The sequence below is a fragment of the Bufo gargarizans genome, chromosome 7 (assembly GCF_014858855.1).
Source record: "Bufo gargarizans isolate SCDJY-AF-19 chromosome 7, ASM1485885v1, whole genome shotgun sequence".
Taxonomy (NCBI): Eukaryota; Metazoa; Chordata; class Amphibia; order Anura; family Bufonidae; genus Bufo; species Bufo gargarizans.
The window spans coordinates 168,561,908-168,633,996 of record NC_058086.1 but is presented as its reverse complement, the minus strand read 5'-3'; the positions used below and the strand labels follow the sequence as shown (position 1 = coordinate 168,633,996).

At 46.3% G+C, this 72,089-nt stretch overlaps 2 protein-coding genes across 2 annotated transcripts; both read right to left on the bottom strand.

The window, feature by feature from the left end:
- Nucleotides 1-15,323: 15,323 nt before the first annotated feature.
- On the bottom strand, nucleotides 15,324-17,925 carry LOC122943904. The gene is made up of 2 exons (XM_044302022.1): nucleotides 17,659-17,925; nucleotides 15,324-17,600 (listed from the first exon to the last, which is right to left on the bottom strand). The coding sequence occupies exon 2, from the start codon at nucleotides 17,591-17,593 to the stop codon at nucleotides 16,124-16,126; it is 1,470 nt and encodes a 489-aa protein (XP_044157957.1). The 5' UTR covers nucleotides 17,594-17,600; nucleotides 17,659-17,925; the 3' UTR covers nucleotides 15,324-16,123.
- A 30,344-nt stretch (nucleotides 17,926-48,269) lies between these two features.
- Nucleotides 48,270-71,872, bottom strand: LOC122943631 (SLIT-ROBO Rho GTPase-activating protein 3). The gene is made up of 17 exons (XM_044301516.1): nucleotides 71,748-71,872; nucleotides 70,214-70,276; nucleotides 69,945-70,130; nucleotides 68,448-68,576; nucleotides 64,319-64,540; nucleotides 64,119-64,220; nucleotides 62,154-62,351; nucleotides 57,888-57,972; nucleotides 57,750-57,777; nucleotides 56,866-56,968; nucleotides 52,900-52,960; nucleotides 52,673-52,750; nucleotides 50,748-50,882; nucleotides 50,527-50,632; nucleotides 48,921-49,148; nucleotides 48,758-48,837; nucleotides 48,270-48,410 (listed from the first exon to the last, which is right to left on the bottom strand). The coding sequence occupies exons 2-17, from the start codon at nucleotides 70,253-70,255 to the stop codon at nucleotides 48,406-48,408; spliced, it is 1,788 nt and encodes a 595-aa protein (XP_044157451.1). The 5' UTR covers nucleotides 70,256-70,276; nucleotides 71,748-71,872; the 3' UTR covers nucleotides 48,270-48,405.
- Nucleotides 71,873-72,089: the final 217 nt, after the last annotated feature.

Sequence of the window (72,089 nt, the reverse complement as noted above, 5' to 3'; positions counted from 1 at the left end):
AACCCCAAGGGAGGGAATAGGGTGGGCAATACTCGCCTCCGTGTCTTTAATAAAACTATGACTTTACGTCATGAAATAGGAAAATCATTTAGTTTTACAGCAAGACACGGAGGCTTCGTATTGCAAGTTCAAAGCCCGTCTATGATTGAAGAAAACAAATTAGGTGGAGGACGAAAATAGAACTCCCTGAACGTGGTAACATTGGACCAATCAGCCAGACGCATAACATCCTCCAATCTGGCCCCCGAAACTGCCAAGGCGGTGGCAGAGGCCCCGCGCGCAGAATGGGCCGTGAAGACAGAAACGTCAACCCCCGCTAACGACATGACCCATTTAAGCCAACGTGCTAGCGTAGGGCTAGAAACCGGTCCAAAAGGATGACGCACCGAAATGAACAACTGAGAACTGGTCGGGGACCGATGCGCAGAGTCCTGGACTCGTATTCCTTAAGGCACGCCACGGGACATAAGACCGGAGAAGAAGGAAAACTGGGGTAGGACACGAAACGGATGCTCGTCTTGGTGCGACGCGAGATGGTAAAGGTAACCCCCTCCGGGGTAAAGGAACGTGCATCATGATCAAGCGCCCTCACATCCGAGACCCTCTTGCAGGAAATAAGGCAAAATAACGCCAACAACTTCGCCGACAACTGCCTAAGTGTGAGGTCAGAGTTCCCGGGCCAAGAGGCCAAGAAGGAAAGGACCAGGGAGACGTCCCATGTAGTGGAAAAACGAGGCTGCGGGGGACGAGACAAGCGAGCCCCCCGTAAGAGGCGGGACACCGAAGGATGCTGGCCAGCCGCGACGCCCTCGAAGCCCGCGTGGGTAGAAGAAATAGCGGACCTAAAAAGGTTGATGGTCCGATATGCCTTCCCCGCCTCAAAGAGAGAGGTGAGAAATTCCAGCAAGTGGCCTACAGGAGCCGAAACGGGATCCAAGTCCCGTTCCACGCACCAGTTAGCCCAAGTTCTCCAGGCTGCCCGGTACGATTTTCTGGTGCCGGGGGCCCATGCACTGTCCAATAGCTGTCGAGTTGCTGCCGAAACTCCCTCGAACGATCCAGGTGTCCGGAGATCCGGCACGCCAGCAGCCGCAAGGACCCGTCCAGAAGAAGGGGGTGTTGTAGACCCAGAGGGTTGCGGAGGAGATCCGACCGGGTCGGGAGAAGCACATGAATCTCCACTAGAATCCTCAGCAACGAAGGGAACCAGACCTGAGACCCCCAGAACGGGACCACCAGAACCAGGTCCGCCTGATGACGAATCACCTGCAAGAGCGTCCTCGGAATCATCGAGAACGGAGGAAACGCGTACAGACGGGACACCGACCAATCTTGAAGAAACGCGTCCACCGCCAATGCCTCGGGATCCGGACGCCAGCTGAAGAACCTGGCGAGTTGTCTATTCAGACGTGATGCGAACAGATCGATAGACATCGGACCCCACAACTCCGAAATTGCTGAGAAGACCCGAGGATCCAACTGCCAATCGCTGCCATCCGACAGGTAACGCGAATTCCAATCCGCCTGGACGTTGTTCAGCCCCGGCAAGTACTCCGCCTGCACCATAATGTCCCTGGAGAGGCAAAAGGACCAAAAATCTTTGGCCAAACGAGCTAAAGTTGCCGAGCGGGTACCCCCCAAACGGTTGACATACTGGACTGCCGATATATTGTCCATCCGTAGCTTGATGCACGCGTTGGAGATCCCGTTGGAGAAACTCCGCACCGCAAAAGATCCTGCAAGGAGTTCCAAGGCATTGATGTGCAAGAGGGACTCCTCCGCCGACCAGGGGCCCCCCGTGGAAACGCCATTGCAGTGGGCACCCCAACCCTGGAGGCTCGCATCTGATTCTATTGTCAACTCCGGCAAGAACCCGAAGATCGCTCTGCCGTTCCACGCCTCCAGATTGGCAATCCACCAACGCAACTCCTCTCGCGCCTCCGCGTCCAGAAGCACCGCGTCCGCAAAAGAAGCACCAGTCCGAAGATGGGCGATCTTCAGTCGTTGGAGCGCCCGGTAATGTAACGGGGCTGGAAACACCGCCTGAATGGACGAGGCCAAAAGCCCGATGATGCGGGCCAGGTGGCGCAATGAGAGATGGGGCAAGAGGAGCGCATGTCTCAATTCCTTGTGGATCGTCCGCAACTTCGCCGTCGGCAGACTGAGGGACTCCGAGAGCGAGTCCACCGTGAATCCTAAGAACTCCATCCTCTGAGCCGGGATGAGGCAGGACTTCTCTACGTTGAGGAGGAATCCGAGATCCAACAGCAAATCCGATGTCCACTGGAGATGTTCCAGTAATCCCACCCTGGATTCGTGCATCAGGAGGATGTCGTCCAGGTAAATGATGAGGCGGACGCCCCGAGTCCTCAACCAGGACACGACCGGACGCAGCAACTTGGTGAAGCACCAAGGAGCTGACGACAGACCGAATGGCAGACAAGTGAACCTCCATACCTCGCCATTCCACCTGAACTGGAGCAAGTTCCTGGAACAATTGGCCACTGGGACCGTCAGGTAAGCATCCTTCAGGTCGAGCTTTACCATCCAGTCCCCAGGCACTAGCAAGTCCCGTAGAAGATGGATCCCCTCCATCTTGAAATGACGGTAGCGAACTACCGCATTCAGCGCGCGAAGATTGATGACTGGCCTCATCTGCCCGCCTTTCTTCTGAACGAGAAATATATTGCTGATCACAGTCCCCTGCGCAGGGAACGCTCGTTCTATCGCACGCTTTTGTCTGAGGGAGCGCAGCTCCGCGTCCACCAGGGCGCAATCTGGGCGCGACAGGGGGACAAACGGGGGGGGGGAGGGAACAAGGTAGGGAGACCCCGTGAGCTCTATGTGAAACCCCCTGACCGTGGTCAGCACCCACGGATCTGAGGTGATGAGACTCCAAGCTTGAAAAAAGAGTCGGAGTCGGCCCCCTACACAAGGTACCATAGAACCCCCGACCTGTGGAAGACTTACCCAAGGGTCTGCGATGGCTGGGGTTGCCCCGGAAGGAGCGAGAACGCCACTGCTGTCCTCTGGAGGCGAAGAAGGGAGACGGATTACGTTGGTCCTGGAACGGTGGCCTTTGTCCACCGGCGCCTCTATTCGCTCCGCGGGCCTGGAAACTAGCACGGCCGGACAGGCGGCCCCTACCAGTGCCGGCCCAATGAGAGACCCGTCCGTGAAACACCCTGCGCATCGAACTTTGGGCCTTGTCAAGCGCCGTAAAGGTGCCGACAAAACGGCTCATGTCCTTAATGAAGGACTCGCCGAAAAGGAGGCCCTGTGCTTCCTTTCCCGCCTCAGTGAGCGCCAAGCTAGCTAACTTAGGGTCTATCTTGAATAGGATAGACTTGCGCCTCTCAATCGCCACTGATGTATTGGCGTTACCGGTAAGGCAAATGGCCCTCTGGGCCCAGCCCCGCAATTCCTCGTGGTCTATTGGGGATCCCTCACACCTAGCTGATTCGGCCATCTCCAAGATCTTGGTCAGTGGACCGAGGACATCTAGAATCTTGTCCTGGCAGCTGCGGAGCGCTGAATCCAGTCCCTTTTTTGAGTTCCAGCCAGTTTTGGCTAGAAATTGAGCCATCTTGGGATCCACTATTGGGGTCTCGCACACCTTACTAGGAACCAATGGCCTGGGACACTCAGCCCTGAGTTTGTTGCGTGAATCGCGGGAAAGCGAGTGACGCACCCAGTGCTCCAAATAAGCCCCTACATGAGGGGAGGGGAGCCATTCCGCCGAACGCGGGTGGTGTAAAGATTCAGGGTCGAACATAGGTTCTCCAGCGTCATCCAGAACCGCCACAGAGTGGGAAGCGGTACAAGGGGACACCACATCCCTGGCAGAGGAGGTAGCTGCAACGGCAGCCGAGGGGCCCTGAACTGGGGGGGTGACATCCTCCTCCGCCTCATAATTCATATCCGCAAATGCCTCCTCGTCTGAAGCTCTGTCAGAGCCAGACAATTCCGGAGATTGCGCTCTAGCGCATTTCCATGTCCGCGCCCGTTCTGCCCGGCGGGAATGGGCCCTCTTCCGTGAACTAAGCACGGTCTCTGGGGTGGCAATATGCGCACCAGTCAAAACCTCCTCTGTAATAGGAGAGTCATTTGAGGTAGGCTGCGGTGTAGCAATGGGGTCCTGCAAAGGTACAATGGGAGGTGGGACGGACAGGGCTTGAGTAATGGTCTGAGAAAGGATGGATGACATGGAGCCCATGGCTGCCATGATCGCATCCGACACTGATCGCTGCAGGGCCAGCGCCTGAGCATCCACATGAGAGGAGCCGGATCCCTCAGGGGGGGAGGGGGGCCTAACGGCAGTCTGAGGGGAAGTGGGTACCGACATACCTGCAATCTGGCCTAGCTAAAGTGCTAACCGGACGAATAGGACACTCACTGACTAAGGGAGAGGTGCCTTGGAGAAGCGCTGGGTGTTAGCTGGCAGAGGGAGCAGGAGCCGCCGACCGAGCTGAAAGACGCTGTAGCTCCGCCCCCTAAAAGCCCGCGAATCGCGGCCGCCAACCACAAGATGGCCGCCGAGATCTCGCAAGATCTCGCTGCCCCACTGCTCAGGAAGCTCCAGGAACGATGCCGCAGCTAGAAACGGAGGAATGCACCCACCAGATGCCGGGACCTAAGTGACAAAACGGTAGGACATACAAGCGCAAACCCACTGGCTGGGGTAGAACCTCCCTGGGATAGGGGAGAAGGGAATGAAGGGGGGGAAGACGCGGGGAAGGGGCACCGGAAGCAAATCAGCGCGGTGATAAGCGCAAGGCAAACTAAACTATCCACACCAGCAATAGGCAGAACGCATAAGGCAAAGTGAGCGCTGCGAGCAAGCAGGGTTAGTCACCCTGGGGTAGACAGCGCAAAAGACACCAAACATCAATGACAAAAGCATAGAAGAAGATGTACTTAACTTGGTGGCAGCAGCAAAGAAAGAGAAAGTTACAGAGGAAGAGCGGCCTATTATAGGGGGCAGTGGGGAGGGACCTTGGTTGCTATGGTTCCTTGTATGTAAATTTTTTCTCTTTGCTGCTATTGGTGGTTCAGTAAAGAAGGAGATAGCAATACGAAGCCTCCGTGTCTTGCTGTAAAACTCAGGATCAGTACAGGATAAGTAATGTATGTACACAGTGACTGCACCAGCAGAATAGTGAGTGCAGCTCTGGAGTATGATACAGGATGTAACTCAGGATCAGTACAGGATAAGTAATGTATGTACACAGTGACTGCACCAGCAGAATAGTGAGTGCAGCTCTGGAGTATAATACAGGATGTACCTCAGGATCAGTACAGGATAAGTAATGTATGTACTCAGTGACTGCACCAGCAGAATAGTGAGTGCAGCTCTGGAGTATAATACAGGATGTAACTCAGGATCAGTACAGGATAAGTAATGTATGTACACAGTGACTGCACCAGCAGAATAGTGAGTGCAGCTCTGGAGTATGATACAGGATGTAACTCAGGATCAGTACAGGATAAGTAATGTATGTACACAGTGACTGCACCAGCAGAATAGTGAGTGCAGCTCTGGAGTATAATACAGGATGTACCTCAGGATCAGTACAGGATAAGTAATGTATGTACTCAGTGACTGCACCAGCAGAATAGTGAGTGCAGCTCTGGGGTATAAAACAGGATGTAACTCAGGATCAGTACGGGATAAGTAATGTATGTACACAGTGACTGCACCAGCAGAATAGTGAGTGCAGCTCTGGAGTATAATACAGGATGTAACTCAGGATCAGTACAGGATAAGTAATGTATGTACACAGTGACTACACCAGCAGAATAGTGAGTGCAGCTCTGAAGTATAATACTGGATGTAACTCAGGATCAGTACAGGATAAGTAATGTATGTACACAGTGACTGCACCAGCAGAATAGTGAGTGCAGCTCCGGAGTATAATACAGGATGTAACTCAGGATCAGTACAGGACAAGTAATGTATGTACAAAGTTACTCCACCAGCAGAATAGTGAGTGCAGCTCTGGAGTATAATACAGGATGTAACTCAGGATCAGTACAGGATAAGTAATGTATGTACACAGTGACTGCACCAGCAGAATAGTGAGTGCAGCTCCGGAGTATAATACAGGATGTAACTCAGGATCAGTACAGGACAAGTAATGTATGTACAAAGTTACTCCACCAGCAGAATAGTGAGTGCAGCTCTGGAGTATAATACAGGATGTAACTCAGGATCAGTACAGGATAAGTAATGTAATGTATGTACACAGTGACTGCACCAGCAGAATAGTGAGTGCAGCTCTGGAGTATAATACAGGATGTAGCTCAGGATCAGTACAGGATAAGTAATGTATGTACACAGTGACCCCACCAGCAGAATAGTGAGTGCAGCTCTGGAGTATAATACAGGATGTAACTCAGGATCAGTACAGGATAAGTAATGTATGTACACAGTGACTGCACCAGCAGAATAGTGAGTGCAGCTCTGGAGTATAATACAGGATGTAACTCAGGATCAGTACAGGATAAGTAATGTATGTACACAGTGACTGCACCAGCAGAATAGTGAGTGCAGCTCTGGAGTATAATACAGGATGTAACTCAGGATCAGTACAGGATAAGTAATGTATGTACAAAGTTACTCCACCAGCAGAATAGTGAGTGCAGCTCTGGAGTATAATACAGGATGTAACTCAGGATCAGTACAGGATAAGTAATGTAATGTATGTACACAGTGACTGCACCAGCAGAATAGTGAGTGCAGCTCTGGAGTATAATACAGGATGTAGCTCAGGATCAGTACAGGATAAGTAATGTATGTACACAGTGACCCCACCAGCAGAATAGTGAGTGCAGCTCTGGAGTATAATACAGGATGTAACTCAGGATCAGTACAGGATAAGTAATGTATGTACACAGTGACTGCACCAGCAGAATAGTGAGTGCAGCTCTGGAGTATAATACAGGATGTAACTCAGGATCAGTACAGGATAAGTAATGTATGTACACAGTGACTGCACCAGCAGAATAGTGAGTGCAGCTCTGGAGTATAATACAGGATGTAACTCAGGATCAGTACAGGATAAGTAATGTATGTACACAGCGACTGCACCAGCAGAATAGTGAGTGCAGCTCTGGAGTATAATACAGGATGTAACTCAGGATCAGTACAGGATAAGTAATGTATGTACACAGCGACTGCACCAGCAGAATAGTGAGTGCAGCTCTGGAGTATAATGCAGGATGTAACTCAGGATCAGTACAGGAGAAGTAATGTATGTACACAGTGACTGCACCAGCAGAATAGTAAGTGCAGCTCTGGAGTATAACACAGGATGTAACTCAGGATCAGTACAGGATAAGTAATGTATGTACACATTGACTGCACCAGCAGAATAGTGAGTGCAGCTCTGGAGTATAATACAGGATGTAACTCAGGATCAGTACAGGACAAGTAATGTAATGTATACACACAGTGACTGCACCAGCAGAATAGTGAGTGCAGCTCTGAAGTATAATACTGGATGTAACTCAGGATCAGTACAGGATAAGTAATGTAATGTATGTACAAAGTGACTCCACCAGCAGAATAGTGAGTGCAGCTCTGCAGTATAATACAGGATGTAACTCAGGATCAGTACAGGATAAGTAATGTATGTACAAAGTGACTGCACCAGCAGAATAGTGAGTGCAGCTCTGGAGTATAATACAGGATGTAACTCAGGATCAGTACAGGATAAGTAATGTATGTACACAGTGACTCCACCAGCAGAATAGTGAGTGCAGCTCTGGAGTATAATACAGGAGGTAACTCAGGATCAGTACAGGATAAGTAATGTATGTACACAGTGACTGCACCAGCAGAATAGTGAGTGCAGCTCCGGAGTATAATACAGGATGTAACTCAGGATCAGTACAGGACAAGTAATGTATGTACAAAGTGACTCCACCAGCAGAATAGTGAGTGCAGCTCTGGAGTATAATACAGGATGTAACTCAGGATCAGTACAGGATAAGTAATGTATGTACACAGTGACTCCACCAGCAGAATAGTGAGTGCAGCTCTGGAGTATAATACAGGATGTAGCTCAGGATCAGTACAGGATAAGTAATGTATGTACAAAGTGACTCCACCAGCAGAATAGTGAGTGCAGCTCTGGAGTATAATACAGGATGTAACTCAGGATCAGTACAGGACAAGTAATGTATGTACACAGTGACTGCACCAGCAGAATAGTGAGTGCAGCTCCGGAGTATAATACAGGATGTAACTCCGGATCAGTACAGGATAAGTAATGTATGTGCACAGTGACTGCACCAGCAGAATAGTGAGTGCAGCTCTGGAGTATAATACAGGATGTAACTTAATGATTTTCCTATTCCATGACGTAAAGTCATAGTTTTATTAAAGACACGGAGGCGAGTATTGCTTTCTCCTTCTTTACTTTCCACCAATAGCAGCAAAGAAGAAATTTACATAATCATAACAACAAAGGATCCACCCCTCTCAGATCCTATATCAATCGGCTCCTCTTCAGAATCCTCCTCTTTCTTTGTATCCGACACCATCCATAACACCGTAACTGAAACTGGAACCGGAACTGGACCCGAGGAACGACCACCATTCAGGTCCACCAAACTGCAAAATCGAGCCAACCTGGCTAACTTCTGTAAACTCAGAACGACGTAGAACCATAGACACCGTGGCAACTCAGCCAGAAAAACGGCACCAAATTCCGAATCGACCTTCAACCTGAAAAAGAGAACAGACCATAGGCCCAGGTGAAACATACACGTCAAGACCTGTCACATCCGGAAATCCCAGTACTCAAACATACATGACAGGGATAAAATGACAGACCAACAATATACGATAATAATAATAATCATAATAATATAAATAATAAGAGCATCAAAGATCTGATAACAGTAATACTAAAAGGTACAACAATAATAATAACAATATTAACAAAAACATCCATCATCAGAAAAACAAGGAAAAAATCCACTGCAATAAAAAACCGTGAGGAGACCCAAGGGCGGGAACAGGGCGGGCAATACTCGCCTCCGTGTCTTTAATAAAACTATGACTTTACGTCGTAGACTAGGAAAATCATTGAGTTTTACAGCAAGACACGGAGGCTCATATTGCAAGTTCAAAGCCGCTCAATAATAGAAGAAAACACATGAGACGGGGGACGAAAATAAAATTCCCTAAACGTGGTAACATTAGACCAGTCCGCCAACCGCATACCGTCCTCCAATCGGGCCCCCGAAACCGCCAAAGAAGTAGCAGAGGCACTCCTGGCGGAAAGCGCGGTGAAGACGGCAGTGTCAATTCCAGCCAGTGACATGACCCACCTAAGCCAGCGTGCCAACGTAGGACTAGAAACCGGGCCAAAAGGATGGCGAATAGAGAGGAACAAATGAGACACAGTCGAAGAACGATGGGCTCTAGTCCTGGACTCATATTCTCTCAGACAAGCCACAGGACACAAAATCAGAGCAGAAGGAAAACTGGGATAGGAGACAGAATTGATGTTAGTCTTGGTGCGACGCGAAATGTTGAAAGTGACACCTTCCGAGTGAAAGAACGTGCGTCAAAGTCGAGGGCCCGAACATACGAGACCCGTTTGCAAGAAATAAGACAAAATAAAGCCAACAATTTAGCGGACAACTGTCTCAAAGAGAGAGCCGAATTCTCCGGCCAAGAGGACAAAAAGGAAAGGACCAGAGAGACGTCCCAGGTAGTCGAAAAACGAGGCAGAGGAGGGCGCGCCAAACGAGAACCCCTCAAAAGGCGAGAAACCGAAGGCTGTTGACCCGCAGGGACGCCTTCATAACCCTGATGGGTAGAGGAAATAGCCGACCTGAAGAGGTTGAGGGTCCGGTACGCCTTACCTGCCTCAAAAAGGGAGGTGAGGAACTGCAAAAGGTGAGCTACAGGTGCTGAAACGGGATCCAAGTCCCGTTCCAAGCACCAGCTAGCCCAATTTCTCCAGGCTGCCCGATAAGACTTTCTGGTGCTGGGAGCCCATGCGCTGCCCAGTAACTGTCGAGTCGCCTCCGAAATGCCATCGACAGCTCCAGGTGTCCGGAGATCCAGCACGCCAACAGCCGAAGGGAACCGTAGAGCAGGAGAGGATGGTGAAGATCCTGAGGGTTGCGAAGGAGGTCCACGCGAGACGGGAGAAGAACAGGTACCTCCACTATGATCCCCAGCAACGTCCAAATCCGCCCGATGGCGACGAACCTGAAGGAGAGTCCGCGGGATCATTGCGAACAGGGAAAAAGCGTAAAGGCGGGAAGTCGACCAGTCTTGGAGGAACGCGTCCACCGCCACTGCTTCCGGATCCGGACGCCAACTGCTTCCGGATCCGGTTGAGCCGCGAAGCAAAGAGATCGATGGTCATCGGGCCCCACATTTTCGAAATTGCCGAGAACACCTCCGGATCCAACTGCCAAACGCTGCCATCCGACAGGTAGCGAGAGTTCCAATCCGCGCGGACGTTGCTCAGACCCGGCAGGTATTCCGCCTGCACCATGATGTTCCAGGAGAGGCAAAACGACCAAAACTCCTTGGCTAACCGCGCCAAGGTTGCAGAGTGGGTACCTCCTAACCGGTTGACGTAACGGACTGCCAAGACGATGTTCATCCGCAGCCTGATGCATGCATTGGCGATCCCACTGGAGAAACTCCTGACCGCGAAGGAACCGGCCAGGAGCTTCAAGGCGTTGATGTGGAGGAGAGACTCCTCCGCCGACCAAGATCCTCCCGTGGAGACTCCGTTGCAATGAGTCTCGCATCCGACTCGATGGTCAACTCCGGAAGGAAGCCGAAGATCGCCCTGCCATTCCACACAGATTGGCGATCCACCAACGCAGCTCCTCCCGGGTTTCCGAGTCCAAGACCACCAAGACCACCACGTCCGCAAAGGAGGCACCGATCCGAAGATGCGCAATCTTCAGCCTCTGGAGAGCACGGTAGTGCAACGGCGCCGGAAACACGGCCTGAATTAAAGACGCTAAGAGTCCAATGATGCGGGCCAGGTGGCGTAATAAAAGATGAGGGACAAGAAGAGCATGTCTCAACTCCTTGCGGATCGCACGTAACTTCGTCATTGGGAGGCTGAGGGATTCCGAGATCGAATCCACCATAAAGCCCAGAAACTCCATCCTCTGCGATGGGATGAGGCATGATTTCTACGCGTTGAGGAGGAAACCGAGGTCCGTCAGTAGGTCCACCGCCCACTGCAGATGTTCCCGAAGTCCCGCCCTGGATTCGTGCATCAGGAGGATGTCGTCCAGGTAAATGATGAGGCGAACACTCCGACTCCTCAACCATGACACGACCGGACGCAGCAGTTTGGTGAAGCACCAAGGAGCTGAAGACAACCCGAACGGGAGACACGTGAACCTCCAGATCCCTCCTCTCCAAAAGAACCGGAGAAGGTCCCTGGAACGAGGGTCTACCGGGACTGTCAGGTAAGCATCTTTTAGATCCAGCTTTACCATCCAATCTCCTGGCGTCAAAAGATCTCGAAGGAGGTGAATCCCCTCCATTTTGAAATAACGGTAGCGCACCACCGTATTCAGGGCTCCGAATCTACTAGTGCGCAATCCGGGCGCAACATTGGTATGGGCAGGGGGGGGGGAGGGGAAGCATGCACGAAACCCCGTGAGCTCTATACAAAAACCCCTGACTGTGGTCAGCACCCATGGGTCTGATGTGATGAGGCTCCAAACATGAGAAAAAGGATGGAGTCTGCCCCCTACACAAGGGGCCATAGAATCCCCAATCAGAGGAGGACTTACCGAAGGGTCTGCGAGAGGTCGGGTTGCCTCTGAAGGAGCGAGATCGCCACTGGCCTCCTCTGGTCGAGAAGAAAGGAGATGGGATGTGTCGATCCTGAAGGGAGGTCGCTGACCAAAGGAACCTCTACCTGCGCCACGGGCCTGAAAGTTTGCATGGCCGGACAGGCGGCCCCTGCTACTGCCGGCCCGATTAGAGACCCGTCCCTGAAATACCCTGCGCATGGATGATTGGGCCTTGTCTAGCGCGGTGAAGGTGCCAACAAATTGCCCCATATCTTTAATAAAGGAATCGCCGAACAGGAGACCCTGGGCGTCCTTGCCCGCTTCTGTGAGCGCCAAATTTGACAACTTGGGATCAATTTTAAACAAAATGGCCTTACGCCTTTCGATTGCCAAAGCGGTGTTGGCATTCCCGGCGATGCAGACCGCCCTTTGGGTCCAACCCCGCAACTCTTCAGGGTCAATAGGGGAGCCCTCAGTCCTAGCCACCTCAGCTAGTTCGAAAATCTTGGCCAGCGGGCCGAAGATATCCAGCACTTTATCCTGGCAGCTGCGCAGGGCTGAGCCCAGGCCCTTTTAAGGGTTCCAACCAGTTTTGGCCAAAAACTGAGACATCTTGGGGTCCACCACAGGGGTGTCACACACCTTATTGGGGACTAGTGGCCTGGGGCACTCGGCCCTAAGTTTGTTCTGTGTTTCACGGCTATGGGGGCGACACACCCAGTGCTCCAAATAGCTACCCACATGTTCAGTGGGAAGCCACTCCGCCGATCTAGGGTGATGCAAAGTGTCGGGGGTTGAACGTAGGTACACCCGCTGAGTCCAGCAGAATGTCTGACCGACTCATGGCGGAGGAGGACGCAACGTCCTTGGCAGAGGAGGCCGCAGGAGCGGAAACCGAGGGGCCCTCAACTGGGGGAGAAATATCCTCCTCTGACACATAATCCACATCCGCAAAAGCCTCCTCGTCCGATGCTCTGTCTGAGTCAGACATATTAGGGGATTGTGCTCTAGCGCATTTCCATGTTCGCGCCCGTTCTGCCTGGCGTGATGAGGCCCTTTTACGTGAACTATGCACGTTACCTTGGGTGGCAGGATGCGCACCAGTCAAGTTCTCCTGTGAAACAGGAGGCTCAATACAGGTAGGCTGCGGTGTGTTCTGGGTATCCTGCAGAGCTACTCTTGTAGGCTGCGCAGATAGCGCCTAGGTAATGCTCTGGGACAGTAAAGTTGTCATGGAGCCCATGGCTGCCATGATAGCATCAGACACAGAGCGCTGAAAAGCCTGTGCCTGTGCACCCTCCCCAGGTGCCCTATGATCCTCAGGAGAAGAGGGGGGGGGCATTAGTGGGAGACTGGGCAGGGTGGGATATTATGAGGTAATCAGACCTGAAACTAACTGGCCGCAAGTAAGGGGGAGGTAGCTAAGCAAAGAACTAGCAGTGCAAGCGCAAAATACCAAATACAGGGGTCACAGCTAGAAGAACGAGGGCGGCAGGAGCAGCAAGCAGGGAACGCTGGGTATGAACTGCCCACGAGAAATCGCGGCCAAGAAACCGAAAATGGCCGCCGAGATCTCGCGGGACAATCGCGTCATCCAATATGGCCGCCGAGATCTCGCGGCCGGCCGGGGAGCAAGGCCCGAATCGCGGGCAGACCGAAGCGAGGAAGACGGGGAGGGAGGCCCCGCCTCCCGATGTAGAGACAAGCGGTCGGGAAGGGGAAACGCTGCGCAGAAACGGAGTGTGGTAAGGGGATGAAAATAAAAAACAGGCCAAAATGGGGACAGTGAGAACTGAAGGCAAATACAGAACCTAAAGGGGGATAAAAAACTGTGGGGAAAAAACCCACCAGGAAGCGCTGCACATAAGGGTTAGTCACCCTAGATGAAAGCAGCGCAGACAAACAATCCTATAAGAAAAAACAGCAATATAGCAACATGACAAGAGAAAATGCAGGTGCACTTAGCTGGTGGAGCAGCAAAGAAAGAGGAGGATTCTGAAGAGGAGCCGATTGATATAGGATCTGAGAGGGGAGGGGCCTTTGTTGTTATGATTATGTAAATTTCTTCTTTGCTGCTATTGGTGGAAAGTAAAGAAGGAGAAAGCAATACTCGCCTCCGTGTCTTGCTGTAAAACTCAGGATCAGTACAGGATAAGTAATGTATGTACACAGTGACTGCACCAGCAGAATAGTGAGTGCAGCTCTGGAGTATAATACAGGATGTAACTCAGGATCAGTACAGGATAAGTAATGTATGTACACAGTGACTGCACCAGCAGAATAGTGAGTGCAGCTCTGGAGTATAATACAGGATGTAACTCAGGATCAGTACAGGATAAGTAATGTATGTACACAGTGACTGCACCAGCAGAATAGTGAGTGCAGCTCTGGAGGATAATACAGGATGTAACTCAGGATCAGTACAGGATAAGTAATGTATGTACACAGTGACTCCACCAGCAGAATAGTGAGTGCAGCTCTGGAGTATAATACAGGATGTAGCTCAGGATCAGTACAGGATAAGTAATGTATGTACACAGTGACTGCACCAGCAGAATAGTGAGTGCAGCTCTGGAGTATAATACAGGATGTAACTCAGGATCAGTACAGGATAAGTAATGTATGTACACAGTGACTCCACCAGCAGAATAGTGAGTGCAGCTCTGGAGTATAATACGGGATGTAGCTCAGGATCAGTACAGGATAAGTAATGTATGTACACAGTGACTGCACCAGCAGAATAGTGAGTGCAGCTCTGGAGTATAATACAGGATGTAACTCAGGATCAGTACAGGATAAGTAATGTATGTACACAGTGACTGCACCAGCAGAATAGTGAGTGCAGCTCTGGAGTATAATACAGGATGTAACTTAATGATTTTCCTATTTCATGACGTAAAGTCATAGTTTTATTAAAGACACGGAGGCGAGTATTGCTATCTCCTTCTTTACTTCCACCAATAACAGCAAAGGAAAAATTAACATAATCAAAACAACCAAGGACCCTCCCCTGACAGATCCTATAATAAGCAGTGTCCTCTTCATATCTTCCTCTTTCTTTGAATCCACGACACCAACCGCCAACCATAACCGAAAACGAACCGAACTGGAACTGGAACCGGCACCGACCCTTCTGGTCCCTCCAACTGAAGAACTCAAGCCAACATGGCTAACATCTCAGGAAACCTGGAACAACACGGAACGCCATCTGCCAAGGAATTCTCAACCTGAAACAGAACAAATAATATAGCCAGTGTAAGCACATGGGTACAAAATGCGCAATCTCGACCCTATAACGGTCGCACATCAAAGAGGTCGCTGAAACAACCATAATAAAACTGAACGGCAAACGTCATAAATAACAATAAAATACAGTCGAACAGTCAATAACAATAATAACATAACAACCGGGGGGGGGGGCAAGAGAAACCTAGGGCGGGCAATACTCGCCTCCGTGTCTTTAATAAAACTATGACTTTACGTCATGAAATAGGAAAATCATTAGGTTTTACAGCAAGACACGGAGGCTTCGTATTGCAAGTTCAAAGCTGCTCAATAATAGCTGAAAACACGTGAGTAGGAGGACGGAAATAAAATTCTGTGAACGTCGTGGCCCTAGACCAGTCAGCCAGATGCAGAATGTCCTCCAAACGAGCCCCCGAAACCGCCAGGGCAGTAGCAGCCGCGCCCCTGGCCGAGTGAGCGGTAAAGATCGTCGTATCAATCCCGGAAAGGGACATGACCCACTTCATCCATCGCGCCAACGTGGGACTGGTCACCGGGCCAAAGGGATGGCGAATAGAAAGGAAAAGCTGCGGAGTGTCCGCAGAACGGTGAGACCGAGTGCGCAACTCATATTCCCGCAGGCAAACTACAGGACAGAGCGCCGGAGAAGACGGAAAACTGGGATAGGACACCGACCGAATATTGGTCTTGGTACGCCGTGTGATGTTAAAAGTCACACCCTCGGGCGTAAAGGACCTGGCATCATGATCCAGAGCCCTAACATCTGAGACCCTCTTACAGGAAATGAGGCAAAAAAGAGTCAGCAATTTGGCCGACAGCTGACGGAGGGAAAGAGACGCGTTGTCGGGCCAGGAAGAGAGAAAAGACAGGACCAGGGAGACATCCCACGTAGCGGTGAAACGCGGCCGAGGAGGCCGAGCCAAACGCGAGCCACGCAAAAGCCGAGACACCAAAGGGTGTTGACCAACAGGAACGCCATCAAAACCCTGATGAGTCGAGGAAATCGCGGAACGGAACACATTGATGGTCCGATAAGCTTTCCCTGCTTCAAAAAGAGACGTCAGGAATTGCAATAAATGGGTCACAGACGCCGAAACGGGATCCAGGTCCCGTTCCATGCACCAGCCAACCCAAGATCCCCAAGCTGCCCGGTAAGATTTTCGGGTGCCGGGAGCCCAAGCGTTGTCCAGGAGGCGTCTAGTTGCCTCCGAAACTCCCTCGACCTCGCCTGGAGTCCTGAGATTCGGCACGCCAGAAGTTGAAGGGAGCCGTCGACCAGGAGAGGATGTGGGGCACCCAGCGGGTCCTGGAGGAGATCCGTCTGCGTCGGGAGTAGGAGAGGCACATCCACCAGGAGTTCCAGGATAATCGGGTACCAGGCTTGAGACCCCCAGAAGGGAATTACCACCACCAATTCCGCCGCCTGACGACGAGTCTGTAACAGCATCCTCGGAATCATGGCGAACGGCGGAAATGCGTAATGTAGGGCTGCAGACCAGTCCTGGAGAAACGCATCCACCGCCTCTGCCTCCGGATCCGGACGCCAGCTGAAGAACCTGGGCAGGTGAGCGTTGAGACGGGACGCGAAGAGGTCTATGGAACAAGGACCCCAGGTGTCCGAGATCATGGAGAACATCTCCGGATTCAACCTCCAGTCGCTGCCGTCCGTGAAGCATCGGGAGCTCCAATCCGCTCGGTAGTTGTGGAGACCCGGCAGGTACTCCGCTTGAACCATGATGTCCCTGGACAGACAGTAGGACCAGAACTCCTTCGCCAGTCGGGCTAAGGTGGCCGATTGAGTGCCGCCTAGATGATTGACGTATCGGACCGCCGACACGTTGTCCATGCGTAGACGGATGCATGCATGAGCTATGCCCTTGGTGAAACTCCTGATGGCGAACGAACCCGCTAGAAGTTCCAGAGCGTTGATGTGAAAACGGGTCTCGGACTCCGACCATCGACCGCCAGTGGAGATACCCTCGCAGTGGGCCCCCCAGCCCTGGAGACTCGTGTCCGACTCCACCGTGAATTCCGGTTGGAATCCGAAAATTGCTCTGCCGTTCCAGGCTTCCAAATTGCTCAACCACCAACGGAGTTCCTCCTGAGCTTCCTGATCCAGAACCACCGCGTCCGCAAACGAGGCCCCGGCACGGAGGTGGGCGATCTTCAGACGCTGTAAACCCTGATAATGGAGTGGAGCGGGAAAGACTGCCTGGATAGAGGAGGCTAATAGCCCAATGATGCGAGCCAGATGGCGTAGTGATAGGGAGGGAGTAGAGAGAGCATGTCTCAACTCCTTGCGTATCGTCCGTAACTTCTCCGCAGGAAGACTGAGGGATTCCGCGACAGAGTCCACCGTGAAGCCCAGAAACTCCATACGCCGAGACGGCGTGAGACAGGATTTCTCGAGATTGAGTAGAAAACCCAGACTCGTCAGCAGATCCGAGGTCCACTGGAGGTGTTGTAGCAGAGACTGCTGATCTTGGTGCATAATGAGGATGTCGTCCAAGTATATGACAAGACGCACCCCCCGACTCCGCAGCCAGGCCATGACTGGGCGCAGTAACTTGGTGAAGCACCAAGGCGCCGAGGAAAGGCCGAACGGTAGGCAAGTGAAGCGCCACACTTCGCCCTTCCACAGGAAGCGAAGAAGGTCCCTGGAGGAGGAGGCCACCGGAACCGTCAGATAGGCATCTTTGAGATCCAGCTTCACCATCCAGTCCCCTGGAATCAGCAAGTCCCGAAGGAGGTGAATCCCCTCCATCTTGAAGTGGCGGTAGCGCACCACAGAGTTCAGTGCACGGAGATTTATGACTGGACGAAATTGACCCCCTTTTTTCTGAACTAGAAAAATGTGGCTGAGAACGCCCCTTCGGGTAGGAGGGGCCCTCTCTATCGCACCCTTGTGCAAGAGGGAAAAAAGTTCTACGTCCACTAGCTCCCTGTCCGGTAGCGCCAGGGGCAGGGGAGAAAGGACGAAATCTGGGGAACCCGTAAGTTCTATGTGGAACCCCTGCACAGTGATCAGCACCCATGGGTCTGATGTGATGTTGGACCAAACGTGGGAACATAGACGGAGTCTGCCCCCTACGCGAGGGGTGGAAGAAGTCCCCACTGGGGAAAGACTTACCGAAAGATTTTCTGTAGCTCGGATTCCCTCTGACCGACCTGGAACGCCATTGGCCGCCTCTGGCCGGGAAGAACGAGGGGGGATTCCTTTGGTCCTGGAAAGGAGGCCTCTGGTTGAAGGAGCCTCTGCCCGAGCTGCGGGCTTGATAACTGGAGCGGCCGGACAGACGGCCCCTACCACTGCCGGCCCTAGTGGAGACCCGTCCCTGAAATACCCTTTTCATGGATGACTGGGCCTTGTCCAATGCGGTAAATGCTCCAACGTACCTGCTGAGGTCCTTAATGAAGGAATCCCCGAACAGTTGACCCTGAGCCTCCTTCCCTGTCTCAGTGAGTGCCAAGTTGGCCAATTTTGGGTCGATTTTAAAAAGGATGGCTTTACGCCTTTCAATGGACAGGGAGGAGTTAGTGCTGCCCGCAATGCAAATGGCTCTTTGAATCCAGCCAGTAAGCTCCTCCGGGTCAACCGGAGAGCCGTCCACTTTGGCCGATTCGGCCATCTCAAAAATTTTGGCGAGGGGGCCAAAAATGTCAAGGAGCTTGTCCTGACAACTCTTTATAGCGGAATCTAGCCCCTTACGGGGATTCCAGCCGGTTTTGGCCAAAAACTGCGTCATCTTTTGATCCACAGCTGGCGTTTCGCAGACCTTGTTAGGGATTAATGGTCTGGGGCATTCCGCACGGAGTTTACTGCGCGCCTCTTTGCTGAGAGGACGGCGCACCCAGTGTTCCACCTAGGGTGGTGGAGGGCATCAGGGTCAAATAGAGGGTTGCCAGAGGGATCCACCAGGCTAGAAGCCGTGTTCGGGGCAGAGGTGGATGCGCCCACGGACCCAGATGTGGAAGGCCTAGGGCCTGAGGTGCCTGGAAACTCCTGTTCCTTCTCCAACTCTCCATCAGAGTGGTCATCTGCCTCCGCATAAGCCTCCATGTCAGATTCGTTCTCAGAATCTATATCATAAGTTTGTGCTCTAGCACTTTTCCACGTTCGCGCCCTTTCTGCCTGGCGCGGTAAGGCTCTTTTGCGCGATCTAAGCGCGCCATCCTGGGAGGCTTGGATCACACCAATCAAATTCTCCTGGGCAGGAGGTTCAATGGCAGGCTGCGGGTTATTGGGTGCAGGCATTAAATTAGAGGGGCCCGGAACATGGGCAGATAAGGCCTGAGAAATGGTCTGAGAGATCATTGAGGACATGGATCCCATGGCCTCTATAATGGCACTAGACACTGAGCGTTGTAGCTCCAGGGCCTGTGTGCTCATGACTGGCAAACCGGGGTCCCCCGATGGTGGGGGGGGATTAGGCCCGGAGGGGGAGCGGTCTGAGGACATGATCTCGATTAAATATGGCTGGTAGTATTATCAGAATAATAGATGGGATCCCCTACTGTACCCAGACTAACAGAGCCTAAACTGTGGCCGAAAATGAACCTAAGCAGGGGTTAATCACCCCAAGCGCCGCAGAGAGGTAGGAGCCGATCCGGAGATGAGAGGAGCAGTGAGGCAACTGAAGAGCGCTCCGAAATCCCGCGAGAGGACGGGCGGGGACTCCCAAGATGGCCGCCGAGATCTCGCGAGATCTCGGAGCCGCGGGAAGCCAAAGGGAAGCGCCGTTGAAGCCTATGCCGACGGAGGCCAGCAGGGAGGAATCGGAGCGGCGAGAAGAGGGGGTTCAAAAACAAACCCCACAGATAAAATGTCTGGGAAACAGCGTCGATGCCTAGGCCGAGGGGAAAGAGAGGGAGGGGGAAACGAACCCCAGCAGAAGACCGCAATAGGCGTACAGAGGATAGAGCAAAAACTGCGCAAAAATCCCACAAATGAAGGGAAAAGGGGGAAACCCTGTTACAGATCAGCACAGAATATATATATATACTCGGCCAACATGAAAATACCATGCAAAGACATAAATAGCCTTCAATCTAAATCACACAACAGAATAAATAAAGACAACTTATCTTTGGTGGAGCAGCAAAGAAAGAGGAAGTTATGAAGAGGACACTGCTTATTATAGGATCTGTCAGGGGAGGGGCCTTGGTTGTTTTGATTATGTTAATTTCTCCTTTGCTGCTATTGGTGGAAAGTAAAGAAGGAGAAAGCAATAGGAGCCTCCGTGTCTGGCTGTAAAACTCAGGATCAGTACAGGATAAGTAATGTATGTACACAGTGACTGCACCAGCAGAATAGTGAGTGCAGCTCTGGAGTATAATACAGGATGTAACTCAGGATCAGTACAGGATAAGTAATGTATGTACACAGTGACTGCACCAGCAGAATAGTGAGTGCAGCTCTGGAGTATAATACAGGATGTAACTCAGGATCAGTACAGGATAAGTAATGTATGTACACAGTGACTGCACCAGCAGAATAGTGAGTGCAGCTCTGGAGTATAATACAGGATGTAACTCAGGATCAGTACAGGATAAAAGGGTTTTTTAATCATTTCATATAGTCACTTATAGAGTGAATACAAAGTAGCAAGAATTAAATGGTAATTTCACCTAAAGTAACATTACTAGCTTTACACTTATCCCCACTTAGTCTCTCCGCGTCCTCTGTGCTCTGATTGCAGGATATGGCGGTGACAGGGAACATCCATATTAGAGTGCAGTGCATATTAACGGCTAAGAAGAAGACAAGTGCATCCTGTCTGCTTCTCATCACATGGAGCACATGAAGGTAAGGTGTGACAGATCTAATTGCATCTTTCACAGACACTTGGCTTGAGCAGTGGAAGGGAGCAGGGTTGGATTTAATTCAATTGTAAATGAGATGCAGGACCTGGAAAATGGTGAGCGGCTGACAGGACACACGTCCTCCAGATCCTGGATTTTGAGCAGATATCTTATAAAGTTGATCTCCTCTGGTCTGGAGTTATAAGTCAGTCTGTTGGAAAGAGGTTACTGATCTGTGGCCAACACGCTTTCCCTGCTCTCTGCACTGGGCTTAATGGTTCTGATCTGCGGCCTGTTACTTCATTGTAGTGCTACGTAAAAAAAATACTAAGAATTTACTTGAATGTCCACCTGTTAACTCTATGGTGATTTTCAGTCCAGCAATCTGTGCTTTACATTACTTACTAAATGTTTCTTTATATTGGTTGGAGTTCTGATTTTCTTCTGCATAAAATTCTAGGTTCCAAGAGCCGCCACTAGAGGGAGCTTATTGTATCAGCAGTATACAGTGATCTCCTGAGCGCCCCCTGGTGGTTACTGCATGCAGACACAATGTTATTTCCCCTTAACAATGCAGGGGATTTGGATTTGTGGATCACAGGAACAGATCTCCAGCCACTTTTCGACCTAGTTAGGTTAAAAAGAATAACAAAATAAAGTGGAGCTGAAAGGTAGACATTTTAGGACATACACCAAATGAGGTAATGAAGTTTCTGATCAGTCTGTCCTTGGAGTAATAGATATCATCTGCTCATGCATCGGCTTCCTGCTGAGCTTGCATTTATACACAGTAGTCATCTAAACAAGCAAAGCTGAAGTGTAAAGCATGAGTTTATTATAATCAGAATGTGGACTGGTGACTGAGCACAATAATCAGAGAAAGTACGGCTGGCCTTACAATAGAGTGTTTGGATGGCTGCTAGTGTAGGACATTTACTGCAAATGGTGGGTGCCGACTAATGATATGAACGAGCATGACAGATGCTGACCATTTATTTTTGCAAGTTTTGTTACAGGAATAGAATGCCAGAACTACAGTGGGGACTGACACATGAGATAATCATGGATACAGATAGCAAGAGATGGATATAATTCTATAAATTTAGATTTATAGCTTTGCTTGGTTTGAGGAAAGCTGTGTGACAGTCCGCAGTAAAAAAAATGGTCATGTCACCCATGTCTGATGATAGGAATCTGTAAGAGTATTTCCCCCAATTAAAAAAGTACCCAGTAAAGAGAAGACCCTTTAAATAACTGGGTGGGTGATCACCGGGGTGAATGTCCAGTCTCTGTAGCTCTGGATAGACAGGAGGGGGAATAAGATACAATGTAACGGCACGTAACACTACTTTACATCCAAATCCTGCTATGTAAAGAGTGTGAACCAGCAGGGGGCGGCAGGGACCCAGTCTAACAGTTTAAACCCTTGCACAACCACTTTTTTGTTTTGTTTTTTGCATGTTTTTGCCATGCTTACTGTCTTTAACTTTAGGGGTAGATCAGTTCCTTGCTTGGAATTTCTAAGGCGTCCACAAAATTTTCAATATTTCAGGTTTCACTGAAAATGCTCCAACATGTACAACTAAACTGGGCTAAATTCTCATGCATTTGCGCAGCACTATTGTCTGGTGCATCTGTCACAGGTTCATGGGGTGACATTTGCATTGGTTTATGATATGATTTCCTTGAGGACATTCAGATAAATGACGCTTCTTTAATTCGTTTTTTCTGTGTGTGTCTGAAGGATTGTCTTGTGTCTGAATGAGGCTGGATCTGCAGGGGAGGGCTCTGTCCACAGTACTGTATGTCAGGTGACATGATCAACCAATCAGCTGCTTCAAAAAAAGGTCACAGCCCCTAAAGAACTGTTAGAGTCACAAGTCTTATTTATAGCACTTCGCAGTGCCAGATGCTGAAGTGCAGATTTGGCATTTCTGCGGCCCCCATTGCACAGCTAAGCTCCACTCGTCATACCGCTAAGCCATGTTTCGTCATACCGCTACACGTGGCCTCCTCACACTGCTAAGCTGTACGCCCGTCAGCCCACAGAACCCCACTGCACACTACAGCTGCTGCTCTACAGATGAACCCGCTGCGCAGCTGCTGTGTCCTCCCCTTTAGTCATTTGGCATGTGGCCAGCAAGGGGCCCCTCATCTCTAGGGCCCACAAGCATTTGCTTATTTTCTGTGCGGTGGTAAAGTCATATCCTGACAAAAGGCCTTGAGGATACAAATAGCATCCATCTCTGACAAACCACAGTTGTACCCGGTCTGGCTCACTCAGGAGAAATGACTTACTGATGTTTTCGAGATGTTATGATGTTGTGAAGCCAAGAGGATGTCAATGGCCATGACTATAACAGCAGCATGAATTACAGCTAATTGTGAGCATAGCATTGTGGGGAGCTGCTGCCCGCCTCTATCAGTCATCTGTCTGACCATGGAGCTAGAGTCAATTAGGACAAAATATATATAAATCACTCGGGGGAGGGGGACATGAGATTTGAGTTATAGAAAATAGAAGACAATGAGATTTCTGATACATCTTAGGTAGCACAGAAGTAACTTGAAGTCCCCGGCCCCAGTGCAAAATCTGTAAAAGGGTTGAGAAGTAGGGATTTTTTACAGGGTTTACTTGGGATGCTGCTAGTCACCTCCAGTGCTGCATTCAGAGTTCTGTTAGTTATGTTATACCGTGGTTCCTGCTGGTTTAGCTCCTGTTACTAGTACTTGGGTCTGTGGCCAGGTGACAAATTAACAAGAAAGATGTCGTCTTTACATTTCACAAACTTTATAAAATTGTTTAAATCTAAATTTTTGTATTTGTTAGCAAGAAGGAGATTCAAATCGAACCCCCAAAAGTAAGACCCTAATACTCTTTCAGACACCTAAACACCTTTAGACCCCAGATCAGACCCATAAAACCATTCACATCCTAAAATGAATTCAAACCCCAGACCCCTACATTTAATCTGACCCACAAAATCCCTAAAACTAATCTGACCTAAAAAAACAATCCCTAAAATTAATTCAGACTCCAGACCAGACCCATAAACTCATTCAGACGCCTAAACCCGACCTCAAAAATGTATTTAGACCCCTAAAATGAATGACCCGAGACCATATCTCTAAAATCAATCAGACCTCTACATTAAATCTGACCCATAAAACCCCTAAAGCTAATCCGACCTTAAAAAAAATCCCTAAAATAAATTCCGACTCCAGATCAGACCAATAAACTCTATCAGACTCCTATTCCCAACCTCAAAAATGTATTCAGACCCCTAAAATGAATGACCCCAGACCATATCAATCAGACCTCTACATTTACCGTAATCCAAAAACTCCTTCAGACCCCAGATCAGACCCATAAACTCAATTAGACTCCTAAACCCGACCTAAAAAATGTATTCAGACCCCTAAAATGAATGACCCCAGACCATATCAATCAGACCTCTACATTTACCGTAATCCAAAAACTCCTTCAGACCCCAGATCAGACCCATAAACTCAATTAGACTCCTAAACCCGACCTAAAAAATGTAGTCAGACCCCTAAAATGAATGCCCCCAGACCATATCAATCAGACCTCTACATTTAATTTGACCCACAAAACCCCTAAAGCTAATCCGACCTAAAAAACAATCCCTAAACTTAATTCCGACTCCAGACCAGACCCATAAACTCACTCAGACTCCTAAACCCGACCTCAAAAATTTATTCTGACCACTAAAATGAATGACCTGAGACCATATCTCTAAAATCAATCAGACCTCTACATTAAATCTGACCCTTAAAACCCCTAAAACTAATCAGACCTTAGACTGGCCCCTAAAATTTATCTGAGACCAGATCTCTAGAGTTAAGTTAACACCAGACCCAAAAACTCATTCAGACCCCAGATCAGACCCATAAACTCAATCAGACTCCTAAACCCGACCTCAAAAATGTATTCAGACCCCTAAAACCCCTTAAATCTGACCCATAAAACCCCTAAAACGAATCAGACCTTAGACCAGCCCCTAAAATGAATTCAAACTCCAGACCAGACCTCGCGCTAAAATTAATCTGAGACCAAATATCTACAATGAATTTGACCCCACGCCCCTAAACTCAATCCGTGCCCAGATCGGACTCGTAAATCCGACCTCAAAAATGTATTTAGACCACAGACCAAACCCCTTAAATCAATCAGACCCCAGACCCCTACATTTAATCTTACCCACAAAACTCCTATAATTAATCAGACCTCAGTCCAGCCCCTAAAATTAATTCAGACTCCAGACCAGATCCCTCAAATTAATCTGAGGCCGGAGCTGAAACCAGATCTCTAGAATTAATTTCACCCCAGACCTCAAAACTGGTTTAGACCCAAGATCGGACCCCTAAACCTGACCACAAAAATGAATTTGTGCCGAGTTACGGCAGCTCAGCCCCTTCTCTTGTGGAGAAGACATTGGGGACTCTCAGCTGGGGTCATTGTATAGTTTATGCCAGACACTGCACATCAGTCCAGAATCCAGGGCATTATACCTGGAGGACAGCAGCACTACAGTCCTCTTCTCTGCACCCCGGGATGGCTGATAACAGGGAGCAATAGACCGTACATTGCACTGAACAGCAGAAAGCAGATCGGACATTGTTACCGAAATAGCTCATTGGCTCCAAATATACTGATGAGCAGTGTTCGCTTTTCTCTCTGTGTCACCATGACCCATATTTAATTTACTAATTAATTACGTCGCTCTCTTACTGACATGACGCGCATACATTTGCATACTGATGAAAGCGCTGCAGGATCTAAATATCAGAAATTAACCAATTTTAAAGTTCACGTCCACCAGGAATATTATCTCATTAGAAAAGAAAATAGAAAAGAAATAAAGGATTTAAAAAAAACTGTTATAATGAAACGGCACCCAGAGCGCGACCATAAGGCTGCCTGCGCGCCATGCAGATTACCTGCGGTTTTTCCACGTGAACAAACTGCAGTGCTAATAACCAAATCTCTGTGCGGAAACTGACCTGAAATCCACACCATGTCAATTTTTTGGGGGGCTATTCCGCACCTTAGATATAGCGGGTTTTCCCCACGGGGTTGTTAACATAAACAATTTGCAACAAAAACCATGAACACCAACAAAAGAAGGCGCAAGAACGATAAATAGTGCAGATTTATTAGCGGTTTTGGTGCTGGCACACTTAGGGCTCATGCACACAAACTTATTTTTTGTTCGCATCCGATCCGCATTTTTTGCAAATCGGATGCGGACCCACTCGCTTTAACGGAGCCGCATGTGTGAGTTCACACTGGCTAATTTTGCAACATTTTTTTGCTGCAGTTCCTGCTAAATCAGTTGGGGCACAGTTTTTTTTTTATAGAACTTGCACAAAATTCACAGCCATCTGTCCTTTTATCTCATGTTCCTCAAGGGGTTGGCAGATTTGCAGTGTAACTGGTCATAATACCATACGCAGCCCTGTATGCCTGATATTGTGCCCCGTAAACATGAGCGAATCCATTCGTCTCATTAAGCAGGCCGACATCTAGGCCTTGTAGCGGCGCACGTGGGGTCTCTAATCCAGTAGCAGAAGCAGAGCCTCTGCGCATGTGCTGCTACTCGGACCAGCGCGTAAGATTGGCAGGGCCGGCCTAGATGTCCGCCCATGTCAATCAAATGGTGGAGGAGCGTCCTCAACTTTGGGGACGCCCCGTCACAGGTGCTGAAGCCTAGTTAATGAGACAAATTGATTGGCTCATCTCTAGTACTCAGCTGTTCTCATGGAGGCCCCGAGCTGCCCCCGTGTCAGTCAAGTAAATATACTCACCTGTCGTCCTCCACATCTATGGGCTGCAAGTTCTGCCCTCCTTATATCGATACTAGAACAAAAAAGGGGTTATGTAGTTCCCCATGAAAATGTATTTCCTTATTCCCCTCCTATTTGTATAGGACACGCCCTCCCCTGTTTATAGACCCCACCCCCCTCGTTTGCCGTCTCCATTGTTCTAGGAGTATGGTGGCTGACAATTTTCTAGCTCTTCTAGGGTGGGGTTGGTATATTCTTCTCTTCCCATACAGTTGAAGCAGCTCTGCCTGTCTCTCTCGCAGCAGGAAATCCCAGCACAATCAGTAACAACGGTGAACAGCTGAGCCTTAGGGCTCATGCACACAAACATATTCCGTTCAGGTTTTTTTTTGCGGACCGTATACGGACCCATTCATTTCAATGGGTCTGCAAAAAAACGGAAGGCACTCAGTGTGCATTCCGATTCCATATTTCCGTTCGGCAAAAAAATAGAACATGTCCTATTATTGTTCGGATTACGGACACGGATAGTACTGTTCTATTAGGGGCCAGCTGTTTCGTGGAATGCACACGGATGTCATCCGTATTTTTTGCAGATCAATTTTTTGCGGACCGCAAAATACATACGGTCGTGTGCAAGAGGCCTCAATCTGGAGAAACTTCGTCAGGATCCTTATTAATTCCAAGACAGATATGACTTCTTCAGTCAGACGGACGGCTGCACTTTCCTTGGGTTAGAAGATATTTGCAGGTCATGTGGTCCCGGGTATCGCAGTCCCGCAGCATTCAGACACCTGGACAACTAGTCACTTTCTCCTTAGGGCTCATGCACACGACCGTATGGCTTTTTCAGTGTTTTGCGGGCCGTTTTTAACGGATCCCTTTTTGCCATTTTTTGTTTCAGTAGTGTTTCCGGTTCTGTTTCCGTTTTTCCATATAGCATACAGAGTAATTACATTTAAAAAATTGGGCTGGGCATAGAATTTTCAATAGATGGTTCCGCAAAAACTGAACGGATATGGAAGACATACGGAGAAAATTCCGTATGTGTTCTGTTTTTTTTTGCGGACCCATTGACTTGAATGGAGCCACGGAATGTGATTTGCGGGGAAATAATAGGACATGTTCTATCTGTGAACGGAAAAACGGAAATACAGAAACGGAATGCATACAGAGTACATTCAATTTTTTTTGTGAAACCATTGAAATGAATGGTTCCGTATGTGAACCATATACGGAACTAAAAAAACGGCCCGTATACGGAACGCAAAAAAAGTTTGTGTGAACGAGCCCTTATTCTTATCCACATTATCCCCGATCGGTTCCAGTAAATCTGCAAATTAAAAGGTTTGTCCAGGATTAGAAAAACGTGGCTGGCAATTTCATAAACAGCGCCGCACCTGTCCATAGGTTGTGTGTGGTATTACGCCTTAACCTCATTGAAGTGAGCAGGGCTGAGCTATAAGGCCTCGTCCACATTCCCATGTCAGTGACACGTCCGTGAAAAAAAACGTACGTGTTTCATCCATTAATATGTCCATGAAGCATGCGTGGTTGGTCCGTGTATCCGTTTTTGTCATCCGTAATTCACTGACGTTGCTCATCTGAAAATTAATTTCCAAAGAGTCTCCTATTAGTCTTCAGTGAAAAACAGACGCACTACGGATGTCATCTATGTTGTGTCCGTGATTTTCACTGACCCATAGACTTCAATGGGCGTGCTTCACGGATCAAAGTAGTGCATGTGTCCGTGATTTTTTTTTTCTGACCCACGGTCAGTAAAAAAAAAAATACTAATACCTTACACATTGAAATCAATGGGTACGTGTGCTGTCCGCAGAAAATACAGAAAAACGGAAATGTGGACAAGGCCTAATAGAACACACAACCTGTGGAAAGATGTGGCGCCTATGATTTTGGAAATAAAAGCGCCTATGTTTTGTAGTTCTGCACAACCCCTTTAAGAGCACACATCGTTCCCTGTGCGGCGGTGTGCGCGCAGTGAAGTGCAGGCTACTGGTGACTACAGGCAAATAACTAATGCTATGCCTCCTCACGCTCCCCTGCCAAAAGTGTGTGGACAGAAGCGAGCTGAGCTCTGTGTGCAGATCCCTGGCGATGCCAACTCCCCGCAGGGCAGCAAAGTCTGGAACCGCCTGAAATGAATTCCTTGTCCCTGTGCAAACACACATCACTGCGCAAGCTGCCAGAGACCCCGCACACATGGCCGGGGTCCCTCACAGCTACACACCTGCACAGCAATCCGGGACACAGATCCAAAGTCCTCCAATTCAAACATCTCCCTAGCAAACACATGGGAGCATAGTCAATCTGCCAGGAACAGACCCAGCATTAAAACCACAGAATGTAGGTGAACGACAGCTTGTGATTTATGTACAGGTTTAAAGTTTCAATAAATTTTAGAGAAAATAACGGAGAACTAATTTTCCAGTACATTGGAATTATTCTATTTACAGGAACATATTTTTTTTTGAATTGCTGTCATAGAGCGCCATCTGCTGGACATTGCATGAAAATACAAGAGCATAAGCATTTTCTATGTAACCAAATTTTTTATTGATTTATTTACTTACAGCAGCTTTTAGAGGGAAGGTGGTCTTCAAGAATTGATTTTAGATTATAAATGTTTCCATTTTTTAAAATCACTCCACAATTATAACATGTGGTATCAAATATAGAAATAATACTGAACAATGCCGAATGTAACTCAGAAACAGTACAGGATAAGTAATGTATGTACACAGTGACTGCACCAGCAGAATAGTGAGTGCAGCTCTGGAGTATAATACAGGATGTAACTCAGGATCAGTACAGGATAAGTAATGTATGTACACAGTGACTGCACCAGCAGAATAGTGAGTGCAGCTCTGGAGTATAATATAGGATGTAACTCAGGATCAGTACAGGATAAGTAATGTATGTACACAGTGACTGCACCAGCAGAATAGTGAGTGCAGCTCTGGAGTATAATACAGGATGTAACTCAGGATCCATACAGGATAAGTAATGTATGTACACAGTGACTGCACCAGCAGAATAGTGAGTGCAGCTCTGGAGTATAATACAGGATGTAACTCAGGATCAGTACAGGATAAGTAATGTATGTACACAGTGACTCCACCAGCAGAATACTGAGTGCAGCTCTGGAGTATAATATAGGATGTAACGGGATCAGTACAGGATAAGTAATGTATGTACACAGTGACTGCAACAGCAGAATAGTGAGTGCATCTCTGGAGTATAATATAGGATGTAACTCAGGATCAGTACAGGATAAGTAATGTATGTACACAGTGACTGCACCAGCAGAATAGTGAGTGCAGCTCTGGAGTATAATACAGGATGTAACTCAGGATCAGTACAGGATAAGTAATGTATGTACACAGTGACTGCACCAGCAGAATAGTGAGTGCAGCTCTGAAGTATAGTACATGATGTAACTGTCACGGACGTACCAAGACATATGGATGCCCCGGTGACAGTGAGTGGCAGGAGATCTGTGAGACTGGCAACACGTGGTTTGATCTGACAGGTTTTCCTTGTGAAACAATAGTTGTCTGTGTTGTTTCTGGTAATGGCCTCACCCCTTGCCACCAGGTTTTGCTTATGTGGTCATTTAACCTTCCTTATTTATAGTTGCTTCTCCCACAATGCTGTGCGGTTTTTAGCTTCTGTGCCTGTGGATTGTTTGTGGTTGGATCTCGGCTGAGTTCCTGGTGCTTCCATAGCCTCTTTGAAGTTAAGTCTTTCCTTTCCCCTTTGTATTTTGTTTAAGTTCTGTGTGTTGCATTTCCCTATTGTTTTTATTAGGCCTGAAGGAGACTCCTGTTCGTCCTTCCTTTTGGAGGAACAGGTAGTCTCGTCCCTGCCATTAGTACCAGGGTCCTATAGGGCTAGATAGGACTCTAGGTATTCCTGTGTATGAACTCACCTACCTTTGGGGTCTGTTCATACTGGTAGTCAGTCAGGGTTTTGGTTAGGGTTTCCACTAGGAGGATTCCATCTTCCTTCCCTAGTTCTCAGGCCTGATTCCCTGTTTCCCCCTTCCCTCTTATGCTCGGTGTGGTGTTTCCCTCCCACACTGAAGCGTGACAGTATAAACCGCCTTTACCGTGATTCATAGGCGCGCGCAGCCTATTGCATTAGGGTGTGCACTCTAAAGCACAAGCACTGCGCGCGCGTCTGTGTGTATGTATATATATATATATAAGTAGAAAGATGGACATCACTCCAAAGTAATAAAATATAAGAAAATGTATTCACCCATGTGGAACAAAATAGCAGCAGCTATTTTGTTCCACATGGATGAATACATTTTCTTATATTTTATTACCTTGGAGTGATGTTCATCTTTCTACTTATACATTGGGCTATTGGCTTATGCCCTAGGACATAGCACCCGCATTGTTTCTATAGTTAGTTTTTTCGGTGCTGCCAAACTTTTTCCATATATATATATATATATATATATATATATATATATATATATCCTTTATGCCATTAGCCACCATTGTCAGCCCTTATGCCTCATTAGCCCCATTATGCCTCTCATTAGCCCCCATTATGCCTCTCATTAGCCCCATTATGTGTCATGCCCTGCCCTGTGAGTGATCTGAGAAGGTCTGTCAGACTTGCGGCACATCAGCCTATCTGACAGATTGCTTTGTTGTGTTGTTGGACAGGGTCCCACCTCCTCACAGGTTCTGCTCGTTAGTTAGTGATGCTATTTATCTCCGCCTCTCACTATAGCCCTTGCGGTCTATAGCTTCTTCTGGAGTTCTCTGATGATGCTTGGTGGATCTCCTGCTCCCAGTCCGTCTTGAGATAAGTCCTCCTTTCTTCCCTTTTGTTCTATTTCCTGGCTAGGCCTTAGGAAGACACTGGTTCCTTCATCTCTTGCAAGAAACCGGTTGTCTTATTGCCTGTTCCCTAGCTGAGGGTCTGTTTCAGTTGCAGCAGGGATTAGGTTCCAGTGCATGAACACTTCTACCATTGGGATTTGTTCATGTTGTTAGCAGTGAGGGAAAGGCTTAGGGTTTGTCAGGTGGTGACCAATCCCTGTTCCTTAGCTGTGGGGCCTAGCCTGGTGTTTTGTTACCTGTTAGTTGTGTTTGGTTTGCTTTCCTTCCCTCACCTTCCGTGACATTATGCCTCTTATTAGCCCCATTATGCCTCATTAGCCCCCATATGCCTCATTAGCCCCCATTATGCCTCTCATTAGCTTCAATTATGCCTCATTAGCCCTCATTATGCCTCTCATTAGCCTCTATTATGCCTCATTAGCCTCCATTATGCCCCCAGCAGCCTAATATTTTAATAAAATAACAAACCACTTACCTCTCTGCTCCTGGACACCGCCGCTCCTCGCCGCCCGCGATCCTCTTCCTCCTGCTGTCAGCTGTGCTCTGAACTGGCGCGCGCAGCATGGCGTCACAAAGCGCCTCACGCTGTACGCAGCCCTGCACAGCTGACAGCCGAGGACCAGGAAGCGGTGAGTACATAGCGTTCACCGCTTCCTGGTTCTCCGGTACTTAAGAGCGCTTCCAAAATGGAAGCGCTTCATTAGTATTTGCCGGCCAGCAGGCTTGATTAGGGTGTGCCCAGGCACACCCGGCACACCCCATGCGCACGCCTATGCCATCATTTTGTTTGTTTGTGTGCAGCCATGGATCCTATTGCTGCACTGTCAGGTCAGCTGCAGGGGCTATCTTTGGAGGTAGCTGACCTCCGCACGACCGTCTCGCAGATGCAGAGATCACAGGCTGCTGGTCCTAGTGGTGGTTACCAGGCCTATCTTGAGCCTAACGTTGCCTTCCCAGACAGATTCTCTGGGGGACGTGATAATTTCATTTAGTTTAGGGAGGCGTGCAAACTGTATTTTAGGCTACGTCCACACTCATCTGTGGTTATTTCCTTACTTAAGGGGGATGCGCAGTCATGGGCTTTTTCTCTGGTCAGTAGATGAAGTCTCTCCGGTCAGTAGATGAATTTTTCAAAGCTTTGGGTCTTATTTATGATGATCCGGGTCGGACCTCTTTAGCCAAAACCAAGCTGCGCGGCCTTCGTCAGGGTGATCGTTCCACTGAGATTTATTTCTCTAAGTTTAGAAGGTGGGCTACGGATACGGAGTGGAACGATCCTGCCCTTCGTAGCCAGTTTTGTGAAGGGTTATCAGAGAGGCTGAAGGACGCTTTGGCCTTTCATGAAACCCCAGTGTCTCTGGAAGCTGCTAGGTCTCTTGCCGTACGCATGGATAGACACCTGAAAGAGAGATCTAGGGGCCCCCACTCTCAGGACGTACTATCACTTGATGTATCATCCTCCTCTGACACTTTGGGTGAAGATACTCCTGGGTTTATGTCTGGGGACGAACCCATGCAATTAGGGGGAGCATACTGGTAATGAGAAGGGAGTGTTTTTTCTGAGGACAGAAGGGACATTTTTTCAGAGTATGTCCATGCATTCAACGGCAAAAAGAAAAAAGATCAACGTTTAATTCCCCTCTGACTCTTGGGGGAGTGAGAGGAGAGTCAGAAAATGGAAATGTTTTTTTCTAATGCACACGGTGACAACCCGTGCATACCGACGAACTGAGCATCAATCAGGTTCACCCCGGCCCGACTGTTAATAAACGCCTCAATCCCCACAGTTTTTGACTCTAGCGCCACCTCAGCAGTCATGAGAAATTGGGTACTAGCAGTCAAAGACAAATGCACATTTTTACTATTGATTCTGCACCTCTAACTCAGAAGTGTTTATCTCAGATGGTGCATGACATCAGATTAAGGGTGACTTTCATCAGGAATTTATCTTGTGTTTTGTGTTGGAGGGTCTCCCTGCTCCGGTGGATTGGGGTGATTATTGCATTGACAATTGTCGGTATACATCTTTTTCTGTTTTAACCACATTACTCTCTTTTTTATATCTGATTTCGCTGATGTATTTTCTGAGAGTGGATGCCAGGATTTACCTCTGCATCGGGAATATGATTGTCCCATCAACCTTATCCCCAGAGCTAAGTTGCCAAAATCTAGATTGTATAACCTTTCTGGACCTGAAAGACTGGCCATGAGAGAGTATATTACCGAGAGTTTGGCTAAAGGACACATTAGACCTTCCAAGTCTCCAGTGGCTGAAGGGTTCTTTTTTGTTAATGTGTGGATAATGTGCCATGTGTGGATTTCCGTGAACTCAATCGGATTACTGTCCGTGATCCTTACCCTCTTCCTTTGATTCCCAATTTTTTAACCAGATTGTTGATGCCAAGGTGTTCTCCAAGTTGGACTTAAGGGGGGCATATAATCTGGTCAGGATCAAGGAAGGTGATGAATGGAAGACAACTTTTAATACTCCTGAGGGGCACTTTGAGAACCTGGTCACGCCTTTCGGGTTGACCAATGCTCCTGCAGTTTTCCAGCATTTTGCCAATTACATTTTCCATCACCTGGTGGGGAGGTTTGTAGTCGTGTATTTGGATGACATGCTAATTTATTCTCCAGACGTGGAGACTCATCAGGATCACGTTAGACAGGTGTTACAGATCCTAAGAGATAATAAATTGTACGCAAAATTAAAGAAGTGTGTTTTTGCGGTACATGAGGTGCAGTTTTTGGGCTACCTGCTGTCAACTTCAGGTTTTCGAATGGATCCAGAGAAAGAACATGCTGTGTTGGACTGGGATCGACCCGAAAATCTGAAGGCTCTTATGCGGTTTTCGGGGTTCACAAACTATTACCGAAAATGTATTCAGAACTATTCGACAATAGTAAATCCCTTAACTGACATGACTAAGAAAGGGACAGATGTCTCAGTGTGGTCTGATTCGGCGTTGCGAGCCTTTTCTGCGATTAAAGAGTGCTTCTCTTTCACCCCTATATTTGTGCAGCCGGATGTATCACAACCTTTGTGGAAGTGGACGCGTCCATGGATTTTATCACTGATCTACCTAATTCTTCAGGAAAGACAGTTATTCTGGTGGTAGTTGATCGCCTAAGTACAAGAGTAACATAGTAACATAGTAACATAGTACATAAGGCCGAAAAAAGACATTTGTCCATCCAGTTCGGCCTGTCATCCTGCAAGTTGATCCAGAGGAAGACCCCTCTCTAGTAGCTATAGCCTGTAATATTATTAAGCTCCAGAAATACGTCCAGGCCCCTCTTGAATTCCTTTATTGTACTCACCATCACCACCTCCTCAGGCAGAGAGCTCCATAGTCTCACTGCTCTTACCGTAAAGAATCCTTTTCTATGTTTGTGTACAAACCTTCTTTCCTCCAGGCGCACTTGGTGCACTTTATAGCGTTGCCGGGCCTACATAATGCTAAAACACTTGCACAAGTGTTTGTTGACAACATTGTGAAACTCCATGGCATTCCATCTGACGTGGTCTCGGATCGTGGGACTCAGTTTGTGTCCAGATTCTGGAAGGTATTCTGTACTCGGCTGGGGGTACAACTGTCCTTTTCTTCAGCTTTTCATCCTCAGACGAACGGACAGACGGAGCGCACTGGAGACTTACTTGAGATGTTTTGTCTCTGAGAACCAGGAGGAGTGGTCTTCGTTCGTGTCTTTGACAGAGTTTGCCATAAATAATCGTAGACAGGAGTCCACTGGGAAGTCACAGTTTTTTTGGGCATATGGGTTTCACCCGCAGTTTGGCACATTTTCTGGTTCAGATACTTCTGGTATCCCTGAGGAGGAACGTTTTTCGTCATCATTGTCATCTATATGTCGGAAAATTCAAGATAACTTAATGAATATGGGCAACAAGTATAAACGTGTGGCTGACAGGAAACGTATGAAAGGTCCGGACCTAAGAGTGGGTGATTCTGTGTGGCTGTCCACAAGAAACATTAAGCTGAAGGTACCTTCTTGGAAGTTGGGTTCAAGGTTTATTAATCCTGTAGCCTTCTGTCTTGAACTCCCTCAGGCCCTGAAGATTCATAATGTGTTTCATAAATCTTTGTTGAAGAGATATGTTGAACCTTGGGAGCCATCTTCCTTTTCCACCCGCTTCTGTCATGGTGGACGGTTTGGAATTTCAAATCGCCAAGATAATTGACTCTCAAGTTCTCTGTAGATCTCTTCAGTATCTTGTTCACTGGAAGGGTTATGGACCAGAGAAGAGGATGTGGGTACCGGCATCTGACGTGAATTCCAGTTGTTTGGTGAAAGCTTTTCACAGGTCTCACCCGGAAAAAGGTCGGTCCTGGGTGCCCGGAGGTCACCCGTAGAAGGGGGGAGGGGGGGTACTGTCATGGACGTACCAAGACATACGGATGTCCCGGGGACAGTGAGTGGCAGGAGATCTGTGAGACTGGCAACACGTGGTTTGATCTGACAGGTTTTCCTAGTGGATCAATAGGTGTCTATGTTGTTTCTGGTAATGGCCTCAACCCTTGCCTCCAGGTGATGCTTATGTGGTCATTTAACCTTCCTTATTTATAGTTACTTCTCCCACAATGTTGTGCGGTTTATAGTTTCTGTGCCCATGGATTGTTTGTGGTTGTATCTCTGCTGAGTTCCTTTTGCTTCCATAGCCTCTTTGAAGTTAAGTCTTTCCTTTCCCTTTTGTATTTTGTTTGGGTTCTGTGTGTTGCATTTCCCTATTGTTTTTATTAGGCCTGAAGGAGACTCCTGTTCGTCTTTCCTTTTGGAGGAGCAGGTAGTCTCGTCTCTGCCATTAGTACATGGGTCCTATAGGGCTAGATAGGACTCTAGGTATTCCTGCATATGAATTCACCTACCTTTGGGGTCGGTTCATACTGGTAGTCAGTCAGGATTTTGGTTAGGGTTTCCACTAGGAGGTGTCCATCTTCCTTCCCTAGTTCTCAGGCCTGATTCCCTGTTTCTCCCTTCCCTCCTATGCTCGGTGTGGTGTTTCCCTCCCACACTGAAGCGTGACAGTAACTCAGGATCAGTACAGGATAAGTAATGTATGTACACAGTGACTGCACCAGCAGAATAGTGAGTGCAGCTCTGGAGTATAATACAGGATGTAACTCAGGATCAGTACAGGATACGTAATGTATGTACACAGTGACTGCACCAGCAGTATAGTGAGTACAGCTCTGGAGTATAATACAGGATGTAACTCAGGATCAGTACAGGATAAGTAATGTATGTACACAGTGACTGCACCAGCAGAATAGTGAGTGCAGCTCTGGAGTATAATACAGGATGTAACTCAGGATCAGTACAGGATACGTAATGTATGTACACAGTGACTGCACCAGCAGTATAGTGAGTACAGCTCTGGAGTATAATACAGGATGTAACTCAGGATCAGTACAGGATAAGTAATGTATGTACACAGTGACTGCACCAGCAGAATAGTGAGTGCAGCTCTGGAGTATAATACAGGATGTAACTCAGGATCAGTACAGGATAAGTAATGTATGTACACAGTGACTGCACCAGCAGAATAGTGAGGGCAGCTCTGGAGTATAATACAGGATGTAACTCAGGATCAGTACAGGATAAGTAATGTATGTACACAGTGACTCCACCAGCAGAATAGTGAGTGCAGCTCTGGAGTATAATACAGGATGTAACTCAGGATCAGTACAGGATAAGTAATGTATGTACACAGTGACTGCACCAGCAGAATAGTGAGTGCAGCTCTGGAGTATAATACAGGATGTAACTCAGGATCAGTACAGGATAAGTAATGTATGTACACAGTGACTCCACCAGCAGAATAGTGAGTGCAGCTCTGGAGTATAATACAGGATGTAACTCAGGATCAGTACAGGATAAGTAATGTATGTACACAGTGACTGCACCAGCAGAATAGTGAGTGCAGCCCTGGAGTATAATACAGGATGTAACTCAGGATCAGTACAGGATAAGTAATGTATGTGCACAGTGACTGCACCAGCAGAATAGTGAGTGCAGCTCTGGAGTATAATACAGGATGTAACTCAGGATCAGTACAGGATACGTAATGTATGTACACAGTGACTGCACCAGCAGTATAGTGAGTACAGCTCTGGAGTATAATACAGGATGTAACTCAGGATCAGTACAGGATAAGTAATGTATGTACACAGTGACTGCACCAGCAGAATAGTGAGGGCAGCTCTGGAGTATAATACAGGATGTAACTCAGGATCAGTACAGGATAAGTAATGTATGTACACAGTGACTCCACCAGCAGAATAGTGAGTGCAGCTCTGGAGTATAATACAGGATGTAACTCAGGATCAGTACAGGATAAGTAATGTATGTACACAGTGACTGCACCAGCAGAATAGTGAGTGCAGCTCTGGAGTATAATACAGGATGTAACTCAGGATCAGTACAGGATAAGTAATGTATGTACACAGTGACTGCACCAGCAGAATAGTGAGTGCAGCCCTGGAGTATAATACAGGATGTAACTCAGGATCAGTACAGGATAAGTAATGTATGTGCACAGTGACTGCACCAGTAGAATAGTGAGTGCAGCTCTGGAGTATAATAGAGGGTGTAACTCAGGATCAGTACAGGATGTCTCACACCTGCTGAGCCACCAAAACTACGGTAGTTCACATCTCTGCCAGGGTCATAGTCCCGTATCTAAAGATCATGTCAATCATCTGCTGCTAGAGTTTTTCCTTGTTGTTGCAGGGGTATGCCGATTTCTTATAGTGATAGCTTATTTGCTAGGCTATGATGATCCAGCCTCTGAGACTCCTACCAATCTGAGAATGAAGAGGTGCAGCATTGACTCAGTTATGTGTCTCTTTTATTTGTCCCAGCCGCCCGCAGTGCAGGGATTTGCAGCACAGCCCCATTCACTTGCACCTGAACAGCAGGTGACTGGGGGGCCGCTATGTATTGGGATAACAGTGATTAGGACACAGCTGCAGCCCCTTCATTGTTGGGATCAGTGGGGTCCCAGAGGTCGGATCCCACCCATTATAAAGTGATGGTGTATCCTATATGGAAATACCTGTATGAGCAGCTGCTTAGGGATCCCCCCACCCCTGTCCATAGATTGCATGATGTTACAGCCCCGAGGCTGCACTACTGAGAGACATGTCCCCTGTTGTCATGAAGTCACTGTGTGCATGCTGCCTGGCTATGTGAACACGGACGTGGATGATTCTTTTCTGCACACACTACATGGCAGGTCTGATTTCAGATGTGAGAAAACCACCGCAAACGACCAAAAGAAAGTGACCATTTATTCAAGATTCCAGTCGATATCATACAGGGCTTCATTAGCATATTATATTAGCATACGGGACGCTCAGCCGGAGAGCGCGGTTTTCATACACGTGGTTAATCGGGCGATCACATCGGTTACGCAGATCTCGGTCCATCGGCAGGTGCCAGGAAAAGCCATTCGCGGATGGCGGCGCCCGCCATGACCTTCTCCCCGGATGGACCCGTGAAGCTGGTATGATAACAAGGGCACGAGAGGCAGGTGCAGTCGTCTCCTCCACTCCCTTTGTAAGCTCATCCAATGTGCATCGCTTCCTCTGAGGCACGAGGTCTAGCGTTATAGTGATACGTCGTAAGAAAAAGGCCGCCACGGTACGTAGGTGACCGGATACTTTAGCTAAGTTGGACATGCATTAGGTCTCTTATAGCAGAGGCCCAAAGATAAATAGTTTGTGCCCCCCTACAAGATGAGACCACTCCAAGCCATTACCAACGGGGTACGGGATACAGGAATTTACTTATGGACCGCGGTACCATAGGGGAATTAATGAAAAAGTGCAGAATCCCTTTAATATCCCATGCCTCAAATGCAAACATCACACAATGCAATTACATACAGCCGGTAAATGAACAGATACAGCTCTGTACGGGTAGGGGGTCCTTGTGCTTGTTTACAGGTACAGTAGCGTTGACTGATTAGGTGCGAACCTTAATATTGGCGCACTACAAACACAATATTTAATATAGACAGGAATATATACTTGCATTATATTGGATTGCAATAATTTTGTGATTTGGGTGCAGTACCTTCTATCAACCAGTGGCGGGGCTGCTTCCTCAGTAGACACTAGGATGATAATACAAGGAAGCAGGCAGTGACACCTGTAGGCCAAAAGAGTGTACTGCAACCCAATACAAATTAAGAGTTTACAAATTGACATTAATACAGGAGGATAAATGTTATTTGTATCTATAGATTCTTCTGTGTCAACGTATCGTAGCAAATCTTTGATAACAAAAAAAAAAAAAAAACTCACAATGCATCTCTTGGCCACATTTCATCTAATATTATATTGTGGGTGTATAAAACTCATGTCCATAACCTGTCCAGAAGAAATCTTAGTACCTCAGGAGCCCTTCGTGTAGTCAATCATGGTCATGTGACACTGGGCTTGTATGACGTACTTCACACCACGTAGCAGGGCTGAGTTTGCCATCTGCCACTGGTGGTGAATTAACAATGTGTTTTTTAGGTAAATGAGTTATGATGGACAATTAATGCAGCTGGAAAGAGTTACAGGAGCCGTTCAGCTCTGCTACATATATGTGCGCATAGCCATATACATTGATATGCAACACAACAAATGGGATGCCCCTCCACTGCATGATACTACATGGAGGGCCTGGGAATGGCGACAAAGGGGCTATCGCTTGTGACACAGAATCTGGGTGAAGAAGTTGAGACGACGCTGCGGATATTTCACATTTCCAACATAAGATAAAGCAGAGACGAGTAATGAGACCATAGATGATCCTGAAGATGTGGAGCAGCGTCCGCACAGGAGACCTCCCCTCTGAGCACAGCCGATGCCTGCATCACACGACGCGGGATGGAGGCCGCCGAAGGGCCGCACTTGAAGGCTACATCCACCTTCACAAATGTTATATTCTTTATACTTACAAAATAAAAAATTTGCACTAGCTGTTAATTAAAATGTCCTACTGTTATATTTCTAAATCTCCAGGGCAGACCCATCTGTCTCCATGGTAACAGACGACGAACAAATCCTGTGTAGTCAGATGCTGCAGTCATGTAGCTTTTTGTATCTTTATTTTACTTTTGCTTAATCTACTAAATGTTCGTTACCACAAAGTAGGGGCCAAAGGTCAGATACTGCAGGATTACACTGCACAGAGTTTATTGACCCATCGGTCTCCATAATTTAAATTGCAAAGTTGCTTTATTTTTTATATTAGATGTATTGGAGCAATAAAGAAAATTGGTTTTTAAGGGCGACATAGCTTGTAAAAGGGGTTTTCTCCATGGCTTGGACCGATGATATACTGATTGGATATGCCACATGCCCCCCAGAAAATGCCCAGAACCTGTTCGGCACTCCCAGACCAGCCCCGTGCCGCAAAGACCGCTGACGTATATCGGGCTGTCGTAATTCCTGTTAGAGGGTGTTATTTCAGAAAAAAGTTAAAGAGACGTCTGTATTGATCTGATCCATATGCCGTCAGTGCGAACCATGGAGAAAACCGCCTTAAAGGGCATCTGTCAGCAGTTTTGCACCTATGACACTGGCTGACCTGTTACATGTACGCTTGGCAGCTGAAGGCATCTGTGTCGGTCCCATGTTCCTATGTGCCCGCATTGCTGAGAAAAAGAATACTTTAATATATGCAAATAAGCCTTTAGGAGCAACGGGGGCGTTACCATTACACCTAGAGGCTCTGCTCTCTCTGCGACCTCTGCACTTTGACAGGATCAGGTGTGATGACGTTTTCACTGCTTGGTCCTGTCAATTGAAGTGCAGAGGAAGCAGCAGTTGCAGAGAGAGCAGAGTCTCTAGGTGTAATGGTAACGCCCCCGTTGCTCATAGAGGCTCATTTGCATATATTAAAGCATCATTTTTCTCAGTAATGCAGGCACATATGAACATGGGACCAACACAGATGCCTTTAGCTGCCAAGTGCACATGTAACAGGTCAGCCGGTGTCATAGGTACAAAACTGCTGACAGATGCCCTTTAAGGAACATGCAATTGTACATAAGCCACAAAATCTAAAGTATAATAATACTTTAATATTAAAGATTATGGGACCACTAGTGAGTAAGGATCTGACTGCGCACCCTCCTCTAGGGCATGGTCTTATGATTATTCCTTGTATCCCGCCATGGTTGATGCCATTCAGTAAGGTCTTTGCAGTGTAGTGGTGCCGCACCGTCTGAGAATTCTTTATAATCAGTGGTACTGGTACCAACTCCCCCTCCTCCTGGTTCTGATATGAACCAGATATGATAGGGGTGTTATGGTGGTAACTAGTCCCCATAACCAAATGTGCCAAGTTACTTTACAATAAAGTTATCGAGGGGCTTGAAAACAGAGGAGTGCTCTCATCGCTTTTTATGTCTGGCATGCATTGCCACCTCTCATTTCTCCATTCTGTGGTGGTCCCAGAATTCGGACCCCCACTAATCACATTTTACATCTTATCTAAAGTGTTTGTGGTGAGAGGACTGCCCAGGATAAAACCAGCACCAGGGACTAATACTATGGCGTCCCTTATGTCTGTCGACTATCTCATTGCTTCAGCGACAGATCGTGACAAGGATATGTCACCATTTCAGATAGGTTAGATTGGTTCTAATATAGGTCATTGGTTCTGTATATTAGGGTCCCCATGTCATGGGGCCACACAGTTGTCAGTTATGGCTGTGTTGTCAGAAGCTTGTGCTCAGCTCAGAAGCCCTTAATTCATCTGCATAATGAATGGAATGTTCAGATCGCAACAATGTATCACAAAAGTAACATCTTCCTGGTAGAAATCAGGAGTCGCCGCGTCTTGTGCTTCTATCGAGCTCGTTTATGTACAGTATGAATGTTATAGCACAAGATTATACGTGTGTGCATATAGGAGTCATCGATCTACTATTAGGACAGTATATAGTTGTGTGCAGGGTCGGGTGTCACCACTAGGGGGAAGTGTCAAAAACTGCTCTGCCTTCAAGTGGCAAATATCTCAACTTATTTTAATGTGCTTTCTAACTATATTTGTCCTCATGTACAGCAGGTACAATAACAGGTGGGAATGACACCGAGTCCGTGTCGTCTTTATATACATTTGGATTTTCTTCTCATGTTTTTTTGAATGGAGCTAAATTCTGGGCAATTACTGAATAGGGCGATAATCTAACAGCATCTGCAGATATATAAAATGATGGCGGTTGATTGGCTGGTGGAAAGCTAAAGGAACGGTCCACATGGACAAGCCCTTTAAAAATGAAACAAATCCCGCTGAGTCAAGATGATCTGCGGAGGATCTGCTTATGGTTTATTCAACAGAAGCACCATTTTACAGTGCATTAGAAACAGTCAGCAAGTTGTTATGAGACGCTCTCCTAACAATCTGGCTGAGCTCCTATGTGCAGGGGAACAGTTTTTCCTCCACCACATTACTGATGTGCACATGACACTTCCCATAATGCAAAACACCATAGCAAGATGGCAGAATTGTGAATGCAGCTCTGGGGTAAAATACAAGCTTCAACTCAGGATCAGTGCAAGATAAATGATGTGTGTACACAGTAGAATAGTAAATGCAGCTCTGGGGTATAATACACGATGTAACTCAGGATCAGTACAGGATAAGTAATGTATGTACACAGTGACTGCACCAGCAGAACAGTGAGTGCAGCTCTGGAGTATAATACAGGATGTAACTGAGGATCAGTACAGGATAAGTAATGTATGTACACAGTGACTCCACCAGCAGAATAGTGAGTGCAGCTCTGGAGTATAATACAGGATGTAACTCAGGATCAGTACAGGATAAGTAATGTATGTACACAGTGACTCCACCAGCAGAATAGTGAGTGCAGCTCTGGAGTATAATACAGGATGTGACTGAGGATCAGTACAGGATAAGTAATGTATGTACACAGTGACTGCACCAGCAGAATAGTGAGTGCAGCTCCGGAGTATAATACAGGATGTAACTCAGGATCAGTACAGTATAAGTAATGTATGTACACAGTGACTGCACCAGCAGAATAGTGAGTGCAGCTCTGGAGTGTAATACAGGATGTAACTCAGGATCAGTACAGGATAAGTAATGTATGTACACAGTGACTGCACCAGCAGAATAGTGATTGCAGCTCTGAAGTATAATACAGGATGTAACTCAGGATCAGTACAGGATAAGTAATGTATGTACACAGTGACTCCACCAGCAGAATAGTGAGTGCAGCTCTGGAGTATAATACAGGATGTAAGTCAGGATAAGTAATGTATGTACACAGTGACTGCACCAGCAGAATAGTGAGTGCAGCTCTGGAGTATAATACAGGATATAAGTCAGGATAAGTAATGTATGTACACAGTGACTCCACCAGCAGAATAGTGAGTGCAGCTCTGGAGTATAATACAGGATATAAGTCAGGATAAGTAATGTATGTACACAGTGACTGCACCAGCAGAATAGTGAGTGCAGCTCTGGAGTATAATACAGGATGTAAGTCAGGATAAGTAATGTATGTACACAGTGACTGCACCAGCAGAATAGTGAGTGCAGCTCTGGAGTATAATACAGGATATAAGTCAGGATAAGTAATGTATGTACACAGTGACTCCACCAGCAGAATAGTGAGTGCAGCTCTGGAGTATAATACAGGATATAAGTCAGGATAAGTAATGTATGTACACAGTGACTGCACCAGCAGAATAGTGAGTGCAGCTCTGGAGTATAATACATGCTATAGCTGAATTCTATCTTTAGACTGTAAAATGGTGATTACTGTTGAATATTTGCTGTGATGCCAACTGAGAATTGGCTCCTGCCGTTATTACTGAGACTAACCACCTCTAATCTCACTATATATTTGACACACATCACATTGGTTTGTAGTGGGGATCAGTGCAATCCAGATAAGCAGACTGGCGTATTACCACATTATCCAGCCTGTCATACTGTACTGTTATCATGCCTTTGGGGTTTTCTCTAGTCTCATTCAGTATTAGAGGCTGGAGGGGTCATATACAGGCAATGCCGATCGGCTTGTGACCAGAGAGGATTGCTCGGCTTCTCCTGTGCACATTAAATCATCTGCAAGAGGAATGGGGGACGGGACGTGACAACTACTCGGAGCACATTTCTGGCTCACACAACAGGTTGTCACTATTAAAGTCCATTCAGTCCGTGTACAGAAAAAACAGAACTTGTTTGCTGCCTCCTCACTGTAATACTACTGCCCCCTATGGACAGAATACGGAATCTGACTGTTTACTGTTACGTCACATTCCCCATTTTAGCTAAAAAACTAAATCTTCTCTGAGTTCAGTAATTTTTTTCAGCACCATCATTAGGGACCAGTACAGCTCGGTCTGTGTAAGGACTATAATTCCCAGCATGCCCAGACTTAGGCCGGTGTTGTGGTCGAGCATGTACACCTCAAGTTCTGTCCCTCAAGACTCTGATCTACCTCATGTGCTCAGAAAATGTATCTTGGTCCAGCTTGACTCCCAGGAACATGGCGGAGAGCCAGGTATTAGATCTAAGGGCGTGGGGTGTTCACACTATGTACATGTCCACCTCCCTTCCAGTGACAACCTTTCTGTGGTTTTAAAATTCAAGCATAATTCACATTGTCCTACATGAGATGTACTGCTATGTATATGTACTGATGTATAACCACAAGGCCTGCGGCCTCCACAGGGTACACAACAGAGCTAACATTTCGGAGTAATTATCTACAAATGTACATATTGCTCTAGATCCGCGGTGCAGTCGGTCCTCACATCTTGGACCGCGGTACAGGTCAAGCCCAGTACTTATCCCAAAGGCTTTGGAAGCCAAACTTCTACATGTCCCACCAATAAAGCAGCAGGTAGTGGCCGACCTTCCAGGACAAATCCCCAGGTCTTCTCGTTGTTAGAATCCACCATGTGAAAAGCCTCCTCGATCCTAGAGAAGCTTCCTCAGATACCCTACAGATCCACCACCTGCACGCATAGATCCTACATATGCCATATCCTTCTGCGTGGTTTACAGAAGACTGAGGTAAAACCGAAGAATGAAAAAAAGCTAAAAACGGAAAGTGGATTTACCAAACGGCACTGGCGCGTTTTAAGGCAATCTGAAGGTTGGTTTTGCACATGGTAACGGGCTGAAGATGATGTTTGGCATTGGCCAGCGATGGAAAAGTTGGGGATATGTATGGCCTAGTGAAAATGCTGGCCCCCCCCTCTCTTCCGTACATACTCTCTCCAGCTTTTCCCAGTAGGGCCCATCAGCACGAAGGGTTAAGAGTTACATGGTCCCGGATTTCTCTGAAGAATTGTTAGGAAACACCTTTTCTGTGGGGGTGAGAGCCGGGCTACCCATCCCAGAACTGCTACTGCTGCTAGATCGATGCTGGGCCACCGGCCGGGCCGGCCTCACAGGGGGTGGTCTCAGTTGGGCGCCGGCCAAGCGGGCAGACAGCGCTGGCTTAAAGGTGGTCATCATTTCCGTGTTGGAGGAGTTACTTCTCCGCATAGCTGCGTCAGGGTCCCGAATCATGATGGTGTGCAGGGGGCTGACTGGCTCAGAGTTGGGGGTGGTCAGAGTCGGATTCTTCATGGGTTCCAGGGTGTCCAGCACAACGTCCGGAGCTTGTTTGGCCGTATTCTGCCGTTCCAGTTCCCTTAACTCGTTCAGGGCCGTGCTCATCGTCTTCTCAATGTCCTGAAATGGAAAATTGAGTGCAAGGTGACGATATGTACAGAGAAACCCTGAGAATCCAACAAGCTCTCCCATGGGAAGTCTTAATACGTATAAAGGCAAGTTGTTTACTGTGTAAACAAAAGAGAGAGGGCGCACCATAGGGTAAAAACGTTTGGAAATTCAGATTAAATCCCAATTTGGGAGGCTCACCTTGCAGGGTTGCGCAATTATAGGCACAATGCTATTGTAGGCATGTGGGAGATGATTTAATCCCCAATATGAAGGTTGGTATGCAGCCACGGATGTAGATGTCCTTGGATAAGCGTGCCTAGGCCCACACGGAGGATTAAAATGACAGGAAGAAAAGGAACATCCCTCGGCGCAAGGAACCAACCAGAGGTAGACGGTGAAACTTCAAGAGTTTTATTGCAATCACACAATGCGTTTCGGGGAAAGGGTCCCCTTCATCAGGTGAAGAATATTGCAATATTCTTCACTTGATGAAGGGGACCCTTTCCCCGAAACGCATTGTGTGATTGCAATAAAACTCTTGAAGATTCACCGTCTACCTCTGGTTGGTTCCTTGCGCCGAGGGATGTTCCTTTTCTTCCTGTCATGGGAAGTCTTAAGGCGTCTTCACCTCACAGTCAGTGCATGTCCTGCAAAAGCTCCCAGTGCCCACAACGAACGTGTACATAGGGCTCAGCACAGCCTATCTAAGGACAAGCACTGAGGCATGAGGTGTATGGTGCCTCAGTGACATTACTACTGGAAGGAAGGAGCAAGTTACAGATGCACATTCTGTATACCATAGGGTTGGTGTTGAGAAATATGGCTCCTCGTGCCTTAGCGACCTCAGTATTGAGATGCTAGCCCTAGCTCGCTCCCCTCGTTGCACCCTGTGTTTGGTGCATTTACACAGCTCTTTCTTGTATGCACCAGAAAAGCTATTGTCAAACATATCCATAGCGTCCGGTTCACCAGATGGCGGACAAGAGGTCTACTTTTTTTGCTGTATGGTGCAGCCGAAAAATGCCATTCCATAACGGGCATCCAGTAAAAAACCATATACCATGCACTAAACATTTTTTATAGTAGTAACCTACGGGCGACGGGTCATACAGCACCAGCCATGGAAGGTATACATCAGAGGCAGGTGTCAGGAAATCCTCCCAACGTATCTCTGATGGACAGTGCTAAACGCCGTGTAATGCAGCATAGGAGCGGCTGGCCGCCTTCCATCATCCACCATGGTGACCTCCCTACCTCAGCCAGAGCTTCCGCCTCCAAGGACTTGTGGTCTCCCAGGCTGCTGTGTCTCGTGCCTCCGGTGACGGACCTCAGGGGCATCCCATCATTTAGTCCTTTCCTCTCAGGATAATTAATGCTTCCAGCACTTCCAAATGTCGCCATCCTGCGTTTTTCCGGACTGTCCACCCGTCCTCGGCTCAGGGATAACTTATGTGGGCTACTGGGGCAGGCGGCAGCTCGGGGAGGGGTGTCAATACCGGGGCCTAGTGCTCGTGGGGGGCTGTGGTTGTCTCCTCCGCTCCTCTTGCGGGGTATCGCAGCCCCATCAGACCTTAGCCTGACCCTACAAGATACAAACAAGGGTTACTGATCTGCATTTTTTTGGACACTGTAACAATATGAACCCGTGGACGACGAACCTGCCCAAAATTCCAGCAAAGGTGTATTCCTGCAGGTGCTCGGTGGGTGAGTGGATGTCGTTCTTAGAGGAGGACTTGTCATCCAGAAGAGGTCCGCTGCTCGCCTCGCTGTCCGCTTTTTGGCTCAGGTTGTCAGAGAAGGCATCATCCCTTTGGGAAGAGAGGAGGGCGACATGGGGATGGTTACAGCAGCGGGTATAATGTCCAGATGAAGGGGCCAAGTAAATACCAACAGGTAGTGGACGCGTGATTACCAAGCGTGACTTTGACCGGTCACATGACTATTGGGCAGGTTCCGGATTACTCACAGATCTTGGACCACAATATACTGGTGCGGTATTAATCCATCCACTCCATTGTGACGACCCTCCCACCAGTCCTCCGACGCTCGGTGGTACAACAGCAGGGATGCCCCTTTCTTGAAGGACAACTCTCGAGGTGTACGACCCATGTAGTCAAATTTAGCAATGGCTTCAATCTGCTCAACCTCTAGGAAGACATAATTTAAAAAGCATCTAGGTTTTAGACACCTTCACAGCATGTAAACCATGTAATTGAGCTCAAGCTCAGTTCTACGCGTCAGCCACTAGATGGAGACATTACTCTATCCAGCCAAACTTCTTATAGACTGGTAATTCATCACCATCAAGACCTCTGCTTCCTGTCAGTAAATGAGACCATTCTTGTTAACATCCAGAGACCTACCACAACTGAAAGTTTGTTACACTTGTATCCAGAAAGTTCCTAACAACTAACAGAAAATGATCAGTATTGGAGTCGAGTCCTAGAACTTTCTAGTAAAATAGTAGCAGTTTGGGGATATTTTTCGCTTACCTTCATCACTGGTGTGGGGTTCTGTGCCGTTATCATGGTCAGTCTCATCTATGGCACCCGGCTCACTGTGAGGACTGTCACTATATGGAGACAGTACAGTCAGTATTGCGGCATGCACTCAGCACTATAATGGCTGACATATAATCAATGTGGCAGCGCTTACCAGTACTCCTCGCCCCCCGTCATGCACTTTTCGTACACTGGCCCCTCCAGTTCACGTTGAGAGGGGAAGATCAGTTCATGGTTAATGATGATCATCTTGATGACCTCATTGACGTGCGCCTGGCAGGACACCGGGTCTTGTCCATCAGGGATTGGCATTAACGTGGGGCCAAAGCAGATCGCCAGGTTGTAAGGGTCCATCATGTTCTCATCGCTGTACTGGGATAAACTGGAGCAAATGACAGTGCAAAACCAGTTATCAAAAGCACAAACCAATATACAGAACTACCCCCCCCCCTCCCCCCACACACACACCCAGATAGTAAAAGCCTATATGTCATGAAAAGAGGTTTTGCTACAGTTGTATCCAGTCTAGACAATGCTCTGAACAGCCTGGACTTCAGACTGATACATTGTATTTGTATGGATACAATGTAACAAATACTGCTGTGTTTAGCAAACAATCTCTGGATATACAAAATGTATAAAAAAAAATGTATGGAATATTTTTATATTTCACTAACAGCAAACAGAGTTCGTGATAATAGTGAAGAAATGGAACTCAAAGTATATAATACTACAAGACTAGAAATCCCATTTAAATTCAGACAAATTACTTCGGCCAGCAGGTGGCACTACCTACCGAATCATTACTGCCCCCTGTACAACCACAGGATATGATATGTATTACAATTAGGGATGAGCGAACAGACGTCTGATGAAACATCCAAAGTCGATTCGCATAAAACTTTGTTTCAATACTGTACGGAGCGAGCGCTCCGTACAGTATTAGAATGTATTGGCTCCGATGAGCCGAAGTTATTACTTTGCAAAGTCTCGCAAATCTGCACATAATAACTTCAGCTCATCGGAGCCAATACATTCTAATACAGTACGGAGCACTAAACGAAGTCTATTCGCTCATCCCCAATTCATTTGGGGGGAAAAAACTGCAGGTGCACAACCGTATGAATGAGCCTGCATCCATTCTGCAATTTTGCGGAACGGGTGCGGACCAGATCATTTCAATGGGGCCGCAAAAGGTGTGGACAGCACACAGTAGTTCTGTTCCGCGGCCCCGCAAATGTCCTATTCTTGTCTGCAATTGCAGACAAGAATAGGCATTTTCTATGATAGTGGCGGCCAAGTGTGGTCCGCAAATTGCAGAACACACACGGGTCGGTATCCGTGTATTGTGGAGCCGCAAAACACTATGGTCGTGTGAATGTAGCCTAAGGATGTATTTACATACTGCTGTCAAATTATTGCCAAGATTTTCAAAATATATATGAAATATATACATATGTTAGTAGGCGGCTCCTTCCTTATGTGACTAGGTTTACTATGGGCTCCCAAAGTATTTGGGGCCCATTTCTGTCTGCTACAGTTCAGTGCAGGGGCCCTAGACACTCCAAAGACATCCTAATAGGGACCTTAGACTGTGAGCCCCATTGGAGACAGAGTGATGCTAACGTCTGTACAGCGCTGCGGAATATGTCACCGCTATATAAGTGCATAAAATAAATACTAAAATACTTCTGCATCCCTTACTCCCCCCCCCCCCCCTCCCTCTTTCCATAGGATTCCAACTTCTGCTAATGACTCACTGGTTGAGGAAGGCAAAGAGATATCTCATGACCACGAGGACGGCTCGGGGCAGTGTGATGACGATCTGACGGATGTGATGGACCCGCTCTGACACGTTCTCTATCTCTGAAATTAAAAGAGAAAAAAAGTGACATCACAGGGGATTCCTCGCACTTCTGCCCCATACATGATATGACCTACAGGCTGCACTGGACGGATACGTGGCCCCAGCGATACTCACTGATTGTGGACATCAAGTCCTGAAACCCGTCCTTGGGGAGAAGCGGATTCTCCAGACCCCGGAAATACAGCTTCAGGACCCCCGCCACGGAGTTGATGTCCCGCTCGCTGTGATCCTCCACCAGGGGGTCCTCTCCTGAACAAAGAGAAGACTGCGCTGAGCTACCGTAGCTTTAAACTTTAGGGTTTGTTCACACATCGCGTCCCCCCACTACGTGCGATTGTCCCTCTGCCCACTCTCTGAACGACCGCTACAGTAACAGATGTACAAAAGTCCAATGAAAAGTTCTACAACTTTCTAATACATTTTGGGGGTCATTTTCTCACTATTTCCAAGATCTCTGCTTGATGTCAGTGAAGGAAAAATAAACTTTTTAACCATCCAGATCATAAGGGCACTTCCTGATCTGGTCATTCTTTAACATATCTGTTTGTTACAGTGTGTCAGTGTAGGTAAAAGCTATCAGCCTGAAGCCAGGAGAGATCTGTTCCTGCAATTTAAACCAAAGAGGCTGACACACTGTAACAAAACCTCAGATGTGGGAGCTGCTTGTCTTCGGAATGTAAACAAGAATATTATTATTAATTGTGGAACATGCTAAAAATTCTGACAAAATGTCTAATATAACTAGACAGTAAAAATGTATAGCATATACAAAGTAACGTATGTGACATGGGGAGTCATAAATCCACCATAAGGACGAAAAATGTGATGTTACCCATTCCACATCATTTTGATAAATGTAAACATACTATTGCCCAATTAAGGTTCCAGGTCCTGGAACAAATTAAAAGACCAAGAAGAGGAGGAGACATCAAGAAACTTTGACGAGGTGGGGAGGCCTCCTGGATCCACGCACTGGACACATTACATCCCAGGGGTCTTAATAGGGACTGTGACATTGTGCATATTTCAAGTGCTTGACTTTTTGATTCTATTGTATTGCTTTAGACCAGGGATGCTCAACCTGCGGCCCTCCAGCTGTTGTAAAACTACAACTCCCACCATGCCCTTCTGTAGGCTGATAGCTGTAGGCTGTCCGGGAATGATGGGAGTTGTAGTTTTGCAACAGCTGGAGGGCCGCAGGTTGAGCATGCCTGCTTTAGACCAATGTTTCCCAACCAGTGTGCCTCCAGCTGTTGCAAAACTACAACTCCCAGCATGCCCAGACAGCCTTTGGCTGTGCGGGCATGCTGGGAGTTGTAGTTTTGTAACAGCTGGAGGCACACTGGTTGGGAAACACTGCTTTAGACATCGACTCTCCATCAAAGGATCTTCAAGCTGTTTATCCTTTATGTTGCAATATTTGTTGGATTGTGATATCTCTTTCTGTTTTTATTGTTTATTTGATGACCACTTGCGGATCACCGCCCGTTCTGGGCGTCTGACGTCATGAGAGGTGGTACATTTAATCATTTGTATGAGGATTGACCTGTTGATAAAGGCATGCTTGCCGAAACGCGTCCTGGGTGTAGGACACAATAACCAATATTGGAATAAATCATATCTTCAAAGACACGGCTGCTGGCATTTTGTATATGCTGAAACTGGAGTTTGCTCCTTTCCCGCGCAGCGTGCATTCAGCGATTGCCCACCGGCTTTCTTAGCAGTGAAAATGTATAATCTGTGCATTGTGCAGGTGTGCGGTAATCCTCCGTGAACTGTCTATCACTCCCCATGTCACATACGTTATCCTTACTGTAATTGCATGTAATTAAAAATTTGGCCTAGCCACGGAGTTATTCACTAAAATGTATCTGTTTGGCGCCACCTGCTGTTCAGTTTCTTATTTCTCTGTCCAACTCGCCAAGGAAGGAATGCCCCTTTAAACTCCTTGATCCTGACAACTTACAAGATTCTGGTTGGATATTTCGTTACACATGGTCCAGGGTCGGCGCAGCTTTATTCTCCGCAGCGTCACTCACCTCTTTCAAAAGAATTCTTGATATCATTCACTTCAACTTGAGATCCGGGAACTCGGAATATTCCTTGCTGCTGGAGACCTGCGCAGAGCAGACGGTCTCACCTTAATTATCTGATATATCACAGACAGAGGTCAACCCTTGTGCAAGAAAAGTATGTGAACCCCTTACACGTCCCTTACCGCTCACATCCCTGTTACATGGCACGGAAGAAGAGATACCAGACTCACCATATAGGTTGATGTATCGGATGCAGCTCTCAACCACCAGCGGGATGGCCTGACCCGAATCCTGCAACCGAGATAATACACCCAGGTGGTAAGTGCACCGTACTCACAGCCTCGCGGCATCTACCTGCAGGAAGCGCTGACTCGGGGGTCGGTCCATCCTAATCAGTCCCTATTACGTCTACCCTTCATTTAGCTGTGTCCTGTATTACATCATTAGTGGACATGTCACTGCTCTGAAATCCTCTGTGCTGCTGGGCAAACCATATTACTTCTTTGTCTGTGACCTCCCATAACATCAATATACCCCTCAACTGAAATACTCTGTGCTGCTGGGTAGACCATGCTCCTTCTCAGTGCGTGACCTCCCACAAAATCAGGACAACGATCAGCTGAAATACTCTGTGCTTCTGGGTAGACCATGCTCCTTCTCAGCGAGTGACCTCCCACAAAATCAGGACAAAGATCAGCTGAAATACTCTGTGCTGCTGGGCACCCTTCCACTGTGTAATTCATTTGTGTCTCCCTCCCGCCCTCCTCATATCGTCATACTCTGCTAATCACACAAAAAGAGAAGTCAAAGTGTGGCATGACAGAGGGAAGCGCAGCTCAGACTGTAGGGATTTCTCCCGTCCGATACTATTGTCTCCTCTGGAGATAAGCGGCATCCGAGGTGTCTTGTAGCCGCTTATCTCCCCTTCATGTGTGTGTGTGGCCAACTGTCCAGTCTACAGTATTACAGGTCACAGGCGGTCTCCACTCGTCAGTAGGTTCTAGTCGTCACCTCATGTCACAGGTGATTGCAGAGTAACACTTTAGTACCTGGGTCCTGGCGCGAGTATTCCTCCGTCCTCTGATGAGAGCAACAAACACAAACACACAGCAAATTCAGCAGCGACAGAGACAAAGAAAGGAGAAGGAAAAGTCAGCAGTCAGAGCAAAAGAAGGATGCAGGGGTCACCACCCCCCCCCCCCCCCCACATGAGAAGTGCCGACCTGCGTCCCGTACGAACACAGCGGCAGCACAGAAAATATACACAGGGTGGTCGAGTACACATCTCTCCTGAAACACTCTGTGCCTGGGAAGCCTGCTTGTTCTTCTATGCGGGCTTTTTTGTGGCCTCCCACAAGATCTGCATGCGCCTCTCCTGAAATCCTCTGTGCTGTTGGGGACCCTGCTCCTTCCACTATGTAACTCTCAGTCTGTAGACCTCCACTAGATCAGCACACTCCTCTCCTGAAATGCTCTGTGCTGCTGTGGACCCTGTTCAGTCTATCTAGTAAATTTCAGATCTCCCAATTGTCTCCATTCCCTCCTTCACATCATGACCCTGCTCCCCTTCTCATCATTACATGAGTGAATAGGTCAACGCTCCCACAAAAAAACAGCACCCTCCTCTCCTGAAATACTCTGTGCAGCTGGAACCCTGCTCCTCTCACTTTTTACCTCTCGGTCTCTGACCTCCCTCTTCCCACACGTGACATGTATAACTGGATAGTAATCAATACAGCATTAGTCATCTGACCGGGGTATCATTTTAGATTTATGGCACAAATTCTCTTTTTGATTTTCATGTACGTAATACGGCAGCAAATAAACCAGCCACAAAAACAAAAAAGAGAAAAAGGCCAAAATGTTGTGTTGCCAACGGAGATCTCGATCTGCTCATTCACTTAATAGTGGTTATTTTTAACAGCTTAGGATGCTGTTCGGGCCTGGCTGGGGGTGCGGATCCTCCTGCGAGACCGCGCCAGACGTGGGCAGCATGAAAAACAGCATGCGAGAGGGGAGCATCCAGCAGAATGTAGGTCAGGGACGTCTGACTGCACTGCTGCCTCCTAGTGGTGGCAACAGCTGCTGCACACTGAAACAGGAGCACAGTACCCTAAAATGAAGTCCTGGCGCAACCCCCTCTGCTTAATACCTTACACTTCTCACAGCTGAGGGTTTGTCACAGTTATCTCCATCCGTAGACATCCTCTGTTAAATACATCAGCAGCACAAATCTCTCTCCCTAGTTTGTTACAATGTATCAGGGCAGGCAGAACGCGTCAGTCTGGGGTCGGTTGTTTAGCTCAGGGCCCTTTCACACCTGCGTTATAGTCTTCCGGCATAGAGTTCCGTCGTCGGGGCTCTATGCCGGAAGAATACTGATCAGGATTATCCTAATGCATTCTGAATGGACAGTCCGTCCTTCAGGATGCATCAGGATGTCTTCCGTTCCGGAACGGAACGTTTTTTGGCCGCAGCAAATAGCGCAGCATGCTGCGCTTTTTGCTCCGGCCAAAAATCCGGAACACTTGCCGCAAGGCCGGATCCGGAATGAATGCCCATTGAAAGGCATTGATCCGGATCCGGCCTTAAGCTAAACGTCGTTTCGGCGCATTGCCGGATGCGACGTTTAGCTTTTTCTCAATGGTTACCATGGCTGTCGGGACGCTAAAGTCCTGGCAGCCATGGTAAAGTGTAGTGGGGAGCGGGGAGCAGCATACTTACCATCCGTGCGGCTCCCGGGGCGCTCCAGAGTGACGTCAGGGCGCCCCAAGCGCATGGATGACGTGATCGCATGGATCACATGATCCATGCGCATGGGGCGCTCTGACGTCATTCTGGAGCGCCCCGGGAGCCGCACGGATGGTAAGTATGCTGCTCCCCCGCTCCCCGCTCCTACTATGGCAACCAGGACTTTAATAGCGTCCTGGCTGCCATAGTAACACTGAAAGCATTTTGAAGACGGATCCGTCTTCAAATGCTTTCAGTACACTTGCGTTTTTCCGGATCCGGCGTGTAATTCCGGCAAGCGGAGTACACGCCGGATCCGGACAACGCAAGTGTGAAAGAGGCCTTGTCTGCACTGGATACAATTGTAGCAGATTTTCAGCCTTTGGTTGTAAACAAGAATGTTCCCATCAAGAAGCTGTCACAATGTATCCATTCTAAATCTCTCTCTCCTGTCCTGATAGTTTGTTACAATGTATCAGTCTGGAGTCCCGACTGTTTAATTATAACCCTATAACAGGTTCTGTGGGAAGTAATAATAATGTGAGAATATATTTGCTGAAGACGTCACTTCGTCTGAAGGTCTTATCATTTGATTTTCAGGCCTCTGTCCCCTTCTCCTGCTGAGCATTCATCCGACAGCTCCTGCGCTGATATGATCTGAGCGCCGCGCTGTGAGCGGTATTACCGGAAATAAGAAATGACACCAAGCAACCGTGGATGGAGCCTGGCATCACAGTGTGACAATGGGAGCAGGCCACACGTGACAGAGCCATTGTTGCGCGTGGCTTGCAGCATGAGGGTGAATTCGGATCTGGCGCGTTTACTGCGGAGGTGAAATCTGCAGTAGATTACAGTACAAGGTTCTTCAAATCTAATCCACGTCGTGTCCACGCCCAGTGTATCTTTGGTGAATGCACAGCACAATCCACAGCAAAAATCACGGGAACATTTTGGAGTGGATTTGCCACGGATTTTCGGCGAGATCCAGAGCAGAAGATGTCACCCAACTGTGCACTGGATCCAACTCAATTCAAGCCGTAGGATCTCCACTGTTTCTGGTCACCCAGCTGTCCTCGGCTTTTCCTAGTCCTCCACACCCACTATATTACATAACGGGGCAGATTTGCTGTTCTGTGCTCTAGGAAAGCTGGGTGACATCCAATGTGGGACCTTACGGCTACAACCCACAGGGGTTTGCCAAGATTCATTGATTTATGTAGCACGTGTAACATGCAGATTCTGAGAGATGTCTGCAGAGGTACAAGGACGCCGATTGTTTAAGGACGTCACTGATGCCTTTATCATTAATACCCCTTGTCCTGAAAAGCAGAGACTTCTAGGACAGCGTCAGAGAGGAGGCACAGAGGCTGAGATTAGTGCAGAGAGCCATAGGTGAGGAGGAAGCCGTGCTGAGAGAGTCACAGGCAGAGCAGCAGACTCAGACCCCACACAGCGACCACCAGTACCTGGATGAACTGCTCCATATTCCCATTAAAGAGCAGGTGGCTATACAGGGAGCGAGGTCGGGGCTTCCTCATTTTCTGAGGTTTGGGGGGGAGAGTCGGGGGCCTGAGGGAAATGGAATAATTTATCAATATATATGTGGTAAATTCTGTACAAAGCATGGCTACAACAAAATGGAAGGCGAGGCTACAACATAATGGAAGGCGAGGCTACAACATAATGGAAGGCGAGGCTACAACATAATGGAAGGCGAGGCTACAACATAATGGAAGGCGAGGCTACAACATAATGGAAAGCGAGGCTACAACATAATGGAAGGCGAGGCTACAACATAATGGAAGGCGAGGCTACAACATAATGGAAGGCGAGGCTACAACATAATGGAAGGCGAGGCTACAAAATTATGGAAGGCGAGGCTACAAAATTATGGAAGGCAAGGCTAAAACATAATGGAAGAGGAGGCTACAACATAATGGAAGAGGAGGCTACAACATAATGGAAGAGGAGGCTACAACATAATGGAAGGGGAGGCTACAACAAAATAACAGGTGAGGCTATAGCAACATTGAAGAAAGGGCTAAAACAAAATGGGACAGGAGACAAGAAAATAGTAGGCAGGGATTTCCCCAAAATGAAGGGGAGACTAAAACATGTCCAGGGGTAAAACCACTGCAATGTATTTCACAGGAGACCCGGACATGACTGATCCCTACTGCACTGCCGATCCTAAATACAGCGTTAATAAGAACTTCATTGCCTTTCATTAGAAAAATAATAAAGTATCCGAAATAAAATTATAATATAATAAAGTTCAGTGTTGTGGCTGGAAGGTGGCCCCACTGACGTATGGGGTCCCTGGAGGTTCGGAAATACATGAAGCGCTCACCTTGTGGTTCCATAGTTTGCTCTCTCTCCTGAAAACAGAGAGAAACATATTATTCATGTGCTGAACAGAAGTCATACAGGACGGTCATATATGTGTAAGAGACCACAGAGCACAGGTACCGACCCCAGCCTCACCTACCTTCTCCCAGGGCTTGTTTCAGGAGATCGTGCTTAGCCTGCAGCTTGGTGATCAGATTGCTTCCATTCAAAAACTCCTTAAATTTCTAGAAGATGGAAGAGAACAAATGATATAGTAGTTATATTCTTGTACATAGGAGCAGTATTATAGTAGTTATATTCTTGTATATAGGAGCAGTATTATAGTAGTTATATTCTTGTATATAGGAGCAGTATTATAGTAGTTATATTCTTGTACATAGGAGCAGTATTATAGTAGTTATATTCTTGTACATAGGAGCAGTATTATAGTAGTTATATTCTTGTACATAGGAGGCAGTATTATAGTAGTTATATTCTTGTACATAGGAGGCAGTATTATAGTAGTTATATTCTTGTACATAGGAGCAGTATTATAGTAGTTATATTCTTGTACATAGGAGGCGGTATTATAGTAGTTATATTCTTGTACATAGGAGGCAGTATTATAGTAGTTATATTCCTGTACATAGGAGCAGTATTATAGTAGTTATATTCTTGTACATAGGAGCAGTATTATAGTAGTTATATTCTTGTACATAGGAGCAGTATTATAGTAGTTATATTCTTGTACATAGGAGGCAGTATTATAGTAGTAATATTCCTGTACATAGGAGGCAGTATTATAGCAGTTATATTCCTGTACATAGGAGCAGTATTATAGTAGTTATATTCTTGTGCATAGGAGCAGTATTATAGTAGTTATATTCTTGTACATAGGAGGCAGTATTATAGTAGTTATATTCTTGTACATAGGAGGCAGTATTATAGTAGTTAAATTCCTGTACATAGGAGCAGTATTATAGTAGTTTTATTCTTGTACAGAGGAGCAGTATCATAGTTGTTATATTCTTGTACATAGGAGGCAGTATTACAGTAGTTATATTCCTGTACATAGGAGCAGTATTATAGTAGTTATATTCTTGTGCATAGGAGGCAGTATTATAGTAGTTATATTCCTGTACATAGGAGCAGTATTATAGTAGTTATATTCTTGTACATAGGAGGCAGTATTATAGTAGTTAAATTCCTGTACATAGAGAGCAGTATTATAGTAGTTTTATTCTTGTACAGAGGAGCAGTATTATAGTTGTTATATTCTTGAACATAGGAGCAGTATTATAGTAGTTATATTCTTGAACATAGGAGCAGTATTATAGTAGTTATATTCTTGAACATAGGAGCAGTATTATAGTAGGTATATTATTGTACATAGGAGGCAGTATTATAGTAGTTATATTCTTGTACATAGGAGCAGTATTATAGTAGTTATATTCTTGTATAGAGGAGCAGTATTATAGCAGTTATATTCTTGAACATAGGAGGCAGTATTATAGTTGTTATATTCTTGAACATAGGAGCAGTATTATAGTAGGTATATTCTTGTACATAGGAGGCAGTATTATAGTAGTTAAATTCCTGTACATAGGAGCAGTATTATAGTAGTTTTATTCTTGTACAGAGGAGCAGTATTATAGTTGTTATATTCTTGAACATAGGAGCAGTATTATAGTAGTTATATTCTTGAACATAGGAGCAGTATTATAGTAGGTATATTATTGTACATAGGAGGCAGTATTATAGTAGTTATATTATTGTACATAGGAGGCAGTATTATAGTAGGTATATTATTGTACATAGGAGGCAGTATTATAGTAGTTATATTCTTGTACATAGGAGCAGTATTATAGTAGTTATATTCTTGTAAATAGGAGGCAGTATTATAGTAGTTATATTCTTGTACATAGGAGCAGTATTATAGTAGTTATATTCTTGTACATAGGAGCGGTATTATAGTAGTTATATTCTTATACATAGGAGCGGTATTATAGTAGTTATATTCTTATACATAGGAGGCAGTATTATAGTAGTTATATTCTTGTACATAGGAGCAGTATTATAGTAGTTATATTCTTGTAAATAGGAGGCAGTATTATAGTAGTTATATTCTTGTACATAGGAGGCAGTATTATAGTAGTTATATTCTTGTACATACAGACGTGGACAAAATTGTTGGTACCCTTTGGTCAATGAAAGAAAAAGTCACAATGGTCACAGAAATAACTTTAATCTGACAAAAGTAATAATAAATTAAAATTCTATAAATGTTAACCAATGAAAGTCAGACATTGTTTTTCAACCATGCTTCAACAGAATTATGTAAAAAAATAAACTCATGAAACAGGCATGGACAAAAATGATGGTACCCCTAGAAAACACAGAACATAATGTGACCAAAGGGACATGTTAATTCAAGGTGTGTCCACTAATTAGCATCACAGGTGTCTACAACCTTGTAATCAGCCATTGGGCCTATATATATGGCTCCAGGTAATCACTGTGTTGTTTGGTGATATGGTGTGTACCACACTCGACATGGACCAGAGGAAGCAAAGGAAAGAGCTGTCTCAAGAGATCAGAAAGAAAATTATAGACAAGCATGTTAAAGGTAAAGGCTATAAGACCATCTCCAAGCAACTAGATGTTCCTGTGAGTACAGTTGCACATATTATTCATAAGTTTAAGATCCATGGGACTGTAGCCAACCTCCCTGGACGTGGCCGCAGGAGGAAAATTGATGACAAATCTAAGAGACGGATAATCCGAATGGTAACAAAAGAGCCTAGAAAGACTTCTAAAGAGATTCAAGGTGAACTTCATGCTCAAGGAACATCAGTGTCAGATCGCACCATCCGTCGTTGTTTGAGCCAAAGTGGACTACATGGGAGACGACCAAGGAGGACACCATTGTTGAAAACGAATCATAAAAAAGCAAGACTGGAATATGCCAAACTACATGTTGACAAGCCACAAAGCTTCTGGGAGAATGTCCTGTGGACAGATGAGACAAAAATCGAAGTTTTTGCCAAGGCACATCAGCTGTATGTTCACAGACGAAAAAATGAAGCATATCAAGAAAAGAACACTGTCCCTACTGTGAAACATGGAGGAGGCTCTGTTATGTTCTGGGGCTGCTTTGCTGCGTCTGGCACAGGGTGTCTTGAATCTGTGCAGGGTACAATGAAATCTCAAGACTATCAAGGAATTCTAGAGAGAAATGTACTAGCCAGTGTCAGAAAGCTTGGTCTCAGTCGCAGGTCATGGGTCTTGCAACAGGACAATGACCCAAAACACACCGCTAAAAACACCCAAGAATGGCTAAGAGGAAAAAATTGGACTATTCTAAAGTGGCCTTCTATGAGCCCTGACCTCAATCCTATTGAGCATCTTTGGAAGGAGCTGAAACATGCAGTCTGGAAAAGGCACCCTTCAAACCGGACACAACTGGAGCAGTTTGCTCATGAGGAGTGGGCCAAAATACCTGCTGAGAGGTGCAGATGTCTCATTGACAGTTACAGGAAGCGTTTGATTGCAGTGATTGCCTCAAAAGGTTGCGCAACAAAATATTAAGTTAGGGGTACCATCATTTTTGTCCATGCCTGTTTCATGAGTTTATTTTTTTACATAATTCTGTTGAAGCATGGTTGAAAAACAATGTCTGACTTTCATTGGTTAACATTTATAGAATTTTAATTTATTATTACTTTTGTCAGATTAAAGTTATTTCTGTGACCATTGTGACTTTTTCTTTCATTGACCAAAGGGTACCAACAATTTTGTCCACGTCTGTAGGAGCAGTATTATAGTAGTTATATTCTTGTACATAGGAGCGGTATTATAGTAGTTATATTCTTATACATAGGAGCGGTATTATAGCAGTTATATTCTTGTACATAGGAGGCAGTATTATAGTAGTTATATTCTTGTACATAGGAGGCAGTATTATAGTAGTTATATTCTTGTACATAGGAGGCAGTATTATAGTAGTTATATTCTTGTACATAGAAGCAGTATTATAGTAGTTATATTCTTATACATAGGAGCGGTATTATAGCAGAGAACCTAATATTGTGCATAGAACTGCTCTTTAAATTTCATGTCATCTTTCCTGGTGGATTTTAGTTTCTAAATTGGAATATCCTGGGTGGCTGACATTTGGGAATATATTGCATTATACGCCTCTATTATACTGCTGGATATTATCGCTGAGATAAATGACATTGTGCAGGCGCAGGATCTGGGCAGTGTAACTAGGCGTTCGCTCAGCATTAGGCTTGGATAAATTGAATTCCGTCTACCTCCTCACTGCCTTTTCTACATAATTGTCTTGTTACATGGTGCCATGCTATGGCACTGGGTGCAGATGACCTCAATCAGCTCAGATCCTGGTGATACGAGGGTCTCTTACTGAGAAGTAGAAGCTCTCGGTCTCCTGCTGGTTGGCTCTTCTCTTGGAGATGTTCAATTTACTCATATAAGTCTCGGAGGCGACGGATTTGATGGACTCGGTGGAGCGGCTATGCTGGAAGGCATCGGATACGTCAAAGTCCTCCACTGTCAGCATGTCCTGTAAGGTCTGCATGGTGGCGTCCAGGGTCTTCCTCACCTGCTCGGCAGATTAACATTGGTGGGATCAGATAAGGTCACGTACGGCGGATGCTCTACCTAATGTACCACTATAAAAAGGCAATACTATAGCATGAATAATTTAGATGATGGATATTAGGCGGCCATTAGACATCACTGGTTGGCTGCATCTCCTAGTTCTATAGTAGTCCTGAAGCAGTGGATGTATCTCAGTATAAAGGCTCCTGCACATGATTGTATCCATTCTGTGCAGTCCGTAATTCGCAGTTCCATAAAACCTGGAGACCGGATGAGAGTCTGCCGCTATTATTTTCGGCCAGCCAAAAGGACAAGAATAGGACATGTTCTTTTGTTTTTGGCTGGACTTACTGATGCCGACAGCAGTGAGGTGTATGGTTCAATATCTGATCAGATACGGACAGAAATTACGTCCATGTGCATGAGCCCCAACTGTGGGGTTTAGGAACTAATCTGACAATCCCTGCTGAAGTTGCAGTGGTGGCCATACCGGTTGTCACTCATCTTTCCTAGTCCAGGACTAGAATATATGGGAAAGCTCGGTGCCACTCCCTAGATGAAGCCATACTTGTTGTCACCCAGCTTTCACCCAAGACGCGGCTGAACAGAATAATTATGGGCCTGACAGACGAGGACGAGTCAAGGACTTACTGCAATTTCATATGCAGAACAAGCGTGCAATTGTGACAGAGCGGAGAATGGGATTGATAGTGGATGCCCGGGGGCACAACAGCGTTTAATCACCTCATCTGCCAACTCTATTAACAGGGAAACTGGGGAAGGAGGGAGGTTCTCCTACAGTGTGAGAACAACGGGCGGCCGGCCGGAGAAGGGCGAGCTCTACGGGGGCTCAACCTACCGCCGTCTACTAAAAACCTCTGACTCTATACCAACTACTGTTTGACTTAGGGCTCATGCACACAAACGTTTTTTCTTTCCATGTCCGTTCCGTTTTTTTTAGTTTTTTTTGTGGCCTGTATGCGTAACCATTCACTTGAATGGATTCACAAAAAACGGAAATGTGCATTCCGTTTCCGTATGTCCGCATGGCCATTCCGCAAGAAAGACAGAACACGTCCTATTCTTGTCCATTTTATAGATAAGGATACGCATTGTTACAATGGATCTGCAAAAAACTAAAAAAAAAAAAAAACATGCAATACGGATGTCATCCGTATTTTTTTGCAGATCCGCGTTTTGCGTCCTGCAAATCCCATACAGTCGTGTGCATGAGCCCTTACTCGCAGACGTAATTTTAAGTCACAATTGTTCCGCAATTTAGGCCACGCCCTTTTCCACCAAAATTTCACCCCTCTCGGATAAGCCCCACCCCTTTGTCAAGAATATCGGGGGGGGGGGGGGGGGGGGGATGTACAAACCCTTGATGCACCAAATTGTGCGATTTTTAGACAGATTTTGCATTATGTTTTTTTTCTATGCTGCAGCAAGATGTTTTATTTACGCCTATAGTGGAATATCAGACAGACTACGGACATTGTCGTCTGGTTTGTGGCATTTTGGTGGCATTTTTTCTAAAAGCAGCGTGCTCTGGGTGTGTTTTTTTATGGATTGCTTCAAAAACATTGGAAAACACTTGTTACAAATGTAATAAAACAAAAAAAAAAATACTCAAAACTAATGCAGCCCAGACCAAGCCCATTTTGTGACGGCTGCAGTATTTAGAGGGACCTGATTAATCCGCACATACGTGGATGTCCTGTGGCGCCATACATTATAGAATTGATACAATATGACGTGATGACGTTACCTCCTCGTTCTCGATCTTCAGTGTCATCAGACGGGACTGCAGCTGATGGTAACGCACCAGGAGCTCCATCTGTACCGGCTGCTGAGCGCTCACCTGGCACACCTGTATGGCGGTATCATCAATTATTTCACCAGTTACGGAGCCCTCTGCTGGGGTCGTCACAATCTTGCAGATTAAGCCAAAGCAGCAGAACAACCTACCTCATCATCCATATGAGGCTGGAAGTCAAATTTGAGAGGAGGACAGAAAACCTGATTGCACAAATCCATGACCTTATGCTTGTCGCTGCGAGCGTCCAGATTATCCACCGCGTTCTCAATGATATCCAGACCTTCATGGCGAGATGTCTCCAGGTTATACTCAGCGGAGAGGTAAGTGCGGAAAGTGCGGGCAAGACTGGCATGAAAGCCCAGGTCACAGCACTGGGGAAAGGAGAGAAAAGATAGACACTGATGTATATACGAATGTCCAGCGACATACAGTATGTAATTATAAGGACCGAAGCCTGGGATACAAGCTGCGCTGTAAATACCGCCAACTGGTAAGAGAGAATACAGTGAAATATTTATACCGTCCCATAACAAATACAGTAAAGAAAAGTGATTCACACCCAAAGTCACAATATTCTACAATATACCATACCATAAAATTACATAATTATTAAAATAATCCCACCCCACATGTCATTAGCTATTTTTGTTGACAGGAGGCAGTATTATAGTCGTTATATTCTTGTACATAGGAGCAGTATTATAGTCGTTATATTCTTGTACATAGGAGCAGTATTATAGTCGTTATATTCTTGTACATAGGAGCAGTATTATAGTAGTTATATTCCTGTACATAGGAGGCAGTATTATAGCAGTTATATTCTTGTACATAGGAGCAGTATTATAGTAGTTATATTCCTGTACATAGGAGGCAGTATTATAGTAGTTATATACTTGTACATAGGAGCAGTATTATAGTAGTTATATTCTTGTACATAGGAGCAGTATTATAGTAGTTATATTCCTGTACATAGGAGCAGTATTATAGTAGTTATATTCTTGTACATAGGAGCAGTATTATAGTAGTTATATTCTTGTACATAGGAGCAGTATTATAGTAGTTATATTCTTGTACATAGGAGCAGTATTATAGTAGTTATATTCTTGTACATAGGAGCAGTGTTATAGTAGTTATATTCTTGTACATAGGAGCAGTATTATAGTAGTTATATTCTTGTACATAGGAGCAGTATTATAGTAGTTATATTCTGTACATAGGAGCAGTATTATAGTAGTTATATTCTTGTACATAGGAGCAGTATTATAGTAGTTATATTCTTGTACATAGGAGCAGTATTATAGTAGTTATATTCTTGTACATAGGAGCAGTATTATAGTAGTTATATTCTTGTACATAGGAGCAGTATTATAGTAGTTATATTCTTGTACATAGGAGGCAGTATTATAGTAGTTATATTCCTGTACATAGGAGGCAGTATTATAGTAGTTATATTCTTGTACATAGGAGGCAGTATTATAGTAGTTATATTCTTGTACATAGGAGCAGTATTATAGTAGTTATATTCTTGTACATAGGAGCAGTATTATAGTAGTTATATTCCTGTACATAGGAGCAGTATTATAGTAGTTATATTCTTGTACATAGGAGCAGTATTATAGTAGTTATATTCCTGTACATAGGAGGCAGTATTATAGTAGTTATATTCCTGTACATAGGAGGCAGTATTATAGTAGTTATATTCTTGTACATAGGAGCAGTATTATAGTAGTTATATTATTGTACATAGGAGGCAGTATTATAGTAGTTATATTATTGTACATAGAAGGCAGTATTATAGTAGTTATATTCATGTACATAGGAAGCAGTATTATAGTAGTTATATTCTTGTACATAGGAGCAGTATTATAGTAGTTATATTCTTGTACATAAGAGGCAGTATTATAGTAGTTATATTCTGTACATAGGAGCAGTATTATAGTAGTTATATTCTTGTACATAAGGAGCAGTATTATAGTAGTTATATTCTTGTACATAGGGGACAGTATTATAGTAGTTATATTCTTGTACATAGGAGCAGTATTATAGTAGTTATATTCTTGTACATAGGAGCAGTATTATAGTAGTTATATTCTTGTACATAGGAGCAGTATTATAGTAGTTATATTCTTGTACATAGGAGCAGTATTATAGTAGTTATAGTCTTGTACATAGGAGGCAGTATTATAGTAGTTATATTCTTGTACATAGGAGCAGTATTATAGTAGTTATATTCTTGTACATAGGAGGCAGTATTATAGTAGTTATATTCTTGTACATAGGAGCAGTATTATAGTAGTTATATTCTTGTACATAGGAGCAGTATTATAGTAGTTATATTCTTGTACATAGGAGCAGTATTATAGTAGTTATATTCTTGTACATAGGAGGCAGTATTATAGTAGTTATATTCTTGTACATAGGAGCAGTATTATAGTAGTTATATTCTTGTACATAGGAGGCAGTATTATAGTAGTTATATTCTTGTACATAGGAGCAGTATTATAGTAGTTATATTCTTGTACATAGGAGCAGTATTATAGTAGTTATATTCTTGTACATAGGAGCAGTATTATAGTAGTTATATTCTTGTACATAGGAGCAGTATTATAGTAGTTATATTCTTGTACATAGGAGCAGTATTATAGTAGTTATATTCACAAGAAGGCATAGGAGGCAGAAATACATAATCTGCCCTGTGAAATAATGAAAGTGATATTTAGAATATAAAGATCAGTTACCTATTTGTTAAAATGTCTTTATCATGTAATGTAAAAGTTGAAGTTAATATATACTGTGATTGGACTTGTCCTTTAAATATCACTGGTACAACAGAATTGCCTTTTTTAGTGATACCATATAAAACAGGACAAAGGCAAGTTCACATCTGTGTAACCCTCCTGAAATGAATATAAATCAAGCAGTCAGGACTGACAGCCTGTGGTATGTACATAAATATAACCTAAGCATGTCTCAGGGGAGGTAGCTGAACACCTGGGTCTGGCCTGCGCTGACAGCAGCCCCCTCGTCACATAGAGGAGGTAATTAGAGAAGAGGAGGCCGACCTTCATCATCAGGCAGCTGATAGTGAGGAGATAAAGCCATCTGCTGCCCCTGGGAAGGAAGCGCTGAAAACTGGGGGAAAAGATCAGAAAAATCTCCTGATTGCAGGATACAAAAATCCTACAACAGCTTTCTGTGTACTTCAATTCTTCATCATTTTCAGAAGCTCTGCTTCTTGTCAGTGAATGGGAATTATCCAGTCTGACAATCCTCTGTGGTCGACAGTTTGCTACAAAGTGAATCTGGAGTCCAGGCTCCTGAGCTCTAAACTGGATACAATTGTAACAAACTTTCAGCTGTGAGATTAGGTGTCAGCCTCTGAATGGTCTGAAACACACAGGGGGCATTTATCTACAGTTTTTTGGCTTCTGGAAAAAAAAAAAAAAAGTATGAAAAAGTTGCAAATCCCTTTTTTACGCTGTGCACAGCAAAAATGGAAAAAAGCGGACACGCCCCCTCCCACTAAGCCCCTCCCATGTCAAACGACTCGCAAGAGAGGCGTAAAACCAAGAAAAGTTTTAGACTTCTGCATAAAACGCTGCCCTGCAAAATCTGTGACCTTTTATATGCTAGAAAACTGCTGCCCAGCCATTGATATTTCACCCCACTGACATTAGGACAGTTTGAAATGCGCCAAATTTACTAAGACGCGTGTTTTATAAAAGACTTTTCATTACACATTGTTATTTACATAAAAGAGAGAATTCCCTTGTCATATGTCAGCAGGACCAACCCTATTAAACCAGCCCTTATACCTAGTAGGGCTGACCCTTTATTTCCCCTATACGCCACTGTATTTAGGAGAGAAAAGTGGAAATAATATGCAAATTAGAGATTAAGTGCACTGTGGGCGGGCCGTAGCCACTCAGTGCACCTCAGCTATTCCGCTATGCCTCCTTGGACCCTTCACTTGATTGACAGGTCCAGCTGGAGGGGGAAGTGTCCAGTGAAGCAGAGCGGAGGAGCCAAAGTGCACTCGTGTGGATAGGGTTTGCTCTTGGTGCATTTCAACCCTAATTTGCATATTTTTAAAAAACACTTATTTCTCCGAAACGCAGTAACAGATTGGGGAAGAAAGGTACGTTTTTAGTCCGCAGGGTCAACCCTACCAGGCATTATGGCTGGTGTAATGATCCTACTTTTAGACGCCCTGTATGAATGCCATATCCGGGGCAGTGATATGAGGGCAGGGGTCTCTGCGCTCCAAGGGGCACTCACGTCGATGAGGTCGGACACGTCGTGGATGTAGTACTTGCTGATACACCCATTGGTGGCCGCCAGGTTCAGCAGATATTCGTTTCTGGCCTTGGTGCATTTCAGCTTGTTCTCCGAGTATTTCGCTTGTCTCTAAAATCAGGGGAAAAAACCCATCAAATAATTGAAAGTGAAGAGAAATGGCAAAAAAATTAAAAATAAGAAAAAATATAAAAATTATAATTATTATTAATAAGTATAGGACAGTGTGAGATAATCCAGGAAATCGCCGAAGTCCAATAATCCAAACAGTCCGATACTCCGACACCCGGTCCAAAACCTTACGAATCCTAAAGACTGAGCAAAGGGAACCAATTCTAACTGGAAAACAAGCGACTAACCGGATCCCACCCTGTCCCTCTGCTAGGTCTTCCTGGCAGTCTTGTAATGATGTAAATCAACTTCAATAACCGTATAATGAAAAATTCTTCAGCTTTCTTAGGGTCCATTCACACGTCCGTAATTTGGGTCCGCATTCGTTCCGCAATTTGTGGACCCATTCACTTTCAATGGGGCTGGAACAGATGCAAATCCACATTTCCTGAATCCACATCCGTTTTTTGGGGATCCGTTTTTTCGGGATCCGCAATTTCGTTCCTGAAAAAAATAGAACATGTCCTATTCTTGTCCGCAATTGCGGACAAGAAAAGGCATTTTCTATTATAGTGTCTGTGATGTGCGGTCCGCAAATTGCGGATCGCACATTGCAGGTGTCCGTGTTTTGCAGATCCGCAAAACACTTACGGACGTGTGAATGGACCCTTAAAGTCAATGGGTCCGCAAAAAAAACGGAACACATACGGAAATGCATCCGTATGTCTTCCGTATCTGTTCCGTTTTTGCTGAACCATCTATTGAAAATGTTATGCCCAGCCCAATTTTTTCTATGTAATTACTGTACACTGTATATGCCATACGGAAAAACGGAACAGAAAAACGGAACAGAAACGGAAACACAACGGAACAACGGATCCGTGAAAAACGGACCGCAAAAAATTATAAAAGCCATACGTTCGTGTGAACTAGGCCTAACAGTCTGTGTTTCTTGTTCTCATCATTCTCAAGATCTCTGCTTGCTGTCAGTGGATGGAAGCAGCTTGTTTAAATCCAGAGACCCAGTACATCTCACCGCTGAAGTTTTGTGACTATTGTCTCCAATCTAGACAACCCGCCCTTATAATATGCTGCCGTATCACAAACAAAAGGGTGTGTCTATTTACTGACAGCAAGCAGAGATCTGAAAAGCTGAAAGTGGGAAGATCTGATTATTCAATGAATATGCTGCATTTCTAGAAAAACTGGATGAGCCACTTAAAGGTACAGTATGTCGAGAACCTCATCAATAGCTCCATGGCAGTCACTATCCCTTTAAGACATGACCGTAATAACTATATATGTGACACCAGACGTCGCGCAGTGGGCCTGTTAACCCTCTCGTGCACTATACATCATCCCTCCCACCTTCTCCTTCATCTTTTCGATCTTTTTGGCCGAGCTGCGCCTCTGCTGTCTGTCCTCGTGGCGCAGGGCGTTGGGCCCGAGCTCTGCAGATTTGCTGAACTGCTTCTCCTCCTGCTTCTCGGCGTCCTTCAGCTTGCTCTCGGCATTGATGCTCTCCGCGTGGTACATGTGATACGTCTTCATCACCTGCGTGACAAGAGGCGCCACACGGTTACTGACAGAACAGACATGGAAGGCGTGAACGTGCGACGGCTCCTCGGGGCGCTCACCGTGTACAGCTCGTTGGTCACCTTGGCCAGCTCCTCGTGCATCTGAAGACCAATGTCCTTACTCTGCAAGAGAACAGTCTTCTGAATGTACAGAAAGCTTCAGTTATGGCAGACACCGGACCCAGTGCAGCCCTTTACTCCTCTGCCCCCATGACAACACTTCCTGTGCTGGAGCTCGGTATAGCTTTATCATAGGGACACTGATGACTGACGGATCAGCATCCACTTGTGTCAGCACCTACTGTACCTACACGTCCATAAGGGATACATGTGAAGTGGCCCTTTAAGGCTTGTCAGACGAGGGTGTTCAGTCCGGGAAACACGGTCCATGCAGGAGCGGTATTTCCGGTTATAGACGCTGCTGGTCTGTAGTGGACTCGCAGCATCACAATGATTTACGATACCGACCGCGAGTCTACGGAACTATAGTCACCTAACGCCACCACTACAGTTCAGCAGAGTCGCGCATCCATATAAATCATTGTGATGCTGCAAGTCCGCTAGGTCCATAAGCGGAAATGCAGCTCCCGCACGGACTGGACACCCTCGTCTGAAAGAAACCCAATAACCAGCAGAGCACAGGGCAGGGAGCGCCGTCATAGGGTCAGTGCGGTAGCTGCAAGCCAAGATCTGTCTGCTGTCCGGGAATTAGAACAACCTCCTGCACTGATACATTGTAACGAACCATCAGGACAGGAGAGAGGTTTGTGCTGCTGATGTGTTTACAGGGGGTGTCTCACCTCAGCCATCGGTGGCATATTGCTGGGATATCCCCACCTCTGGGACCCGCACCCATCTCTAGAACGGGGCCTCCAAAGTGAACGAGAGTCAATAGCGCATGCGCAGCCTGCTCTCCATTCACTTCTATAGGAGTTCTGAAAATAGCGGCGCGAGCCTTGTAGAAATGAACGGAGAGCTAGCGCTCTCTTCACCTCTATGGAACTGCCGCTCGGCTATTTTTGGAACACCCATAGAAATATGTATGGGTCCCAAAGGTGGGACCTGAATCTATCCGACGTTGGTTGCATATCCTAGCAATATGCGGTGAGGTGAGGCTACCCCTTTACAGGGGTTATCCAAACTATAAAACATGGGTGCCGAGGAGCGGGGTAAGTATAATCTATATGAGGTGCCCGGGCATTGGGTGGCATGTTTTATAGTTTGGATAACCCCTTTAACTATACAGAATTGTTTAGACTGGATACAGTTGTAACAAACCATCAGCTGTGAGATATAATAGGTCTGTAGAGGTTTTCAGCCTCTGAATGGAAAGTATTTTCCAATTCACTGACAGCAAGCAGAAATCTTGCAAATATTGAGGAATTCTAACACAAAAAGTCAGTTCGAAAGTTGCAGAATTTCCATTAAACTACGATTTGCATAAAACTGGGGAACAGAACACAGAGCGGACGTCAGCCCGAGACGGTCACAATGCGGATCCCTGTGTGCCGGGACGCCCCCCACCATGGAGAGGGCCCGGCAGCTGGCAGACATTCCTGAGGACATTGCAGCGCCTCGTCCCACTCATCCTTACCTTCTTGAAGAGTCTAATGACGTCCTCGCTGATGTGCTGCAGCCTGACAATGACATTATTCAGGAAGATGTCGTTCAGCGTGGCGTGGTCTTTACTCTCCCGCCGGGTCTGGGACAGAACCAGGTACCAGCAGTTCACAGGGGAGAGGAGATGCTGGTCCTTCCTGAAAATCACAAGCATGTCTTCAAATTGTAGAAATTCCCGAGTCGCCCTTAGGCCTCATGCACACGACCGTTCTGTTTTTTGCGGTCTGCAAACCGCGGATCTGCAAAAAAACGGAAGCCACCTGTGTGCCTTCCGCAATTTGCGGAACGGAACGGGTGGCCCATTGTAGAAATGCCT

Excerpts from the sequence above, each read along its gene's own strand:
- LOC122943631 (XM_044301516.1), bottom strand. The coding sequence starts at position 70,255 with ATGCACGAGGAGCTGGCCAAGGTGACCAACGAGCTGTACACG. Across the intron at positions 64,221-64,318 it reads AGCCTCATATGGATGATGAG|GTGTGCCAGGTGAGCGCTCA; the intron begins GTAGGTTGTTCT and ends ACCGCCATACAG. Across the intron at positions 52,961-56,865 it reads ATATGGAGCAGTTCATCCAG|GATTCGGGTCAGGCCATCCC; the intron begins GTACTGGTGGTC and ends TCTCGGTTGCAG.
- LOC122943904 (XM_044302022.1), bottom strand. The coding sequence starts at position 17,593 with ATGGCCTGGCTGCGGAGTCGGGGGGTGCGTCTTGTCATATACTTGGAC.